Raw genomic sequence first — 72,089 nt, 5'->3', positions numbered from 1 at the left:
TTCATTAAGGGTGCCAAATCAGAAAACAGGTCACGTTTTTATGAAATAAAGTTAACGTTAATAACAATTTTTGCAGCGAACGGATTTTGGCGATTTACATACTGAACGAATCGGAAATTCCCTAGGATTTGTTCAATATGCCATACATTAGAATTCCCTGGTTTGTAAATGGTTAAAATGCATGGAAACTTTAGGCGTTTCCATTTTTCCATACATTCGTTCTGTCCATTTGTGTGCTTTCCCGAACAGAGCTGTCAATAACGGGCAACTTATCGACGACCAACGAAGGGGAAATCGTAGGATTTAAAGTCTCCGTGAACAAAGGAAAAGTAGAAGAATGAAGGGGAATACTTGCCTAGAGTATAAACAGTAGATCTCGCTGGGGAAAACTTTCATTCGGCATCGGACTGTTGAGCAATCCAGTTAAGTTCGATCTAAGATTGGACCCCACCAGTGGTAATCCAACTTTTGGTTTTTCTGTTCGTTTTTCGCGTTATTCGTATCGTGTGTTTTTCTTTCTGCGTCATAAATTGGACGCTTCGCGTAGTGTGTGATGAGCAAGAAGAAGAGGAAGGCAGGCTCGAGCCCTGCAAAAATCGAACGCATTGCCAGGGGCAATAAAATTTCGAGGCAAGCAATTGATCATAATGAAGCATTGCTACTGTTTTCAAGGTTGTTTTTTTTTATCCCATTCGTTTATTTCAGGCTCATTAGCATTTCAGCTGTAACAGAGCCGAATTTTAATAGTGTACATATCACATGTTTATCATATCTATAAATAGCACATTACACACAGTAGCCATTTAGGCGTAAGAGTATTCGTTCTGTTCTTCCATTGTGCACCCGTGGCCGAGTGGTTAGCGTCCCACACTATCATGCCGGGTGTTCGGGTTCGATTCCCGTTCTGGTTGGGGGATTTTTCGTCAAAGAAAATTCTTCCGGCTTGCACTGTGGTCACGCGTATTCTAGAGCTTGCCACTTTAGAGTACATTCAAGGCGTGTTATTCGGCATAGACATCTCAACCAAGTATTAATGAACGACGCTAGTTGATGAATACGTTGAGACGGCAAAAGTTCCACAGGGAACGTTAACGCCATTCAAGAAGAAGAAGGACAGCGGAGACAGTTGATATTGATCATTGTTGGGTTATTTATAGAACAGCAGCCCGATGTTTCTTGCAGAGCAGAGCAGTTGTATGGATGAATCGATCGTATTTCGACCGTCGATCGATCTCCATCGCTGATGATTGTTGCGTGGACGTAGTTATTCTGTAACAACACAAAGATGGTCAATGAGGGCCCTGAGTTTTGAACTCACGATCGATCGCTTACTAAGCGAACGCGCAACCAATGTGGCTACGGAGACCCCCTTCGAGGTTGTTGATATTAACAAAAAGAGTTTATTTCGCTTATTTAGTCACCAAGAAAATAAATGTCGTTCTGGAATTTTCTATGTGATTAGGTTTCGCTTGCCAGTAGCAAAACTTCCTCCACTAAGGGTAATAGCTGCGCTTCTCTCGAGCATGAGAAAGTAATGTCTTTTTTCGAGGCCAGTAATATTAACAAAAGTTTTTTTCTTTAGAGAATAGCGCAAAATGATGAGAAGTGTTTATAGTAGTTTCATGTACTTTCAAGCCACCAATGTATGGCTCTGTATGCATGCTATGGCGAACGCTTGTTTGGAGCTTGGTTTACGTTGTACGAACGATGCCTAGAGGTGCGATTCCTTTTAGGCAATACTAAGTAACATGTAGCATGATATTTGATACTTACAAGTGTTGTCATTGTTGTTGTTTCCAGGCGGTGCCAAAGATATATTGATGTTGTTATAAGATGTGGGATAATGGTGTTGGTGCAACATGTATATAATCGACTGTAGCCAAGTCTATGTCAATTGCGAAAAAGGCCACCGGAATAGCGTTCGCGGTAAATTTTCAATGCATTGACATGAAATAAATTGCGACATACGATCAGCTAGTGTATTGTTTTGCGAGGGCGAGAATGAATCATCAATCAATTATCGTCAACTGATTCTACAATGAAAAAACCATTTCAGATATTATTCTACTAAGCAGTTGTTTCTAAATTTTCACAGCATTATAGAATAATAATCGAAGGTATAAACAAGCGACTTATATAGAATAACAGCGTAGTTCTACGTCAACATTGCGGTCGTATCTTGGACACAACCTCCTATAATTTTTTTTTTTCTTAATTTAACAATTGCGTCGTGTATACGAGGTCTGTTCTAAAAGTATCGCGACTTTCGAATTTCGGACAACTGTCTCCGTCGAATCCGTTTCGCCGAGGCGAACCAATCGCTCGGAAAGCATATTTCAACATTTATCACAAACAGGAAACAAACCAAATAAGTTGACCCTCTTATCCGTAAAATACAATCCTTCCATTAGCCACTAAGCTCTGCGGTAAGTCCGAACTCGCTTCACCTACATAACGCCCAATTCTACCGGTCACTGCGCTGCGCATAATGCCGATTTCACCTACCCGATCCTCCGATCCTCCACGATCATCTTGGCCAATGCAGCTACCCGCGCTATAATGCTTCTCATTATCGCTTCCCTTTATTGCTACTTTTCGTAGTTCTTTTTATTTTTATATTTCATGAAACCTACTTTGAAATCCCAACTGCAGCCCCAGCAAAAGCAATCCAACGGACACAAGTGACTCCGCAGGTCCCGTCCTCTCGTCCCCTGGGCGACCAGTCAGCCGACTTGCACAAAACCGGACACTGCTGTCCACCGACAGGGGAGGGGGGGTGCGTGTGTGTGGTGCGGAGCATCCAACGACCACTTGCTGAGAGTTGAATAAACCATGAGAAGCGATCGTCGTTTGGCTCATTGAATCTTAGAAGCGACCTGTTCCAACGTGATTTGTAGTGCCTTCGATTGTTCTGTGGGTTATCTCTCGCCCCACCTTCTTCACCTTACGCAGGATATAGAAGGAAAAAGTGCGCCCGAAAGCGATAAGACTGCTAAAAATTATAACACACAAATAAAAAAAAACTATATCAGGAAAGAACGAAGGATAGAACATGAAGACGAAGATTTGTGTATACACAGGTCGAGAACCTTCGTTTGTTCCGTTTTAGATGCAGCTTCTTCTTCGCGTCGGGTTTGATCAACAGTTCCAGGGTGGTGCCGAGCACTCGAAGATCCCAAACCAGGTCACGATCGGATCGGGCAGTCGAGGACAACCCTATGGACACCCGTTCCATACATGCAGCGTTTTATTTTGATCCCGAGCTGGAGAATTGTACGACGCAAAAAGTGCAACCCACCCAATTCAGGCCAACAGGGTGAGCGGGAAGCATCGGAGAGGTGAGGGCGAGGGCCATCTGTGAGTGACTGGTTTAGTTGATTTTGTTTTCGTTGTTTCTCTGTCGAACCTTCGCAGCAGAAGAGGGATGGAGACAGTGGCTCAGATTTTGTACACGAATATTTCAATTCAATAGAAATGGTAATAAAACCTTTATAAATATCAATATTTTTAGGTGGTATATGTAATAATAGGTATTGATAAATACACACAGTGCACAATATTTTCTTATTCAAATTCAAACTCGATTATTTTACATAGTATATTCAAACTTTATTTTATTTATGAAAGCTAGTATTATGTTGGAAGTCACATCATATGTTTCTCAATAAACTGTTCTTAATTTTTATGACCAGCTTCGAAAGTTTTTCAAGCCCGTCGCGGGCGGCTCGCATTGCTATCATCGGCCTTTCGTCCCAAATTCGGAAAATGACGGTCTTGAACTAGGCCAAAGTAGACAACTTTGCTCATTTGACTTCGACAGCATGTGTGACCATATATAGTACACCCAGAATTTTTTTACGCGGGGAATATGTACGTACCTCGTAAAAAAATCCGCGTAAAAAACCGCGTCAATTCGAAACTCCGCGTAAAAAAAAAATGGCGTTATTGTGAGACTGTATAAGTTATCATCTGGAATGACAAAGTATTGTCTTCTAGTGGAGTTAAACCAGCAGTCGACCGAATTGTTGACCCTTTACAGCGTTTGGTTCGTAGAATTGCCCAGGACTTCAAAACCGACTTGCGCTTCCAAAGCTCCGCGGTTATGACACTGCACGAGGCCTATTCGAAGATACCAAATTGTGTGCTATCCACGTAAAACGCGTCATATCATGCCCAAGGACATCCAGTTGGCCCATCGTACCCGACGAGAGTGTGCTATTACCTTAGCATATCATTAACGGCCCTTTTCAGGGACACAATTTTTTTTTTATCCCATCCGTTTATTAGGCTCATTTAGCAATTCACCTGTCACAGAGCCGAATTTATTCGTATACATTTTTATGTTAACTATTGTTGTATATTATTTAGGCTTAAGATTCCTATCCATCGATAAACATTTGTTTTTTTTTTATGTATAACACAGTAGCTGTTTAGGCCTAAGAATATTCCAATTCTATCGATACACAACACATGCCGAGTATTCCATTTCTATCGATACACAACACATGCCGCCTTTTTTCGGCGTTAGAATATTCCTATTGTTCGAATGTTCACAGTTGGACTGTTCACAACGGGACTGCTGATATGAGGCTTCCATTGCTGTGTTAGAATTAGCACCAATTACCGATGCAGCAGATCGTAATGTGAGCGGTAAGGGACTGGGATTACCGACACATGATGATTGTTGCGTGGACGTAGTAGCTAGAATAACACACTAAGATGGTCAGTTGAGGGGCCCTGAGTTATTAGCTCATGATCGTTCGCTTAGTAGCGGACACGCAACCAATTAGAGCTACGACCAAATTTGATGGATTAGAGTTCAGAAAAGTTTTTGCAGGCCGAACTGAAAGAAGCATTTAGCGAAAACCGTGGTGTCGATGATAATTCGATACCGATGGGTGCCATTGACTATGGATTTGATAATGACGAATACGAAATATATGATAGTGGATATTTCACCATATCGTAGAAATCACTTTGATGGAAGCTGCATTATAAAATTAATTGTGTACGAATGCCGGAATCGATAGTCGATTCTAATTTGCGGTGGGTATTTCCTCGGTGGACTCGATCCCTTCTTTCAGCATTAATAATCTCTTTCTGACAAAACGAAGTGGTATGATAATCACATTATTCGAACGATCAAATGCGGAAGTTTTCTGCCAATCCCCTTTCAACCTCCAACATCTCTTCCTCCCGTTTATCATTTTTCAGTTCCATTTCTCCTCTGCAGCCGGACCTAACTGAGCATTTAGCGAAAACCGAGGTATCGATGATAATTCGATACCGATGGGTGCCATTGACTATGGATTTGATAGTGAAGAACACGATATGATATGGTCTAGTGGATATTGTATTACATATCAATATTTGTTTACGAATGCTGCAATCGATCGTCGTTTTTGAGAAGTTGGAATTGTTGGGAAGCGGCTCTCATTTTTACTGTAATTCCGAGGAGGAATCCATTCCTTCTCAAGTGTTAATAATCATGCCCGGATCAACGATAATTCCAATTGTTCCGGCTTGGGGAGTGGGTACTATTTGCGCTGGTATTTCCGAGGAGGAATCGATATAATCGATATAATCAATCACTTTATTCGAAAGATGAAATGTCTAAGATTGATATGCTTGTTACTTATTTGTTGCTAAGTCAACCTTAGTCCACCTGGCGGTTCTATCAAAGACATAACCGATTTCTAGTTTTTTTTTTGTGAAAATTGGCATGATTATGAACAGCTCAGTCAGCTTGCGTCGGTTTATGATAGAAAATGTCCGAGATTAGATTCACATGGGATGTTTTGCTATAACGTAAATATTGCCGATTTAACGTACAAATCTACACCTAGGCGACGCTGCGGTGAAAGTGATGATGGTTTTAAATTTTGCCATTTGAGCTTATGGATGGTATGTAGTTTTTTCCATAAATTATGATGTTATAATCATAAAAGGTTATTTGATTGCGATGAGTTTGGAAGAAATTTAATCCTGCGCAATTTTATAGATAACATGTTATTTTCTTACCTCTCTCAGTAGTGAAAACTGTACAAATGTTGACAACGGTTGAATCAAAAAAGGAAATTCGAGAGCACAATCAAAAACAAGTTGAAAAATACATGGTTCCTGCATGTGAGAACTACCTTGGAAAGCCCGGAATTAAAATGTACGTGATTTGTTTTTGAGTTTTAGGTTTAGGTTCAAAAACAAAATCCAGATGTCTCACCGATCGTTTACGTTTTGCGTTAGATCGCCAATAATGTTTTGTAATGTGATTACAACGTAAATGGAATTTGGAAAAAAAACAAACACAGGACAAAAAACTTCACGGGTTGTTGTTTCCCAAAGTTGTTCAAATTATTGAGAAGAAACCGCTGCTATTTACTAAGTTTGCGTTTTTATAATGTAAAAACATAGGATAAAGAATAGAAACAAAAAATGAATATAGGCGCAATCCAACTTTTTTCTCCGATATCCGATATTTTTTCCAAGTAAAGGAGAAATGTCCACGTGACAACAGAGGTATAGAAAATGTCCATGCTTGTCCTCGGGAAGGGGAGGGGTATCTGAAATCGTACTTTTTATGTCCACGTGGTGTGTGGACAGCACCTTGACTAATTTTTTTTTTATTTTTGAAAGGAAATTGAACATGTTCTGGAAAGATGTAATGAGCAAGTCGCGTGAAAGATAATGAAGTATTGTGGATCAGACCGGTACATATGTAAAGGAATTAATGCAGACTGCTAGTATGAGTTTTTTTTGAACATTTTTTTGTTTTGACGATTTATTCTGAATTGCAGCAAACCTGAAACTGATCACCAGGAAACATAATTAACAAGAAGGTTATCTGGGAGTTTTATTAACATTCAACATAAAGGTCCTGATACACTACGATTCACCACTATAGAACCACTCATTTTTGTCTGAGTTTCCAGTGATATGTAGAAGTCGGTTGAATTGAAATTTACATTGTAGGATATAATAACTATCTTGATTCAAAAGACAGGCCATTTGAACTTAATTGTTGTGCGAAACATCCAAAAAACTAAAATTCCAGTGTTTCATAACTATAAAACCAGATGGAAAAATTCTCACTACTTTACAAAATTAACGTCAATTTAACATGAATTACAATATGTTTTAAATTCGTAGGTCGTCTTCAGTTCTGAATCAGATCAAATAACCCATTCGGGGTGGTTTTAATCAAGTTGCGCCATGTTTTAGTGTGTATCTCTCTCATAAGTTCTTAATAGGTAGGGTTACCATCTGTCCTTATTTAGCAGGACATGTCCTGATTTTGAGATGCTTTTGGGGCGTCCTGATTTATTTTTCATATTTTAGCATTTGTCCTGATTTTTATAAGAAACTCAATTATGTTGATGAATGATCAGGGCCTTACAATTTCGCTTCAGTTGACACAGCCTCACTCACTAATGAGCCTAACGCCTTTCAATTTGCTGCAAACTAATGCAGGCTAAAAATAATGCTACTCTCTCTTTACGCTCAATAAAAAGAATATCTCTTCACCTCTGAACAGTGATGTTTCGTTCCACGTTCGAGATATTTGCATCAATCGATTTAGACATTCCCTAATAATTTAATACGATGATCAAAGTTTTATATTTTATGAAACTGACCATCGAACAATCAAAAATGTCAAGCATGATCTACACGAATGACCCGTGGTCTAATTTGTCAATTGGCACAAGCAGTCTGTGTTGCTCTCAGTCATCAAATTATTATCCAATAGTTAAATAATGGATTTTTTCAAACATATCCAGAATTAATTTGCCAAGACCAATAACCATATGTTCGTTTTGTCATTTTGTTGAAACAGAACTTTGGAATCCACAATGAACCGTTACAGGTGAATCTGATTTGAAAAAGCGTATCCATACACCGAAACAGATACAGCCCATAAATCTCCTGTTCTCGTACAGGACAAAAGCTATCACTTCCGGATTATTTTCAACGTATGGATCGTCCAAGAAATACGTTAAACAAATAGATTTGAGGAAGTATTCTAGTCTAGAAATAAAAAAAAATCCTTTTTTTTTCTTCATATTTCTGAAGTTTAGGTATTCAAGAACATACCCTAGAAATTAATTTTCGAAAATCCCATTATTTACCGAGTTATGGCCAGTCTAGTGATGCGACTCTAATCTAGTATGGCCTTGATACTAAAACGCGTTTTTCTCGAAACTTGTTTTTTCAAACACGATATCTCAAGTTCTACTGAAGCGATTTATGTAAAATTTATATGAATACAATATGAATGCATCTCTCTATCGCATGGACCATGGTCTTGAATTCGTGTCTCTACACTAGAATACCCTCTTAAGAATGGAGGCGATCTGGCGTAGTGGTAACATCCATACCTCTCACGAGTTCATTTCTCACTCCCATCATTCTTCCAAAAATGGAAGTAAAGTGTCGAATCAGACAAAAAAAATTTGAAAGTCACTATAATACAACAAAAACAGATTTAAGTATTTTGGGCTCTGGAAGTGTAAATCACATACAACGTGTTTTCATATATTTATATCTTAAAACAATGATAATGATTCGGTCATAATCGTAGCTCCGACCAGATGGTATCCCTATTAATAGGGTTTGATCTGTTAAACAAGCTGACTAGTCGACAATATGATTCTGAAGTACTTCGTTGGACTTCTGACTGTTCATTCGTGTTGATGATAAGCTACCTAAACCAGGTCTTTTGAGAAAATACTCCCCAAACCATAAAAATCCCACCTCCAAAGCTGCGGGTCCAAAAACTAATGTGGATGCTAATGCCATGGGTTTCACTATTTCAGGAGAACTTATCTGATAAAAATAAATCCAACTTGAATAAAATTTCTTCATACTGGAAGGACTTACGGAACGTGTCGTGTAATTTTTCAACTCGTAACTTTGCAGGCGGTAGTGTGATAGTGTGAGGAAAATATTTTCAAAACGGCCTGGTTCAGATAGCTTTTCATCAACACCAATGTAATGAAGTACTTCAGAATTATTGACTTCTGTTTTTGCATCAAAATCACCGTGATAAATGGGCAATTTGGCATCAATTCATATCATCCGGAAAGTCAAGGCATGGTTCAATGAATAAGGGCTTCATATTCCCGACTAGTCAGCTTGTTTAACAGATCAAAACCGTATCAAGAATTTATGAGGATTGATTGTAAGAATAGTAACTGCAACTTAGAAGCAGTATGAGAGATTTGAAGAACTTAAACGAGCAATATCTTCTGCGTAGAACGAGATACACACTACAACATGGCACATCTTGGCCGAAACCACCCCGAATGGGGTTGATCTGATTGAGAACTAAAGGCAACCTACGAATTAGAAACTTATTGTAATTCATGTGAAATTGACGTTAATGTTGTAAAGGAGTGAGAGTTTTTCCATCTGGTTCCATAGTTATGAAACACTGTAATTTTAGTTTTTTTTTATTTCGCACCTGAACACAACGATAAAGTTCAAATGGCCAGTCTTTTAAATGAAGATAGTTATTATATTCTACACTATAAACTTCAATTCAACCGACTTCTTACAAAACCCTGGAAACTCAGAAAAAATGAGTGGTTCAAACGCAGTGTATACAGACGAGCAAAATATTTTATGAAGTGTTTATGAAATGAAAATTTGGTAAATTATATCCACAAAATCAGAATCCATTTTCCGTGTAGCAATCACTGAGTGGATCGGATGGTAAGTGAAAATAACGAACACAGAGAGTGAGACAATCAAAAAGTGGCATAAATAAACACATGTCATGGCGTGCGATTGGGTCGACAGGAAGGGGCAAGTTGGAGACGGAGCGAACGAAGAAACCCAGGGAAAAAGCAGGCCACTGCCAGAGACCCCGGGCTTAGAACTGGATGACAACAAACGTACATATACCTAAAGAAAGATCATCACACAAAGGTACGAAGGGACAGAAGGGAGCCAGAGGGAAAGATCATGCGATGCACGTGTTCCAAAAACTGGTTTTCGCCTCTCAGGTCAGAACACAAATCGCGGGCGGGGGGCAGCGAGCGGCGAGTCGTTGATTTGTTGTGTACAAGTGTGGTGTCCTCGCGCGCATGAAAGACGAAACGGAACGAACCCGACCGAACAATAAGTGCGTATGCGCAAGCGACGAGCGATCGGGGGCTTCTTCGAAAGGAAGATGTGAGCCCTAAGAAATTGGACGACACGCTCTCGGAGGAGATTAGCTGGATGGGAAAATGAGATGAGGTGGACAAATTATAACATTCGCGCGCGTGTGTGATTGTGTGTGCGCGAAGTACATTTAAATACAAATAAACAAGTTGAAGTACGTTAGGGCGAGATTAGATGAAGCGCTGGGTAGCGAGTGTAGGTTGTGGTTTTCTCCTGCCCCACCGTCATATCCGAGGATCAACGACAACGGGCTTCTGGTTCTAGATCGCGCGCTCGATACAGAAGAGCGCAAAGCGGATTTAATTACTTTTCAGCTGGTCTATCCACTTTTTTGATCAAATAAATCAATTTGACATTCAAATTGCCGAGATTTTGAATAATGGATGCAATGATATAGGACCAACTTCATTAACCTTCCAACTATGGAATATCAGTTTACTGAAGCGTAACATGGGTTCATAAGTTGCTAGAAATCTGAAAATAAACTAACAAAGACTTAAATAAAATTAAACTGAACCCTTTATCAAATTGAAAGTTGGTGGACGTACACATCGAAGAGTTTGCGGCAACTTCAGTATTCCGGAAGGTAAAGAAAATTCGTTGGTATAATCCTTATTAATTAACTTTACCGTCAGGAATCGCATTTTCTGCTTCACTCCACGTGAATCAATTAAAACTCTTGGTTACCCAAAGCCGACTGCCGCGCCAAAAAATACCATTCCGGTAGAACAGAAGCGAGCATTAGCATGATAATTCTTAGCCCAGCTCACCTCACGGCTACCGACTGCAATAAAACAATTAATCAAACTGTCCCCAAAAACCGAAAAGCGGCAGCAGCAGTCGAAAATCCCGGAAACGTCGTTAACCTTCGGAGATCACCATTTGTTTTTGGCCTTCTTCCATGTTCCACTTGCCCCGGCAGCCATGGCTCGGCTCACAGGCCGTAGGGCGACTTCGAAAGGCGAAATGTAATAAGTCATACAAACACTTTTGCTCTCCCTTCTTGCGTAGGGGTCCCGACGATTGCATTTTCGGTTACGGAACACCCAAAATAACTAGTCCTACCCCGGGCGAGAGGTAATTGATTTAACACAAACATTTATATTTCGGGGTCGCCGAATAAATCATTTCAATTACCTTTGTCGACTCTCTCGCGCGAGCGCTACTTCTGAACCGCACAACGCTTTCACTTATCCCTCGGCCCAAAATCGAGGGGGAAGCAGCAAGTGGGAAACGATGTCGAGTAAATAAATGTCACTATCGAACGGGCCCCGCTCCGTTCTCGACGGGTTCAAACTGCGGGAAAATTAGGAAAAAGTGAGGTTAAGATGTCGGGAATTAATCTTTATTAATGAAGAGTCCTAAAGAGTGATTTTTGGCGGTGGAAATGGAACAGGGAGATGACAGTGCTAGGCACTGGTTTGAAGCGAAGCGAATAATTGGATTTTCCAGGTCCCGAATTTCTGAAGCTCAATCTGCGGATGAGTGTAGCGAGGGAAAAAAAAACTTAAGGTTGGACTTCCACTTTTACCTTGATTGAATCACCACATCCATTGATGACTCACCCCATTCAATCGGAAACGGATAAACCAATGTAATGAGTAAACCTTTCTCTGTAATTATTGCATCCGACAAACTTCTAGAATAATATTCAGCACACTTCCCATTTTTGAATCGTTTAAATGCAAAATGATTTCAACAACGCTTCGACTTTGTTTCAAGATACTTAGCTTCGGTGTTTTTTTTTGTGTTTTCGGCATTTGTTTTGTTTTGTTTTTGTTCATCATTATTCTACATCCATCCCCCGAATCCACTTGACTTGAGCATTCTCTGTGGCCTACACCTGAACCCGACCGAACATGTTTGATAATGATTATTGGATTACGGATATGTTCTCGGGTTTCGTTTCCTGTTGTTTGGTTGTTGTGCTGGTCTGGACACAAACAAGAGGAAAGTAAGAACATTATGGATCAAATCACATTAAAATTGTACCCAAATTGTGGGGAGATGAGCGTGCGTGCGTGTTCATTCTGAAGCCGGTGTTTCGGTCGACCATTAGCGATAATTAACGCTGTTTACAGGGCTGTGTCAAACTATTATCTCCTGTGTTTTCCTTTTGTCTGTTTTTAGTCATGTTTCAACCTGTGTGTTGATGAGGATAGCAGGCTAATAACATCTTATGATACAAATTTTTTTTTTTGAAAAATTTTGGAACAATAATAAAATAGGTTTTATCAATTGTAAAATTGATTGTATTATTTCTTATAATGAAAATTTTATAGTCCTTAGCATTCAGTTGTCGCTGCGATATGGCCAGAACATCATTATGTCATCATTATGTGAATAAGGTCGAATAAAGTCCGTAACCATGATACTAACTACAAGGAAACTTTAAAAGCTTGGTTATTTGGTTGTCAACTGATACTATGGGGGTCTCCGTAGCCACATTGGTTGCGCGTTCGCTTAGTAAGCGATCGATCGTGAGTTCAAAACTCAGGGCCCTCATTGACCATCTTTGTGTTGTTACAGAATAGCTACGTCCACGCAACAATCATCAGCAGCGATGGAGATCGATCCACGGTCGAAATAAGATCGATTCATCCATACAACTGCTCTGCTCTGCAAGACACATCGGGCTGCTGTTCTATAAATAACTCAACAATGATCTTCAATTGTCTCCGCTGTCCGGTGGTCCAACTGGATAATGGAAGAACAGAAAGAATACTCTTACGCCTAAATGGCTACTGTGTAAATGTGTACGATATGCAATGGTATAGAAGGAATACTGGCGATTGACAACTGTGTAATGTACTAATTATAGATATGATAACCATGTGACATGTACACGATTAAATTCGGCTCTGTTACATCTGAAATGCTAATGAGCCTTAAATAAATGAATGGGATAACAAAAACTGATACTATTTTTATAATATATATCCTTCTTCTTCTTAAATGACGTTAACGTTCCCTGTGGAACTTTTGCCGTCTCAACGTATGCATTAACTAGCATCATTTATTAATACTTAGTTGAGATTTCTTAAGCCAAATAACGCCTTGAATGTATTCCGAGGGGCAAGCTCTTGAATACGCGTGACCACAGTGCAAGTCGAGGGAAATTTCTTTGACGAAAAATCCCCCGGCCAGAACGGGAATTGAACCCGAACACCCGGCATGATAATGTGAGACGCTAACCACTCGGCCACGGGTGCACTTATATATATAATATATATCCAGCATGTTTGACTGAATGTTTTGAATGTTTTTGAATGGTGTGATTCCGAATGATATTATTTCAGTTTCATCAATTTTCTTCTTCCAATCACCATATGTCCAATCATTAGAACCAAGTTTCGAAAAAAAAAAAATCCGGAAGAGTCAGGTCTACGACTGGACGATTTGGCGTGGATTTGCTCTATTAGAAGATGGGAATACTCCGTTAATTTAACACGTTCATCGCCCAACCCGATTCGGCTATGTTTCTTACGAGGTCCATCTTGCGGATAAATTAGTTGATGGAGCTCACACTTTGTTTTAATACAACTTTTACATGATCCAACAATATTTTTTTTAATTTAGAGACGAATTGGCAACAATAACACATGCCAATGTGATATAATATGGGTTTCGTATGGAACAGCAGTACAGCCCATCCGCCCATTAATAAGATGTATTGAATAATCGTTATATTTTATGAATATTCTATTTATCATATATTTATATTTTGATGCCCACTCCATCTAATTCCTTCTAAAATCCTGTTCAATTTAAACGTTTGTCACCCATATCTGGGTAACGAATCGATGAACGTATTAAGGACCACTAGAAAATTGCGACAAAACCGCGCATCATTTCCTACTGAAGAATTATCGTTACGGCCCGGACCGCACAACAATCGGATTCAAAAAAAAAGAACACGCATTGATTGAATTGTAAAACACTTCATTTACACTAAAACTACATTAAAACCTTAATCAAAGACACACCAATGGATCATAAAGCCGCACCTGAAAAACGGGAACAATTAGTTTGTTACACACATCTTAATACATATTGTCACTTACCTTTTTATCGTCGTCCACGGATGCATAACACAATCACCTGAAAAGAACTTTATCACATAACGTAATACTTTCCTGTTTTAACATTAAATCTACCACGAGGGGTCAAATGACCCATTTTAAACTTGAAGTCAAAATTTTCTTACTATTACATTTCACAACATCATTTGCCTACACTACTTTTCCTAAAACATACATCGAATGAATTTTTACTCCTCTCTTGTTATTTTTTTTCTGAGAAATATATGTAATCTGCCCTAACTACCGCAACGAGTCATTTAACCCTTGCAAACATTTATATAATATCATAATGATTTGTATATGTGGTTGTGATACAAAACCATTGCATTACACATTTTTTGCTATTGCTTTATATATTTTGTTTTATTTATGAATGAACAGTGAATGATCAGAATTAATTGTATTCCTGACTATCCAAGCGAGTTAACAGTAACCATTCGAAGCTACAGTACTACAGGGTTTTCCATTTCGGGCTTCCGAAAGTATACAGCCCTGCGCTGACAACCGTTTGACATAGCTGTCAACCAAAGCGTCATATCGTTAGTTGAATGTCTGCCATTTTACAATATGGATCGCTGTAGCATCGCACAACGTGTTAATTTTGTTAAATTATACTATAAAAATGTAGCGGATATTGTGAAACCTGTGCATCATCGTAATGTGCGATCGGCCGAAAATATTGCTGCTGTTGCTGCCAGTGTGGAGGATGACCCGAATGTTTCGATTTCACGGCGTGCTCAGCAATTGGGCTTGTCAAACACATCATTGTGGCGAATTTTGCATTTGGACTTTCACCTACATCCATATAAAGTCCAACTGGTACAAAAATTAGAGCGTGGTGACCATGGAATGCGTCGGGCATACGTCGATTGGGTGAACAAACAACAGCAGCAAAATGCTGAATTTTCGCATCAAATTTTCTTCAGCGATGAGGCACATTTCGAGCTCGGTGGCTATGTGAACACCCAAAATTTCCGTATATGGGGCTCAGAAAATCCACACGTGATTGGTGAGAGGCCATTGCATCCGCCAAAAGCCACTGTTTGGTGCGCATTATGGTCTGGTGGAGTCATCGGGCCGTATTTCTTAGAAAATGAGGACGGCGAGATGGTAACTGTGAATGGTGAGCGCTATGGCCGCATGTTGACCGAAATATTCTGTATTTTACAGATTTTTAGTCAAATTTCAGATACAAAATCTGTATATACAGAATTAGGGTGCACCCGTGGCCGAGTGGTTAGCGTCTCACATTATCATGCCGGGTGTTCGGGTTCGATTCCCGTTCTGGCCGGAGGATTTTTCGTCAAAGAAATTTCCTTCGACTTGCACTGTGGTCACGCGTATTCTAGAGCTTGCCCCTCGGAATACATTCAAGGCGTGTTATTTTGGCTTAAGAAATATCAACTAAGTATTAATGAATTACGCTAGTTAATGCATATGTTGAGACGGCAAAAGTTCCACAGGGAACGTTAACGCAATTCAAGAAGATATACAGAATTACAGATTTTCAGCAAAAATACTGAATTTACAGATTTTTTTGAAATTCAATTTTCAATATTAAATTTATTACAGTGCATACATAGATACCTTGATTTATAAAAAAAAAGACGGGTGGGTAATGTCGGGGACATAACCGGAGTGACGTAGGACTATACAAAGGGGACAGCTTTTGTTAAATATATATTTTTTATATATTGTTTTATTTTCTTCTCCTACGTGAATACCTACTTATCTACCTGAAAAATGGATTAGTACTCTTTATGAACATGTTGATGGTTCTGAAAAAAACCTTTGGTGTTGTGTTTTTGTTATCACTCGATATCCCCATCTTGTTCGGTTAACCCTTCCTGTTTAGCTATTGCGTTTGCCACTCGCCACAGCTTTCACAGTTGGAAAATTTCTTCCCATCCAGCTTGTTACATGTTGTTCAGTAAATTACATTTTATGCAACGTGCCGAAACACCGATTGGAGGCGATTTTAACCTGTGTTTTAACCATAATTTGGACCCCGAACCCTATGTTTACAAAAATGTCGCATTACATGTCCGTTCAATTAGCTAAATGTCGAACTAATTGTAAATTACTGTACTTTCTATCTGGAAACAATTTGAGAATTGGTGAAAATTGAATAATCAGGAAAGTCCCCAACTATCATAAAGCTCAGAACAACTGCCAAATTCACATACTCATCAGATCCTGGCAAACAAATTATGAAAAAATCAATTTGTGTTTTATTATAATTTTGGAAATTATTTTAGAATGCATTGAACTGTATTTCGTAAACGCTTTTTTGAAAGGTTTAATGGCTCTGATAAGCGCCGTGTTTTATGGAATGGTTCCAATTTAGAAAACTTAGTACTAGTGGTTTTAAAAAAAAACCATTTCGAACGCCCTCGATGTCGCCTTGTTCTGGTTTTGCAACCAAAGCAGATTGTATAAAGAACAAACTTTTTTCTTCCGCTACCTGCTGTCGTTTTGCGATTGCGTTTGCTACTCGCTGCAACTGCCTGTTGTTGTCTTGATGTCCACCGAACCGAATGTGGTCTGTTCTGAATGCGAGTTTTCTTATCGTCGCGAGCAGCTTTTCCACTTCGGCGGCCGAAACTATATAACGGCGGCTAGGTGGACTGATGCACTGATACTAACGCGCTCGGCCTAGCTACCCTTGCGGGGAACTCCAGATCAACACGGTTCGAGCGGGATTTTGCCTTTCCCTTCACTTTTCCTCCTTTGCCATGTCCAGACATGGCTGCTTGGGTTGGTTTGTTGATGTGTTGTGATGCGAACCGATGTGGTGTATGGTTTGGATGAGAATGATCGTTGGGGCAGTGGAGCGGGGATTTTTAAGCTGACTGGCTGGCTCGAGAATTACGCATGTGTGAGAGACTGCAACCAATGTTTCGTTCATATTTTTTCTTTTTCCTTTCCAATCGTACTTCATTGTATTTCGCTGCTGCTCTGGTTGACCGTTTTGGTCGGTACGATTTGAGGAGCACAAAATGGACCAATCAAAAATGGGCACATAGTGCATTTGGACACTGCTTGATATTTCACAATTATTCAATTATTTATCTCAAGAAAAATGAAATGTTATTCGTTATGATAGATGAGTAGATATATTTCCTATCAATTGATGCAAAAACCTTTGCGATCTATTGAGAAAGGCTCGAGTTATAAGCGTTCCAAATCTTGCATTTTTTCCTACTTGTTCAGTGCCTAGATTTTCATTTCACCCCCTATATCTTCCGGTTAGACGTAGTCCTACGTCAAAAGTTGGACGCAACGCAACGAGATGGCTTTTGTTGAAGGCAGTTAAGCGAAATCTTGAGCGATTTGAAGATCTTAAACTATTTGTTTTTCGTTCCAAGCTACAGGGTTTTCCAACTTTGAATTCCGAAAGTAAATTGAAATAAAACACACTTAGAATTCGAATTTCGATGAAACTTTTATTTCAAATTAAAGTTTGGTTTATGCCATTATGTGTGAAATGCAACATCATTCAAATTTCGGCACATATGGGGCGGTATTTCGGTCATAACTCCACGAATGTTGTCTTTCAAATGTTCAAGAGTTTGCGGAGAGTTGGCATAGACACGGTCTTTCGCATAACCCCACAAAAAAAAAGTCTAGCGGGTTCAAATCGCATTATCTGGACGGCCAATTGACATCACCAAAACGCGAAATTATGCGTCCCTCAAATTTCGTTCGCAATATGGCCAAGTTCGGTCGTGTTGTGTGGCACGTGGCGCCGTTCTGCTGAAACCACATGTCATCCGTATCCATATCTTCAATTTGTGGCAAAAAAAATCGGTTAACATGCGGCCATAGCGCTCACCATTCACAGTTACCGTCTCGCCGTCCTCATTTTCAAAGAAATACGGCCCGATGACTCCACCAGACCATAATGCGCACCAAACAGTGACTTTTGGCGGATGCAATGGCCTCTCAACAATCACGTGTGGATTTTCTGAGCCCCATATACGGAAATTTTGGGTGTTCACATAGCCACCGAGCTCGAAATGTGCCTCATCGCTGAAGAAAATTTGATGCGAAAATTCAGCATTTTGCTGCTGTTGTTCGTTCTCCCAATCTACGTATGCCCGACGCATTCCATGGTCACCACGCTCTAATTTTTGTACCAGTTGAACTTTATATGGATGAAGGTGCAAGTCCAAATGCAAAATTCGCCACAATGATGTGTTTGACAAGCCCAATTGCTGAGCACGCCGTGGAATCGAAGCATTCGGGTCATCCTCCACACTGGCAGCAACAGTAGCAATATTTTCGGCCGAACGTACATTACGATGATGCACAGGTTTCACAATATCCGCTAAGGATCCAGTTTGTTCGAATTTACGCACTACATTAGCGATTGTGTGCTCTGTAGGCCGTCCATGATGACCAAAATCCGTCCGTAATGCTCGAAAAACATTTGCCGGTTTTTCATCATTTTTTAGTATAATTTAACAAAATTAACACGTTGTGCGATGCTAAAACGATCCATATTGTAAAATAGCAGACATTCAACTAACTATATGACGCTTTGGTTGACAGCTATGTCAAACGGTTGTCAGCGCAGGGCTGTATACATTCGGAAGCCCGAAATGGAAAACCCTGTATGTATGGCCATAATCAATCCGCCAATCATATATTGGTTCATTTAAACGACCCTATGACTAAACCGATTATACTGTTCCTAAACTTTGTTCTACCGCTGATCAATAATGGCAATCGCTCCTTCCAATCAGAAAGTTCTCAATTTTCCGAACTTTATAATGAGATAAGACTGTTATTGTTGATCATGTTGGGTACCTTATGTTTGGAGAGCTACGTGCAACGATTCGTTGATGCTGACCTTGATGTGAAAGATTTTGAAAACTTTCTGAGGAAGCCTGAGAATGCTTTCGTTGGTATCGATGCAGAAGAAGCTGAAAAAGGATTGAGTGCAGCTAGGAAATTGATCTTCAAATCGATTTGTCGTTGCTTCTATATTGAACTCGTGAAACATAGTTGCAGCCTTGATGAACCCTCAAAATTTCGTCAAGCTACCAAACCTTAATGATTTGATGCTACAATTTCCTCAATTCGTAGAAACAGGTAATATAAAAGGCTTGGGTTGCGAATTTAGGCTACTCAAGTCGAATTTTATGGGGCAAAAATTGAGAGACTCGGATATAACTTGGTCCCAGCTGTTGGATGTTAAAAGGTGCGTTCGGAAATTTTTGTATCCATTGCTCAGGTCGTTTGTAAGACATTTTTTGCGGCTCCGCAAAGCTTATGCGATTGAGCCTTACAAATAAATGAACTGGAAGAAAAGACAATTGATGACATTCATCAGCATGTGTTGAGCGAATATTTTTGCTTTACAGTGCCAACAAAACAAAGTCCGGAAATCGGTTGGTTCCCACAATTGTGTCGCCTAGTTGCAAAACCGGCCAAATCTGCAAGTTTAAGAAATACGTTTTTCCGGTTATTAGACCTTAAATACATTTTTCCACTTATTGGCAGTGAGAAACAGCATCAATATCTTTCAATTCCCTATAAAACAAACGTTTGAAAATCATGATGTGCTGCAAAACAGGTGGCATGATGTTACAGAGAATCGCCTTTCCTGTATTTTTTTTTCCTTTTGGAGTTGGCCGGTTTTGCAAATAATCGACACAATTTTGGACTCTATTTTGAGAGCGAAGAACTATGTTTCGGCTCAAGGATGGGCGTCAAAGATGAAGTTGAAGGAACATTTGAAGGCAGAGTACAAACAAAACCATGTAAAAACATCGTACAATTCAGAAGTGAAAAACTTTCCTATGATTTATTTTGTTGTATTGACACGACTTCACAACCCATAAATAAGAAAAATAAGTTCAAAGTGAAAATAAACCTTTATTTAATTTTTTTTCTCTAACTTTCCGATACAGATTTTTTACACAGATTTTTTGACTAAAAATACAGATGTACAGATTTTTTCAGAATTTTTTACAGAATCAAATGTGGCAACTCTGCTCATCTACTAGAACTTTGCTTAGAAACCTATCTGGGCGGAGACAGGGATCGATAGGTGAATTGAATAAAATAATTTAGTATTGTGCCGAATAGTGTGTTTTTGAGTTAGTTCAAGGATTATAAAAAATCAATGAGTTTAGAATAATTGGGATTTCATCATAAGTGCTTATACACTTATTACAAGTTTTAACAGTCCAACAAAATTTCTTATTTTTTCTTATATATCATTGCCTTCAGGGTGCAGCAGGCGAAATACGAGAATTAAACTTTAGTATTGGGTTAATTTGTGTCACTAATGACTTATTTCTTTTGATAATTTATTTGTTTACGTTTACTTTCAAGTGATGCATCAGAAAATGGGAATTTTTTATTGCAAAATTGTGGAAGAAGTGATTACAAACAAGTATGGAAAAGTTCATTCGCTCATTTCTCCACACCTAATTATAAATCACTCTTGTATCTGCTTGGAATAATCATGGCGAAAATAATGCAGCAAGCAATTGTGAGATTGCACGATGAATCATTTTACACTCCCTGACCATCTTCATTCGGGACTGATAGTGAACATAACAAAACAAAGAGTGGAAAACAACATTCAATGAATGAATACTCCATTGGAAGGATCGCACGAAACAAAATAACGAGTGAGTCAAAATAAATAGACTGAATCTGCGTGTATGTATGATTTTGTTTTCCCTTGTACTCTTTTCCTTGACAGCATTCAAGTGCACATGAATCCATCTTCCCGCTCACCAATAACTTGCGTTAATATGATCTTTTGCGTTGGCTTAGATCGTTTCATACTAGAAACAAAAAAATGTCATTGCAATAGTGCACAGGGAACAACTCGATTTCAACTATCTACCTATATTTTACCACCGCGATGGAGGCTCAATGATTGCTATTTGATTGAAAAACGAATAATTTTACAGAGACACTCGCTGGCTCAAGCAAAAGTTTTCAATTTGATTCTATCACCATCTTACGTCATTCCGAGAGTCAAATGAAGGAATGCAAAATTCTCTGAGAATAGATGAGCGTAATCGAGACAGTATTTTTCCGTTCAAATCGAGAATGAACTTTGCGAAGCTGGTATGGTGAATGTTTTCTGTCTCAAATAAAGTGAGGCATAAACGGAGAATAGAAGGGTGAGTTTTATCTGTGGATGAGTGTTTTTGAAATAATTTCGATGCGATTTTGCCCATACCTGATTATAAGTTTGCTGCTCACACAGAAGATACCGATTGAGAATCCCAAGTTGTTGTCATATGAGCACAATTTATCGCATCAAAGAGTCTATACAGAATGGTAAAGCTGACCCTCCTATAGTCGCGCATAGGTCTCACAGACCGAAAAATCAATAATTCTGTTTTGAAGAGGCTGATTCAAGTTACAATTAAAACTGAATAAATCTGAAGAAGAAATATATTCTGGAATATTTTCTTTGAATAAATATCAAAAACGCCTGAAAAGTACACAATAGCAAAATTCAGAGACACGCACGGTCTATGATACCATGCGCGAGTATACGAGTTATGATTTTGGGCGCGAGTACAAGAGGGTTAAGCAGTGGAAGCCGGGAAGCGGAGGTCCGCGATTTACACATGCGTCAAATGTGATCAAGGGTTGTTCGCAACCCGGTACGTTCCATCGGGAAACTTGCCAAGGAAGCCAACATTTCTGAAGAGACTGCTGTCATGATGTTTGACTTGGTGACATCCAACGGGATGTTCCTTCCATTCTTTCCTTTCCTAGTGCATTTCTAATCTTCATTTTATTAAGATTCTACCAATTCTGAGAAATATAAAAATTAAAATTAATGATCATGGTTTAAACCCTCGCATAAGTAGAAAAGCTAGTGTTTCACCTGGTCTTTTGATTGTATACATATATTTTTTTCCTAAAAACCTTCTGCATCACTACAGTCAGTTGCAGAGAAATCATTATTAATTTTTTCTCTCAATTCATCGCCTATGCTTTGTAATGAATCTTTATTCAACAAATGAAGAAAGCATATCAGTTGATTTTTCCTAATTGACGAATTTCATGCCATCTCGACTGCAGTAAAACGTTGTGGGTGTAAAAACATGAGTCATTTAGGCAACTTTGCATACTTGAAATATCCGAAAAATAATTAGACTAGTTTTTGGAAAAAGCCAATTTTTTTTCTTAATTTTTTATAACTTAAAAACTATGATACCTACAAAATTCATGTCGAAGGATGAAATGTAGGAAATTGTTAAAATTTTACAAAAAAAATGCCAACAATTTTTTGGAAAAAAAAAACGCTGGAAAAAAAGTTAATTTTTATTTTAAATTAAAATTATTTTTTTCTCAAAAACGTTTTTTTTTACTATTCTCAAATATATATATATATGAATAGCCCTTAAAATTTCCAACAAGTTGTCCAGACATCGATAGATTTTTAAATTTTCTTTGAAAAAAATACAACTAATCCTAATTTTGTTTAAAGTAAAGATAGCAATATAGTATATTCGACGAAGTTTCAGATCTTATTGAAATATGAACTTTTGTCGAAGACGTCAACTTTCTATCTGTTATAGTTTTTGGAATATAAATCATTTTTTGTATGAAGACTCCTGAAAAAAATAATGTTTTGCTCGTAACATTTTTGTGTGTAAATTCTCACGTTTGACATGTTCTTGACATGTTTCTAAATAAAGAAAAGTTAGCAGAGCATGTAAATTGCGATAATTTATACATAAAAATGTCACGAATTATACATTAATAGTATGTTTTCAAAGAAAAAAAATAAAAAGTTGTTGTTCGAAAAACTTTTTCCATGTAAATGTGCCCATCGTCCGATGTATGGAAAACTTATTGGAAATTTTTAGGGCTATTTATATCAATTTTTTTCAGAATTTTAAAAGCATATTTTTTCGAGAAAAATGAATTTTTATTTTCAAAATATTTTTTTTCAATGAAATTTTTTTCCAAAATTTTTTTTGCTAATTTTTCACTAAAACTTAGTTTTAATGTAGACGGGTTGGCATGAAATTCGTCAATTGTGATGTTATTTTATTCGGTTATAGATACATTCATCATAGTCTCACCATTAAAGTTGATTCTACTTTGAATTTGACGAACAAATGATATATAAAACGATTTTTCTTAATTCACATATATTAACTGTGTCTTGGGTAATTTTACACTCTGAAACGTGTTCCTACGTCAATAACTCTATCAATAACTACATCTACATACACATTATCCTCAATAAAGCAATGTTGCTCCTCAAACTTAATCTCGTTATAATTTCATAAAATCGTCAGGCAATCTGGTTTCATGAAATTTTCAAGCACTTGAGTGTAAAGATGAAAACAGTTGAGGACAGTTTTGCATCAAGAGAATTTAGCTTAATGTAAGTGCGGACTGGAGAGCTATTATGAGAGTTCTAATTTCCAACTAAGAAAACTTTGGCATGGAAAGTATATTTATCACGGATAATTTATATTCTGATAAATTAAAAACTACAAAAATCAGTAAGAATCAGGATAATTTCAGAAAATCAGGTAAAGTTGAGTGTTCGTCAGGATATCAGGGAACGTGCTAAAAAGTCTGGGAAATCATGAAAAAATCAGGAAGGTTGGCATCTCTGGTTGTAACCAGGGTTAACATATCTACAAAATAATCTGTATTTATACAGATTTTTTAGACTTTTTGGAACCAAGAATCTGGTGATACGAATTACAGATTTTTTTAAATTTCATACAGATTTACAGATTTTTTTTAAGATAACGTTTCAATATTTGTTATGGCTTGATGTCAATAATATTTTTCCTTCCCACCGTTCGAATCAGTCTGAATGAGAGCCATTTTGGCATTCGTATGTAGCGTGAAGCCTTGTTTTCTCATGTTCGATCTAAGGTGAAAAGATGCAAAAGTCTGTAGCTTGCTTTATGATCTATTACTCGAGAAAAATGCAACGGATTTGAACAGCCAGTAACAGAAATGATGTGCCTTAGTCTGCATCAGGTTTATATGTCAAAAAAATTATATACCACGCATATAGATCGCGTACAGAAAAATAATTTTCGGGGAACGTGAATGTTCGAAATTATTTAAGGGGGTCTGGAAAATCGAAAATATCAAATTCTTGTTTTTTGCATATTTGGGAAGCTTATGCCCTCAGAAATGTTGTCCTAAGAGAATTTTTCGATATTTGAATACTTTGGAAAGTTACAGTCAAAAGCATGAAGTCACCTCAAGGGATATAAGTATTGCTGAGCGAAATTGAAAAGCGTTTTTCTCGAAACAATGTTTTTTCAACTAGTGGTATCGATATCTTCGACCGATTTGGCTAAATTTTTTTATCAGCATGTAAAAATGGATTATCCAAAACGATACATAGCAGTTTTTTGGTATCTCATTTTTCCGTTTTTTATGAGCTTCCTTACAGCGATTTTTAACAAAAATGGCCGATTTTCAAACAGCATCTACACATCCAGCCGTCAATAGCGTAATAATAATTATTCGTGCACTCAAAAAATGGAAAAATGTTAGTAACACTGCTCATCTTTTTCTTACTAAAGCACAGTGAATATGTATTTCGAAAGTGCGCTCATACTGTCGTGAAAATTCATTTTACTTTCGAACTTCTTGTTTTATGGATTGAAATAATTTTGAAGAATCACCGATACTTTTGCGAGAACAAATTAAAAAGTAGATATCGGTCGCGTCACGGAAATGATGCTCAAAATGACTTTTACTGGAACCCGTCGTTAAACGCTACCTAGAGAGGCAACGGCAGCTAGAGATTAACGGCATTTGAATAAACCACACGAACCTACGTCGGTGTTGAAGCTGTAGAATCGGAAGCTACTGAACGGAGCAGGAAAAAAATATAAATCTAAATAAAATCAGAACCTGTCCGTATCTTAAGTATGTTGTTGAGAGTTTTCCCTTTTTGAATTGTTACCTTATTAAGTTATTGTAATTTTTTTTTTCCAATTCATTTATTTGTAAGGCTCAATCGCATAAGCTTTGCGGAGCCGCTAATTCAAGGTTTGTTTATACAAAGTTTCAACTAATTTCTATGTTTAGTAGGATTCGACCGAATACTCGTGGTTTACTCGAGGTTAAAAGGGCAACATTTTTGTGGGACGGGTCAGGTTAGGGATATGGATATGAGGTATCGTTGTCTCAACCGAGAGTTGCCGCACGCACTGTAGCATTGTGCATAATGACCAGGGATAGCATCTGGTGTTCGACTGTCTGTCGAGGGTGGGCGACGGTGAGATGGGGGGACAAGACAAACAAACTAATAACGAAAAAGAAAAACACAAAAGCATTAAATACTTATACTAGACCGTTTCACAAACATATAGATCAACTGCATATAGCAGATCGCGAGTTCCCAAATTATTGTAAGTGTTATAAGAAAGCTACTTACGCAGCGCAATGTAAACAAGCAGGCCCTGGTAGCTGTATGAACTTCCATTACATCTCAATGAAGCATTGTATTTTTACTGCAATTCTGGCTCTACGTGAATACCTTCAACATCGCCGAATTCATAATAACTATGCCAATCACTGATACTAAAACTAAGGGCTATGCTTCAAATTTGGACTTTTAAATTTTATACAGATTCCAACACAGATTTTCTGAGAAATAACTGAGATAAAAAGATTTTTTGAGATTGAAAACACAGATTTTATTATGGCAACCCTGGTTGTGACACCTTTCTTTTGACACTGAAATTTCGGTAGCTGACGTCATTCCTGAGATCCATGGAACCCTCAGTCCAAATTTTTATAAGATGTCGAAACCTTCGTTGCAATGTTCAGCAGCAGTGTGAATTTTTCATTAATTCCCGAGCACGATTTTCATTATATGAAGTTTGTTTTATCTCGAGAACGGTTAGAAATAGGAAAGAACATTAACCTGGATTTATGCAATACAAAACATCCTATTTGAATCGAGGAGATAAGCTAAAAGAAATAATACAAAAATATGCCAGCTATCTGTTAATGAAAACTCTTGCTTTGTTACGATTCAGTACCTATTAGATGATTTTTTGCCTATGAACATTTAACGTGGAATACATCATAGTATTTTAAAACATCGTCTGAAATACTTAATTTTATTTTTAATTTCAAAACCATTTTTGGCTCCCTTCCACTGTTTTCTTATGAATGTAATATACAAGTAGAGTGTAGTTTCTTGTTTAAAAGAAGTAGTCACATGGAATCGCCCTCCTGGTATATCCCAATTACCAAATATCAGCTGTTGTACCATAAGTTCCTGCTATAAGAACCGCAAATTCAAATTTACGGCAACGACCCTTCATTCCGGATTGCATGAATTGCCACCAAAGGCTACAATCCCGAAAGCCGTCATAATTGGAATCTTTTCGACAGTCAGATTACCATTTTATACAAACATATCCCGTTTGTTTTTATTGCATTCGGTAGCGTTCCCCATCCAAATTTTCTGAATAATTACCTCTCGGACCATTGGCCGGATAGCACACGATCCCAGTGTGTTTACGACAGTTTGTAAACTTTTATTCGACGCCCGGCACTTGCCAATTAGATGCAACATCGGACACAGGTAGCAGCAATTGACCCCGGTCCAGGAGAAAAGGTCTATTAAGATCGGTAATTGCATTGCGGTCAAGAACTGTTCCTTCCCATCCGGAGGAACATTATGTGGAATAACAAAAGTGGCCGCCAGCCACCAGCCGCCTGAAACTCAACGTCGGTGGTGAACGCTTCGGAAGTTTTAATCAACTGTGTGTGTGTGTGTGTGTGTGTGTGTGTGTGCATGTGCGATGGTTTCGCAGGAAGTGAGTCAAAATTTAAGTACACCCCTTTTTTTTTAACGAGAGATTTTAGCGAACAGTAACGGACGCGTGCCGCCGTCTTCTTCACTTCGCGATGATTGATATCCATGGCTAAAAAGCGGCCGCGAGCCTTTAAATTATGCAAACAAACAATGTGGGCTGTCACGTGACCCACTCCGGCCGGCGGGACTCCCTAGCGTCCAGTCCAGTGAATGGGACCGAAAACATTGCTAGGATCTCGATCTGCACGACTGTCATCATGTTGTAATCCGCTTTCCGGTGTGTGTTTTTGTGTATATTTTAAAAATTTTCCAATTGAAACTATAGAGGCGTTGAAATTTATTTTCGGTGACCCTTTTTTGAATTTTGTAACGTTCCGAACGATGGGATTAAATCCGGTTTCTCACTTACCAAATCCATCATTGGAGCGTGTAAATTTTCCATAACAATGGCGACTTTTGACACGCGATTTAATTTTGTGCACAAACAGGATGAAATTGATACGCCTTGTGCTGGTGGCCGAACCCGCATTTTTAATCGGAAGGCTGGGAAAAACATGGGACATGGAACATGGGACATTACGCTGTAAGTAATATTCAGTAAAAAAACCATTTTGAATGTACATTTTTAAACTATATTTACTCCTTTAGGTTCAATTTTGAATACATTTGACGTTTGACGGAACAGGTTTGTTTAGTCAAAGTTACGCATGACACTTCATACCTGATCCTCGTAAGACGATATATAAGAATCTGGTAAAGTTCCAAAATCTTGAAATTCCCCAACAGTTGACAGGAAATTGTTCCTACAATGTAAATTCAATATTTATACCCTACAAAATCCAGTATAAATTATCCCCAACCTCATTCTAATAATCTCATCATTGTCCAATAATGCCGAATGATTTTAATCCGTGTTTGTACTAAATTAACATGCAAATTGCATGACACCAAAAGCTGTTATAGGACCGTTTGTCCCGAATCGAAACCTGCACGAGCATATCATCCCTTTTCCCGCGCCCTCACGCTGCAATTGATATTTTCCTAAATGGAAAATGAATAACATTTTCGGTACAAACTGTTAACAATAGCAAAATGAAGTACACAACAGGAAAAAAAAATTGAACGATTCATTGTTATTCCAACGAGCAGCATAAATATCACCGCTGAAGAGACTGTGTCCCATGGCGGAAGAGAGAGCAAACTACTCCTGACTGACAGGGGGGTTCCTCCTGTTGGAATTGATTTTCCACCGACAAACAGCGCCGGAGGAACGCAGGATTTCTGTAGCTGTCACGTGACGGGCGCGAGTTTGAGATGAAGCGTTAGCTGACACGTGTCCGGCGATGAACACAATTGGGGAAGAAAACAGCTACAACTACCGAGCGCACCGGGATCTCTTCGGATGGGGAAATCATCATATTTTCATGTTCATCTTTGACGCGGGGTGAAGACGAGCTGACTGATGGAACAGCGGTGGAATGATTAGGGGTGTTTAAATTTGTAATTTTTTTTAGATACTTACATATTGTGTGAATTAGTTTGGAAACTGGTTGTGAAAATGTATTATTGAAGAAAAAAATTATCAAGTTCGCACCAAAAATATAATTCTTCACACTTATGTGTTATTTTTCAATGTCACCATAATTTCACATTTCTGCCAACATATAACAAGTGTTTTTATTCTGTCGCTAAAAAAAAAGATTTGAGTTTTTGACGTAGGACTACGTATAACCGGAAGACATAGGGGGTAAACTGAAAATCTTGGCACTGTTCAAGTAGGAAAAAATGGAAGTTTTCGAACGCTTTTAACTTGAGCATTTCTTAATAGATCGCAAAGATGTTTGCATCAATTGATAGGAATTATAGGAAATAATACGTATCTATCACGATGAATAATATGTTGTTTTTCTTGAGATAAACAATTGAATAATTGTGAAATGTCAAGGATTACCCAACACAGCTTCAAAACGAAGGGGAACAATGCAAATACACGCAGGCTGGTGGCACTTCTGTTCCTCATACATATATGCATAGCGGAATGAATGCACTTCCCTAACACGGATTTCAAAACCGAGGAGTCTAGGAAAACCAGGCATTACAGATACTAAAGGCGAATGAATTTTTAAGTTTGAAGCCTCTTCAGTGTAAAAAAAATTATGTTGAAGTTATTGATTCACGCAAGCTGGGGGTACTTTTATATCCGCATGCCTTATTGTACTCTGGATTGTGTTCTTCTAACACGGAATACAAAAGCGGTTACGGACACAATACTCATTCAATCAATAATTTAATCAATACAAACAAATGATTACTAAGGCAACGGTAGTCCTACGTCAACCTTGCGGATATATCATAGATATAACCCACCCATTTTTTCACGCAAGGCTTGCAATCCTGTTCACACACCAGTACCTCTCACACGAAAATGTAAAGTGACAAAATACATGATGTAAATACATGCTATGAGGCAGAACAACGATTGGAATACCATCATCTGCACATCTCAGCACCTCTCAAATGGATGATATTGATCATCTAACGTGTGAATTTCATCAAACAGATTATTCCTGATTGGCACCTATCTCGCTATAGCTTTCAGTCTACGTCTTCATCAATAAGCAGTAGATAAGCTTGACGCGTAGTAGAAAAAATGGAAAAAATTTATACATTAAAAAAAATTTATACATTAAACATGTTTTCCTACATGTTTAATGTATAAATTTTCATTTTACTCCCCATATAATCCGGTTAGACGTTGTCCTACGTCAAAAATGAACCATTAAGTTCGAGTGCACCGTTGGTCGCTCTCCGTTTGTGAGATATGATACATGACTGAAATATATTGCGAAACAACCTTTTTGCAGAGCGTCGACCGTGTGTGGTGGAATTTAGGCGCTTGTTTGGAATACGTGGCGGAACAACGCCTTGTCAGTCTGTCAAGTGGAGCATCCCGAACGTAATTCTTCAGAAGTACTCGTGACATCTTTATTGAATTATGAAACCCACCACTGATTATTATGGAGATCAGTTTTAGTGTGGAATCCAATTCTTCTTAAATCTGTAACTGGGTAGTGTCATTATTGTTTGTCGTGTAAAGACCTTTTAAGCATTTAATTAGATGTATTTTATGGCCGCAATTTTTATCTCAATTTAAGGGTCTTATTAATTAGGCCCAATGTATATATGCTTTTAGAACAGAGGGTCGCTGCTTGTGTTAAAAACACTTTTCTAAGCAAAACAACTGAAAATAATTGTATTCTATTTGGGCAGTGATTCTGCTCAAAATTTTGTAAGGGGACCATCATCATGATCATCATATAACGAGTAAATTATTGTTTGTGTGTGTTTTTGTTTATTTTATTTCTTATTTTATTCATTTTATCTTAAGACTATGAAGATGATCGAATTGTTTGGTTTTGTTTTAATATTTTAACATAGAAAGACTTGAGATCGAACATAAGCAAAAACAGTTTTCCGCGGATAAAATAGGAGTATTCCAAGGGGTTTCATGTGGAAACCAGAGTGATGCTAGGGATAGCCCGATCGGAATACTTGTAAATTCATCTTCTCAACAGATAATTATAACAAGATTTTTCTGTGTTGTAGCAGATGACTCATTACAGATTCAGGTCGGACATCTAGTAAAGCGGGAATTCCTTTGTACATTCAAAGCTAATGCTGACATAGGTATTAGGTTCGATTCCTGATCGATCAAGGATTTTTTCGGGTTTAAACTTTCTTGACATGCCGTGGGATAAGTAATGGGCCTGAAGTATCGGCTAGAATTAGGCTTGGGTATGCTCAGCTGCTCGAACTCGGAAACGATAGTACCGTGGCCGGGGATCTGATAAAATGGGAATTCCCTTGTAAATTCTTGGCTGATATTGACATAGGTATTGGGTTCAATTCCCGATTGGTCTAGGGTCTTCGCGGGTTGGAAAATCTCTCGACATGCCATGGAATAAATACGTTTAGATAATGGCTTAAATTATTCTTTCGTTTAGTAATCTATGTCTGCGAGATAACCAGTTCGTTTACTTGTTCAATTTAATTTGCTCACTGGTTGATTAAAAGTTGATTAAAAGTTGATTAAAAAATATAAATACCGTAATATAATTATTATCAATAAGATAACTCGTTCCGCTCAAAACATTGTAGGGGAATGAGGTGGGACCATCAATACATCATATTACCTAATGTTTTCAACATATAATTTCGGAAAAAAAACTGACTTATTTTTAACCATCCTAAACTTGCGCATAGGCCTGACAGACCGAGAATGAATGTGGTGGCTGAATTAAATGACTATCAACACTGAATGAAGTTAAATAAAAACTATTTTCTGGAGTTTTTTCATTCAATATTTTTTTAAAAATAAATACGAATAACGCGTAAAAATACACAGTAGCAATATTACAGAAACGCGCACAGTCTGTGAGTACACGAGTTACGATTTTTCGTGCGAGTACAGAAGTGTTAATATGCCTTATGAAACAAAGATGGTGAAAGTTTTTAATAAGTCAAAATGAAAAAGTTGTGGGAGGTGAATTTTTAGTTCTATTTGTTATCTTGAGTTATCGTAATTCCCATTACAAATATTTCATAAATTATGGAAACCTTGCTAATGTTGATATGCACAACTTTTAAACATTTATTTTTACTTTAATAAATAATTTCATTTCAAAATTTTAACTACTTCAATTTCTAGTGACTATTTCTTTGATAATTATCCATAATGTTTGAAATTAGAAATTAAAATTTCATTTTGATATAGTACAATTTAAAAAAAACAATTTCAAATAAAAAATCTTGTGCATCCCTACTCAACCCCTCTCTCGGAAGACGGCAGAAGTGTCGATTATTCTTTGTAATTCGTGTTTTCCCGATGCGTTAAGCGTATTAACTTGAAGGCCGCTTTATTTTGTTATTGTTAAACATACGCTCATCGCGTGTGAATGCAAGGTTCCGTAAGAAAGCACCACTAGAAACAACAAACATCGGCAAATTTTGTACGTGTTTCCTCAATAGAGATCGCACAGCCTGGCCCATGTGGTCTAGGACTAATTCCAAAGAACACGTGGTGATGGCTAGTCGCACGGCTTCAGCACACAAGGGGGTGCGGAGTGTTGCTACCGGGTACACATGAACAAGCATATGCGGTGGGGGAGGATAAAAATAGCCAACATATTTCGACAGTCATTTTGCGGGATTTCGGGAATTAATTTTCTAATTTTTCAACTACTCAAATTACCCAATCGGAGATGGATATGGCTCGGCCCAGTTGATGGTTGCGAGGCGTGAAAATGTTCTTAATTGACTCACCGAACGGATGAAACATCTTTCGGGTCCTGGTTTTAGGGGCCGCAAACAGTTTTATGATGGATTAAAAGGCGTACAAATTTGACAGGACATTGGGATCGGGAAACATTTTAAACAGTTGCTACTTTCCACGCGCTACCGACCGCGACCAATGATGGATTTGACGGACTGAGTGGTAATATTTCTTGAACGGTGCGTATTTTGCGTGATTAATTTGATTTAGGGTGAAGCAAATGTAGCATCATTTGCGTGATGTTATCTTATCAAGGCGACCATTTGCAGTCTTGCCGGTTTCTGCTGGCTTCTCAAACGGTGACAACGAAACAAACAGAAAAAAAACCTGGAAGAAGAAAAAGTACAGCCACAGGAGCGCTCAACACCAGTAGCCCGAAACATATCTGACCAGAGCATCAACCGACTTTTGGGTTTCATTTATGGGCTGCGAACACAAACGCGCTGCAAATGAGAAACACACAATCTTCCGCTCGGAGGCAGAAACGTAGGACGTGACGAAGAAAACCAACCAATAAAAACACGTAATTTATATATTCGTTTTCTTTCGTTATCTTCATCTCAGGGGACTGGACTTATCGGGACTCCGTCAAGATGAAAAGGGCACCCGTAGGAGCGGGTGAAAACGCCAACTGCATCTTACTCATTCACTCGCGCAGACACAAATCTTTTGAGACTCGAAAATTATTATTCTTCTGTTAACGATCAATAACCTTAATTTAAATCCTCTTTATGATCCACACGAACCGTTTCCTAACGTTGGCCTAGCGATGTCCGCTCAATTAGGGGTTTGTTACCGATCGGTCTATTTTTGTTTTGTTTTGCTGCAGCAAACTTGTTCACGCAATCGTTTTTTTTTACTCGAATCTAATCTCGTGTTCAAGGAGGAGTAGAATATTAAGGCTGTTCATTGTCATAATTAGCTGCATGCTACTGCTAACACAGTTTTTTTTTGCTCCGATATGGGTGGTTCGAAAATCTGTGTATGTTAATGAAAAATAATCTTCAAAATTTCAAATTCTCCTCATTTTTAAATATTTTCTCCGTCGTATAAATCACGTTTTATAAAAGGTGTTCTGTGGTTGATGAAAACAAACGATCTTAGATACATGATGATTGTGTCCTTCGGGTTGTTCTTGGTCAAGAACGACTACAACATTTGTAATCAATAATAAGAGAAAGGATATCTTTTTTTTAACTAGAATACCTATTTGATTTTTACGAGTTTAATATAAAAGAAGATTTGTAACAAAGTAATTAATTTTCAGAGCTAAAACTATATCTTAGCAATTAGGGATGCCAATATTGGTCACAGACAATATATTTTGACAAAACATCTGTCAAAATTTCCTTTGTTTTGATTGTCACATAACAAACATATGGATATTTTCAAAAAGAGATGTTTTTGTTTGATGTTGAAATCTTTAGAAAACATTGCAGGTAGTGGAAATGTGCACGGCGATGATTGTTTATCGAAGACACGAATTTTCCAATGGCATGAACGTGTTTTGGAATTCTCGATGATAACGCGTCGAGTCACAATTAACGGATTGCAATCCAATTTTTGACTCGCATGTCAGTCAATTTTTTACATTATTGCGTTTTGCTACTACCCTTCCCTGAGTATTCAGCCAACTGTTTTTTCATCTAGGTAACATTCACTGACACACTAGGGGTCGGGTTCAGTTTAGGCAATAGAGTATGAATCATTCGCCTCGAGTTGTTCGTATGATTTTGCTACTTCGTGATACATGGGGGGTTTTATATGCAGCGAATGAGAGGCGAAAAAGAATGTAAACTTGCAGCACCAAAAGCGACCATGACGTTTTGGTTCGCATGTTTGTGTATCATGAAGGGCTATCCGAAGTAGATTTTTCTAGTTCTCATTTGTGGCTATCTTCTGTTGTTACATGCTATACACATGTCATGTAACAACAAAAGAATGCCACTGATAAAAATTACTTCTGAAAAATCCTGTTTGAGCAAACGAGTTATCCAGTTCAACGTTCAATCAACGAACACTGAAATTAACTGAGGAAGTTTGAAGTCTCAATAATTCAAAACATCATCACCACCATTTGATTAAATCCTCATGAATTCTACTTCAGTCAGCGAGCAGTAAACATTCACCCACGGAGGTCCTGTGCAACAAGAAGTCTGAGAGAGAAATCGCATTGGAGAGTCAAAATTGTGTTGTGAATGAAAGATCTCACACCGCAGTGCCATTCTGATCTTCTTCTCTTTTTCATTTCTGTGCGCCACGTTCGTTTTCATACTGTCAAGTGGAGAGTATTGGTGTATGATTGTATCTCACGAGCGAATTGTTGTTTTTATATTTTGTTAACGAAGTGGTGGAACAATTATACAACCGCCAGGGACCGCAACGTGTATCAGCTGTGTGTCCAGAAGAACACACCCCCTTGAACCTCGTTCAAGAATAAAAACTTGAATTCCACAACCGAAAAATTACATCCGGTTGCACATCATCGGCCCTCGCGTTTGTTTCTATTAATATTTTAACACTTAACGAATCACGATGGGTTGGATTTGATTTAAAACGTCTAAAATAATAAATACTAACATGGGCAATGTTCAAAAACATAGTTTTCTGGCAAAACTCAAGGGATGCCGGTCTTATCTTTAGTGACGGGCTTACTCCCCGTTCTCCTTACGTTTTTCTGCGCAAATTTTCGACCATTTTCGTTAGCAGACTTTATGTAACAATCTTTTCCTAATCTTTTTGTTACTTCCCGTTCTGTTTGTGTTATTTATCAAAATGTGACTTCTTTTCTTGTCTTTTTTTTTGTATCATTGACTCATCCACCACAAGAGTCTCTCCAGGAATTTATTCTGTAGTAGTTCTGTGAGTGTTCTGATTTTGTATATTCGTTCTCTTTTATCAGATATTTCATTATCCTCGAAATGCACAAATCTCAGAAGCAACTGAAAGCGATTTCTACTCATGCTCTTAGGTACAGGGTTATCTCAATACAGCTGGCTTTTACTCCAATAATCGGGAATAGTAGGATAAGGTACAAGTCCCATTTAAAAATTATGCCACAAAATTTTGAGTATTTCAAGGTCTTTAATCTCTTTCCAGCTGTTTGCTCGAGTAGAACGACTGAGACCATTTAGCGCTAAGAACCGCTGCGCATTTCTGTTAGTTTCTCTGAATATTAGTACCTCTCCGTCAAAGAAAGACCTATATACGTCAATTGGTTTCAACTACCTCCGATCTTGAGGGTATTGGTTGTTATAATTATACTCCTCAGTTCCTGTAAAATGCAGGTTTCACTGCTGTCGCATTCGGAAGTCTCATATTCAGACGATGAACCAAACTTCAATAAGGCCTCATCGTCGGAGTGTTCAAGAATGTGAAGAAGCTCTTCATCTGATACCTTGGAATACACTTTCCTTGAAGTAAAAGTTAAGCCAATTGAAACAATATAATTCGAATATCCCTGCAGTTATTATTGTGTATAATAATAATAATACGATGCTCATTAAATCTGTTCGGTACCTTTTTGCTAAGAATTAGGCCAATAATTAGCAAAGGGAATGGTTTTATGATATTATAAAGCTATTATTAGAACAGTAAAACATATTAATATTCGCTTCAAAAAGCACCGATTAAACGTAAATTCTAAATAACAAAATAATTCATAAGTCGTTTTTACCTACCTTGTTTATTTACAAATGTTGTTTGTAGAACAATGTTCTAAAAACAGGTTTCAAAATAAAAACTGAATACTTATAATAATAATAGACACCGTAAAAGTAAAAAATAAAAGGGAACCATAATTACAATAACAGTAGTGACTAGAGATGTCTAAATTTTTCGTTTATTCGATTATCGATTAATCGTGGGGCCATTTTTAAATATTCGATTCATTCGAATAATTGTCTTTCAGTATTCGATTAATCGAGCGAATATTTTTTTTCTTGCAATCATAATGAACAGACATTGATAATAAAAACGATGTCATAATTTTAAAAGTTACATTAATTATAATTCTAAAATAAACATGGTGCAGGATAACGGTTTTTGAATGGAATGGTATTTCAGTATACAGCCACTCCATGCCAAACCGATATATTGGTTCTCAGATTTTCGCGTAAAGTCGCAGTTTTGTGGTAGTGCTCTCGTGATCGAGTGGTTAGCGTTCCACACTATCATGCCGGGGGTTCGGGTTTGATTCCCGTTCTGGCCGGGGGATTTTTGGTCAAAGAAAATTCTTCCGGCTTACACTGTGGTCACGCGTATTCTAGAGCTTGCCACCCCAGAATAAATTGAAGGCGTGGTTCATGATTTTTTGCGGACGATTGAAAAAAGAGCAGATCATGAAATGATGCACGATATTTTTATTGCCCGAACATACAATTTTTTTCTGTTCAAAATATAGTCGATGTATTTCGTCAAAACACCATAAGGGGCTGTCCACATACCACGTGGACAACTTTAGGGGGGGTAGGGGTTACGAAAATGTCCACGCTTGTCCACGGTAAGGGAGGAGGGGGTTTTGATATTGTCCACGTGGAAACGTTAAGTATTTTTTAAAGTAGAACATTCAAGTTAGAAGTCAAAATTGAATGAGATCTGTTTTGTATTTACACGATTTTTTGAACTTCACGCCCGCCCTGAGTGCTCAGTATTCATCAATAAAAATACTGAACTGCCTGAGAGTGCTGCTCGGTCAAACATCCATATTTTTTCATATGACTGAACCTCTTTCCTGAAATGAATATTCTGAAGGTAACGCACATGAACTAGGATCCAATTTATTCCAACCGGTAATAGAGGGCATGGGGCAATGCATGGACTACATATTAACCCATATTACGGAACCCGATCGGATTTGACAAATCGCAATCCGAACGAAATAAACTTTTGCATTCTGCATTTCAAGGTTACAATATTTGTACAATCCGATAGGATTTGATTCAATCAGATTAAGGGGGATAGAGACACGAATTTCGGACGTTTGTTCGAGGTCCGAAAAAGTAAAACAAAGAATATTTATACCATCCATTATATCACTATTTGTTATATCAATAAAACAAAAATTGAACGGAAAAATATATATCCATAATTAGAAGCTGATCGAGTGAGGGGGTTCAAAAAAAAGTTGTGCCATGGCGTACAAGATTCCAGCACTTCTGGATCTCTGAAACAAACAAATCGAACAGATTCTGAATCAGTAAAGATGCCACTATCGTATGAACCTCGGACAAGTCAAAAACGTGTTTTTTGATAAAATGGCGGAAATTTGCACTGATTCTGAATCAGTAAAGATGCCACTATCGTATGAACCTCGGACAAGTCTAAAATATGTTTTTTGATAAAATGGCGGAAATTTGAAGGAAAAAAATGCTGTTAAAAACTTTTTTTTTCAAGTTTCTTGTTTTTTTTTAAATAGTAAAGTTACGAAATTATGATTTTTTATAGGTTCATGCGATAGAAAGATACATTCTTCTTCTTCTTCTTCAATGGCACGAACTTCGCCGTCTCAACGTAGTATTACTTGCGTCATTTTTATTAGTACTTAGTTGAGATTTCTATGCCAAATAACACGCCTTGAATGCATTCTGAGTGGTAAGCTCTAGAATACGCGTGATCACAGTGCAAGTTGCAAGAAAGATACATACAGATTGTATTCATATAAACATAGATCGGATAAGTAGAACTTGAGATATCGTGTAAACCAGTTTGAAAAACATATTTCGAGAAAAACGCGTTTGTAGTTAATTGTTATGGCCGTACTAGATAAGATATCGCATCACTAAAATGGCTATAGCTTGGTAAATAATGAGATTTTCAAAAAGTCTCTTCTATGGTATATTCTTAAATGTCTGAATTAGAGAAATATGAAGAAAAAAAAAATATTTTTTTTTCAAATTTTTAGACTAGAATACCCTCTTAAAGAACGCAACATTGTGCTAATTTCAAATTCGACCGGATTCAGGAATAAGGGTTTATTTTACCGAAAAACACTTGAAGGGACTTATCTCAATCTGCGATTTGTTTCATAAACGCGACGAAAATACATATTTGTAGCGAATTGTAAAGGGCAAATCATTTACAAGGATGTTGAGTTTAAAAAAATCTTGGCAAATGAATGGAACTCCGAAGCAGATTTTCGCTTGAAGAAAGTTATGGCTGGGTCTGGTAGGACTGGAAGAAAATCTGTATCCTGAGCTTTTACCTACTGCTAGTTTCGATGAATTCCAACTCAACTACTTCAACTAGTTTCGATGAATTCCAACAAGTACTGCTAGCAGCTGAACGTATGAAAATCAACGATCCAGAACGCTTCTAGGGCACTTCTAAAACTCCACCCGCCTTACACACCAGACATTGCATCTTCATATTATTAACTGTTAAGATTCTTGTAAGAACTTCAACATACTGTATAGCATAAGTTCTGAGAGGATGGAATTCTCAAGTTGCATGAAGGATGCTGAAATATTCAGGAAAAAACGGTGCATCTATGATCGAAAAGATGTATGCCTACAAAAATATGCTTTGGGTTTTTTCCTTAGATTCGGCATGAATTTTTATGGACAATATTCAGCATGATTTAACAATTAAGGGTTGTAGGTCAACGGAATCATCGATCACGATGATATTGCAGATGTTTTGTTTTACTAGGTTCATTATAGCCATCAGGCACTACCGAACCTGTAAAAGCGAAAGTTATTGATGTTTAGACGAGAAAATTCTGTTTTCAAACAAAGTGGTTGATTTCATTGTCTGATTTTTTGAAAACTCAAACAGCCAGCCAGCTTTAATAAAAATACTCGAGAATAAGCTTACAAAGGGTATTTTAAAATGGATATGAAGATAACGTGGATGGAATTCGGAAGAAAATAATGAGCTCCCGGACAATGTTGAAAAACATCGAAGATTTCAAGACAAATCGTTACCATTGGTAAGGCTATAATTTTTATCATTAAACATATGGAATAGAAAATAGAAACAAACTTGAAATTAAATTTAAGCGAAAAAATAGAATTTCTTGATTTTTTGCTCAAAACCGGAGGAATGTCCACGTGGACAACAGGGGGAGGGGTATAAGAAATGTCCACGCTTGTCCACGGAGGGGGAGGGGGGTGTCTAAAATCATGCTTTTACTGTCCACGTGGTATGTGGACAACCCCTAACGGCTAAACAAATTTTGCAATGTACTTTTTGAAAAAAATGTTCCTTCTAATCATTAATCGCGACTACTGTGATCATTTTTCGATGTATTCATATTTTAATTTTTCATTATTCGCTGCAAAATTTCTCGATTAAAATTACAGATATTTGATTATTTAAATTAATCGAACGATTAACCGACGTCTCTAGTAGTGACAAAAATATGTGATGCAATCTGAAATAGAACGCCCGCTACAAACATCTGAGTTTTGGGCACGAATAAAATAAAGTCTGTTGTCATTATCTGTTATTATGATTTTGACTTAAAAACGATGCTTCAAAATCTATCATTTTTCGTGCTGCTGTAGAAAATAAACCTCAATTGCAAAATGGTTTGATATTCGATCCATATTTGAAAAGGATTCTATTGAAATTTGTATTGAAAATAAAACTAGAAAAGACCTGTTAATCTGTGATTGAATATGTATGTAAACGATTAATGTACGTTAGCGGGAATAACAAACGTTTGCAAACATGATTCAAAGAATATGAAATTAAATACAATTGTAGAAATACTTGTATAGGGCAACTCCAAATGGAATCGATAAATGTCAAAACATGAGTATTTTTGATTCGAATTAAGATGTGTATTCCGTTTGGGTTGGAGGAAATATGAGAATTTAAAAAATGAGTCCAAGATGGTAAAACTATTTTTGACGAACTTTGTGAAACATCTATTTCTTATGAGTTTTCGAAACTTGGAGTTTTTGTATGTGAACAATCATTTTTAGCCACAAATTCTGAATCCAGATGTGATTTAAAACAAAAAAGCACTTCATCAATCTCCTTCTAAATGCAGCCATTCTCGAGATATTTAACACTCCTATACTCGCGCATTGGTCTGTCAGACCGATAAATCAATAATACGTTCATTTCTCAGAAAATATCAACACTACGACTACGACGAATAACGAAGCTAGAGAGACTCGCACTCTAGCTTCGTTATTCGTCGTTCCTCATCGTTTAGCGTATCGCATGTGTTGGTACAAAGGGGATGTGTGCAACTTTTTTAACACTTTTGGTCTGAGACACCGACGCGAGTATAGGAGTAACTTTTTTGGACAAGTGCCTTTTTTAATATTCTAGAATATTGTTAAATGAAATGTATGAATTAATGTTAGTAGCGTGGAATATTCATTGAATATAATATAATATAAGATCATTACCGGAAAAAATATGTTTGTTTCGAGCATGCAGTTATGCTATGTTCTGATTCTTACTCCAATGAAATCTCATTCGATTAATGTGTTTTATGTTATTTTATAGCTCTTTATACTTCCATGAATTATATACAGTTGCTTACTTTTAATTAATAACAGTGAAAAATTCGAATTTCGTTATTTGTGTTGGAGTATCAAAAATTACTCTGTTTTGAGGAGGCTGAATTAGATGACTATTAAAATATAATAAAGACGAAGAAAACATATTTTTTTGAGTTTTTTCATTCAATTATACCCTCTTCTTCAAATAAATGTCAATAAAGCCTGAAAAATACACTATGTCAACATTACAGAGAAGTTCAATTTTCGGTCTGTGACACCGTGCGCGAGTATACGTGTTATGATTTTGCACGCGAGTACAGAAGGGTTAATAGCATGTATGTTTGTTTAGGAGTTACGCTGAAAAACGTTTGAAGACATGTGGGTTAATACAAAACGTAGCGAAAATGTTTTTCAACATAACTCCTAAACATAAAGTTTTACCATAATGATGTATTTGGAAAAGTTATTGAAAATTATAAGCAAATTCATAAATGATACCGGTAGGATACCGATAACCATATATTTAATACCGAATAGGGTGGCTCTATGCAGAAAAAAAGATCTGGATATTTTTTTTCAAAAATTTGACATACCATACATATAACCTTAAATTTCCTATTTTTAATTGCGTTTTTATTATTTTTGTGTCAAAAATATTCTAATAATTTAACCGTTGTTCGTTTTTTCAACAGATCGAATTTATTTAAGTTGTTCAATGACTGATGGCGTAACGTCCGCTTCATTGAACATCCATCTACAAATACACAAGTAACATCAATTCATCTAAAGCAGGGAGCATCTCCGACGAGCTGGAAGCCTTTTTGAATGAGCACAATGAGTTATCGAAATTCTTCAAATCACATTTGCTCGGATTACAAAATGACAATCACGCTATTGCCATCAACCCTGATAAAACATCAGCTGGAGAGCACGTGTGTAGATCCAAAGCACAAGCGCTGCTGGAATCGTGATAGCACGGTGACACGAGAAATTTAATGCGAAGATAAAACTATAATCTGGAATTCATCGTTGACACACACCGTTCATACGACCCTCACTATGTTCTTCTTCACTGTCACTAACGTTCCCAAGGTTTGCCTTCTCAACGTAGTACTAATTGCGTCATTTTTATTAGTAAATAGTTGAGACTTCTATGACGAACAATACGCCATGAATGTATTCTGGAGTGGCAAGCTCTAGAATACGCGTGACTACAGTGCAAGTCAGAAGGGTTTCTTTAACGAAAAATCTCTTGCATAAACATTAGACCAACGAGACCCCGTCACAGATACTTAATTCATTATGAACATCATTTCTCATTTTGATTTAATATTTATGAACATGCGACGAAACAAACAGAGGGCGCGCTCGAAGGATTTTTATGTTCATCATATGGTGATTTGACATGGTCAAGAAACGCCAATTCAAGATATCGTAAGCTGTGCTAACAATTTATGGACGACATATACGCGAAGGTAGAGAGTGAACGACTGCAATTCTTACTACACAATCAACAAAAGCGGTGCGAGGAATAATACATTCACTTGCGAGACACTATCATGAGCAACGCCGACACAGCTTTAGTTATAGTCAGGCCAAAGCGCAATGCATTGTCATGACATTGCGCGTGTGTTCAAACACAAAATGAAGTTCGATAGTATTCGTCCCCACATATTGTTGGTTGTATTCTGTTGAATGGAAAAAGCGCAATTTTGCATTCTGTTCAAGCTCAAGCTCAATCGAGTTGAGCAAATGTGACAACCTTGCCACGCAATTCGACGTAAACAACATTGCACTATGGTCCAGGAGGTGCATTTAAGTGGAAATTAGCATCTAGAGCTCGACAGTGATTTTCTAGACAAAAACTGTTTTCGACAAAGTTGTTACATATAATAGAGCGCTCATTTTTATGTTATCAAAAATAGGGTGACCAAAATTATGAATGAAATGAAAAATCTAACTTTCTTATCTTTATAGATAGAGGTAAACATAGTTCGACAATATTGTAGCTCTAGTTATTTGAGGTAACTTTGTGGAACAATATTTCTTTCTATCTCTTCAAATAACCGATATAGCGCTTTTTCTCTAGGTTGAGTTAGGGTTACCATGAAAAAAAAAGATTTTTTTGCTCTAACTTTTATATGTGAAAATCTACATCAAAACTGTCTTTGAATGACTTTTAGAGCTTTCCAATCCACGCATTTTACGGTGCATAACTTGTATGTATCTTAATTCTACCCAAAGTTATTGATGTTCCCCGAAAGCATGACCTTTGCTAGTCGTTCTTTTTGGGGCAAACATAATAAAAAAATATTGATGGCATTTTAAAGAGCAGATTTGATTCTACATAAGGTGTAGCTTTCAAAAGAGTGTTATTTTTTGTATTTGAGTAAATTAAATTTTAAATTATGAGTTTTTGCATATAAATGAACAAGTTGCAATTTTTAATGCATATAGTAAGCGTAGACTTTAAAGCAGCATGACTTCAGTTCAGTCTTATAGCCACTCAACATGGAGGTTCAAAGAAGACACATTTTTGTTTTTGTTTTCGGTGGACGAAATATAGAAGACGTTATACAATTATTACGAGAATAATGCCAAGATATATGTGTTTTGAGTGCCAGAAAGTGCCTGAAATTTGAGAAGTTAAAGTTCTCAACACGGTGGTCGAATTGTGCTCGTAAACGCTCCCGATTTGAACGGCAAAATGCCACGTGGCTCGAAGAAATCTTGGTTTTCTCAAAAAATACCTTTTCTAATACTGCTAGAAGGCAAGAAAAGAAGCTCTGAGCTGAGCCAAAGGATAAAGCGTAACCGTGTTCGGGAGATTACAGAAAATTTTTCTGCTGAAGAACTGGGTTTCGCAACAGCTTCGGTTCCAGTATTATCTCTTAGTAATAGGCAAACACCAGAGTATACCGATCTTCTGATTCCGGAAAATGCTAAGCATTTGATTTTGTAGTTTTTTATTTGTATGGTTTTTATTTATTACTATGAATTCAATTTCCATTATAAAAACTAAAACAGGTTAATATGTACATACGGAAGATTATAAAAATAAATTTGAATAAAACAATAGGAACAACAAAAGTTTGGTAAAATAATGTCATCAATCAACTCATCGCCAGTAAAATATGTCAATATATAACTAAATTAGAAAAAGAAAATAGTCAGAAATTTTTCTCGTAATAATTGTATAACTCCTTCTATATTTCGTCCACCGAAAAAGGAAATCAACAATGTGTCTTCTTCGAACCTTCATGTTGAGTGGCTATAAGACTGAACTGAAGTTATGCTGCTTTAAAGTCTACGCTCACTATATGCATTTAAAAATTGCAACTTGTTCATTTATATGCAAAAACTCATAATTTCAAATTTAATTTACTCAAACACAAAAAATAACACTCTTTTGAAAGTTTCACTTTATGTAGAGTAAAATGTGCTCTTTAAAATGCTATCAATAAATTTTTATTATGTTTGCCCCAAAATGAACGACAAGCAAATGAAAAGGTCGTGTTTTCGGGGAAAAAACATCAATAACTTTGAGTAGCATTAAGATACATACAAGTTATGTACCGTAAAATGCGTGGATTTAAAAACTCTAAAGATCATTCAAAGACAGTTTTGATGTAGAATTTTACATATAAAAGTTAGAGCAAAAAAACCTTTTTTTTTCATGGTAACCCTAACTCAACCTAGAGAAAAAACGTTATATCGGTTATTTGAAGAGTTAGAAAGAAATATTGTTCCACAAAGTTACTTAAAATAACCAGAGCTACAATATTGTCGAACTATGTTTACCTCTATCTATAAAGATAAGAAAGTTAGATTTTTTATTTCATCGTAAATTTTGGTCACCCTATTTTTGATAACATAAAAATGAGCGCTCTATTATATGTAACAATTTTGTCGAAAACAGTTTTTGTCTAGAAAATCACTGTCGAGCTCTGGATGCTAATTTCCACTTAAATGCACCTCCTGGACCATAGTGCATTGGTCTCCATGTTCCATTTCTATGAAGCAAAAATAGTAATGGCTTTTCGGGTGGAATAAACACGCAAAATTTAGCATTCAAACACATTCAAAACAAATTTAGCATCCAAACGAAATCGAATAATAATTTACATTCAAATTTCAACAATTTAGAATTATTTCCGGAATTATGCCGATCAGATAGAGAGTAAATTGAACCACAAATACGGATGACTTATTTTGACCATTGTTTCGCGACAAGGCGAACGAATTTAAGAGTGTAAAAGTCGATTTCGATCGAATTGTAAAATCCCATCACTCATTTGCATATATGAATATTGATTTCTACAAATCGGTGAAGAGTAATAAAAACATCCATGAATAAAGGAAGCAATATGGCTGTGTTTCAAACTTAGATTACCGAGGTGAATACTCCTCGATTGAATGACAACGATATTCCAAACGCGATTCCAAACAGGCCGATTAATAAGCTCCATTTAAGTTAGCTGGCGTATCGCTGTTTTCCAATTTATGAACGAGACCAAGCTGTTATAAGCTAAGCCATGTTGAAAATGACATGCACGTATTTTCTAACAAGAAGACAGCAATAAATATTGATTTTCTATATTTCATTTTTTCTACTTTACGACAAACTTATATTACTTTTTTCAGTTGACGTTTAACTTTTAAGAGATCAAACATGTCAGTTACGTTAATGAAATACACCAAGAAACATCATATAACCTTTCGTTCAAATCATTTAATTCGTTTTTTTATCGGTCACATTCGATTTATTTTAAAGATCGTTAAAATATTCAAACACACTTACAACTAATGTATTGTAAGTGTGTTTGAATATTTTGTTTTTTTCAACATTTCAACAGTTTTATTCAACACCCAAAATATTCACTAGAAATAATTTATTTGGCAGAAGAACGTTTGCCTGGTCAGCTAGTCAATACTATAAAAATCTTTCTAAGACATTATTTCGGTACGACTCATAGTTTTTGTAGTATAAATTATCAAAAATTTCTCTTAATAAAATCGATATACTCTTTTCAAAAGTTACACTTGAGTCAAAAAATTCCCAAATGCTGTGGAAAACTCATATTTCCTCCAACCCAAACGGAATACAAACTTTCGTTCGAATCAAAAATACAAGTTTTTAAAATCTGCATGTTTAGCTCGATTCCATTTGGAATTGCACTATATATTTTCTCGAAAACTTTGTAGAGTTAGGCCAGCACAATCTGAACGCCAAAAGCAATTGAGCAAAAAAAAGATGATCAACAAGAGTACGGCACCTGGTGGGGAGCCCACCCAGAAGATCTTATAATGTTGTATCGAACAACTATTCTCTCAGTGATGGAGTATGGCAGTTTCTGTTTTCAATCAGCTGCCAAAACACACCTCATTAAACTCGAGCGAATTCAGTATCTTTGTCTCCGTATCGCGTTGGGATGTATGCCCTCAACGCATACCATGAGTCTCGAGGTTTTGGCAGGCCTACTCCCACTAAAAGATCGCTTCAAATTATTATCTCTTCTGTTCTTCATCCGGTGTAAGGTCATGAACCCATTGGTGATCGGAAATTTTGAGCAGCTGATCGAGCTAAATTTTCACTCCGGATTCATGAGTTCATATCATGAATTCAGGTTGATCCTTCTTCGTATATTCCCAACCGTGTTTGTTTCCCTGACTACATCAATTTCTCTGTGCATTTTGATCTGTCCATGAAGCAATATATCCATGGATATTCAGATTACCAACGATCGAGGATCGCTCCAACGATCTTCGATGAAAAGTATGGGGGTATCAATTGTGATAATATGTACTTTACTGATGGGTCCACTATAAACGAGTCCACAGGATTTGGAGTGTTCAACGAATTTTTTAGCACCTCACACAGTCTTCAGAATCCTTGCACAGTGTATATTGCTGAATTGGCAGCAATTCAATGGGCGCTGGACAGCGTCGCCTCACGACCTGTTGAACACTATTACATTGTAACGGATAGTCTTAGCTCTGTCGAAGCTATCCGTTCAGTGAGGCCGGAAAAGCACTCGCCGTACTTCCTTGAGAGAATACGAGAAATTTTGAGTGCTTTATCCAGACGCTGTTATGTCATTACCTTTATCTGGGTCCCTTCACATTGCTCAATTCTGGGTAATGAGAGGGCTGACTCATTAGCAAAGGTAGGTGCAATTGAAGGCGATATTTATCAGCGTCAAATCGCCTTCAATGAATTTTATTCTTTAGTCCGCAAAAATACCATCGCTAACTGGCAACGCAGCGATGGAATGAAGGAATGAAGGAATTGGGCCGGTGGTTTCACTCGATTATCCCTAAGGTTAGCCTCAAACCGTGGTTCAAAAGTCTAGACTTGAGTCGAGACTTTATTCGCACCTTCTCCCGACTCATGTCCAATCACTGTTCGTTAGATGCACTACTCTTTCGTTTCAATCTTGCCAGCAGCAATCTCTGCGTTTGTGGCCAAGGTTATCACAACATCGAGCACATTGTTTGGTCGTGCGAGGTGTATCTGGTCGCCAGATCGAATTTAGAAAACTCCCTTCGGGCCCGAGGAAGACAGCCCAATGTGCCGGTGAGAGATGTGTTGGCTCGGTTAGACCTTGATTACATGTCCCATATATATGTTTTCCTTAAAGCTATAGATCTTCGTGTGTGATTGTCCCTACATCCTTACACCCTCCTTTCTTTCCTTTGCGGGTAATTCGTCCCCTTGCTATAAATAGTAGAATAAGTTGAAATGTAAATACACTATATATATACGAATAGATTTAATAAATGAGTGTTCATCAACATTGTTAAATTTCCTTATATCCTATCCTCCTCCTAAAAATATGTCACCCTCCTAAACTCGAGTACACCGCGAGTAATCGGTTTTCCACCTTACTAACCATAGATGTAAGAAAATTGTTTATATATATATAGTTTTAAAATTATATTTAAGAATTCGGCTCCTTTAAACTTAAGTAACTGAGCCTGTAAAAATAAACGAATTAATAAAAAAAAAAAAAAAACAAGAGTAGAACATGTTTTCTATTGAATTCCTAACGAAATTCAATTCTTATCTTCTTATTTGTATGTTATTAAAGTATTCTCAGATTTCTAAAAAAAGTATTGTTTTTGTAGCATTTACATCTCTGAAGAACGTGCATACACAATAATCAAAATCACTTATTCTTCGAACACCATTCAACGGAATGCCTATCTCTTGAATGAACCCTTGAACCAAGCAGTCATCTGATCGCATTCAATTGAGTACGAATGTCGAACATGCGGGGAAATTTGTTCTACAGATTAAAAATTGGATGTCACTTGATGTGTTTATATAGCAGTACTTCAAAGCAAGCCATAAACCAGCGTTTCACAATCCCAATCCATCACTCCGCTCAATCATCCGAGAACCGCGGTCCAATAATCTCACTCGAAAAATCTCCCTTGCGTCGACATTTCATAATACATGTTAATGCTCCCCATGCTGCTTTCCGAGCATAATTTTCACACTTGCCGCATTTGTCATATCAACCCAACTTCCATATGTGCGTACACACAGTTTCCTTTTCTCTATTTTTTTTTTCTTCAGATGAATTTGAACACACTTTCCAACTTCTAACACACGTTTCTGTAAGCGAGTATTAAAAATAATAAACCATCCGCGCAGTGTTACAGTGGCTGCAAAACATGTACATCAGGGAAGCGAACCTTCAACAAGATGTGCAGCGGAACGCACTCCCCCGAGCACTCCCCGGTGTCAGCGGGCGGGAGAGGAAACAACAAAACACAACAACAGTGACCGGCCCGAGTCAGCTCACGCTTCTCCGTGATTCGTGATTCTTTGACAGCAAAGGCGTCTTTCGGGTTGCCAGTGCTTCCTCCAAAGTCGGGCACGCGCGTAAGCCAGAAGCCCTCGAAAAGACGGCCGGCGGTGAAACCGATACACGCAGTCGAGTGCGCACCGCGGCGCAACTCACTTCCAGACCCCCTTCCCCGACCCCTCTCCGTTGGTTCTGCTCGTCTTTTTGGAATCTCTGCAGGAGGCCAAAATTGTCTTGATTTCTTTCTTTTTCACATGAGTAAGTACATGCGGACACATGCGGCCCCTAAGCCGTGGATCACCACGGGAACGGGAACGAACGAACGAAGGAACGCGGGGTTACCCGGTTGCATCTTGGGTTCGGTTGAAATCGAGCGCGGAAAAGAAAAATGCCTCCGCCGCGGTTCGTTGGCGGCATCAGAGGTCCCACACATTCGGATCTTTGCATTAGAAAGTATTACGACATCGCGAAATGCACCTTCTTGACACTCGCTGGATCACTGTTGGCACGAGCGCTATATTTATAGAACCCCTCTTTTTGCTTGAACGTATTTTGGTTGTTCCAGAGGAGCTGTGTGATTCCTCAAATTGTAACACATGGCGATGGGATGCGCGTACTTGCGCGCCCTTTTTCGCGTGCTAATTAACATGCAAATTGTCGTTTATCACGTGGAAAGCTACGATCGTTTCGCAACGAACTGCTCGGTGAGTTATCGGAGAAACTGGGAACGGGAAGATCAACAACGAGCGATCATTGAACGCAAGATACCCGCATTGTTGTGTGGGACATCTGTAAGTTTGAGAAACGATTCACAGCTGTAGCTTGGGAAGGGTGCCATTTTTATAGCTCAAGACTGAGGATATAATTTTGACGATTTAGCAGGCCAACGAGTGGTATGACATTGATCATGCAAAAATAGTTGTGCCTGAATTCAAAAGGAACCAAAAGTTTTCATCGAGAAACGCGACAAGAATGGCAGGAGTTTCGCAATTGTATGAGCTGTTTTGAGAAATTCCAATCTACAAGTTGTACTGAACAGAACGATGAGCAAAATCTAAAGTTAAAGGAACGATTAACCCATTTGCGACCAAGCTGTAAACGATATTTTATGACAAAGGCCAATGGTAAAATTTTGATTGTTTGCGCAATGTTCAAGAATCATGTTTTTTTAGGGAAATAACTGTTCAAAAATCAAACATTGACCATGATCTGCATTTTTTTACAAGTACAAACACACTGAAAAAAAGTCAGTTTAATTAACAAATATACGGGATTCATAAATGCATCAATTCAACATTCCGAACAAGCACAGGAAGATGAAAATTTCTAAGGAAAACGCAGAAGTTACCTATGGTGAGATATGACCTTTTTTTATATTATTGTATGACCAGGACGCTTTTTCAAGCAGAAACTATTGCTGTTATTTTTACTATTGGCGGTGAAGAGATGTCATTGATCATGAATTATTTGTTTCCGCTTATCCATTTCCCGAAAAATCGAACATTTCCAAAAACCTGCTAAGTGTTCTTACATCAAAGTTATACTGTAGAAAGGTTCAAATATTATAGTATTTTATTGGATTTTGTCATTAAAATTGAAAACACCTTCCGCATATATTTACAGTCTATCGCAAAATTAAGTACACCTATCCCTCGATTTACACTGAAGATAGGTTCCCGATAAAACCGTGTAGAATGAAATTTCCGAATTTGCTACGTAAACCCGTGTAAAACGAAATAAACTTTCAGTATATACTCAATTCAATCATTTATTCAAGTAAAACAATTATAAAAATGTACTTTTGAAATTCACTATAGATTCTGGATACAAATAAACAAAGAATTCTTCAAGAAACTAAATTGCAATAAGTTTATTCGTTATCACCAATTTTAGGACCTACCAGTATTTTTATTCTGATTAGTATAAAGTCATCCCTATCACTTGAGCATTCCTGATGCAACAGTCGACGAATTCGGGAAGATCTCAGATTCGACGGCGGCTTTGTTATTTTTGAGTTTTTCGGGGTTGAAAAGTAAATAATTAAATGCGACTCATATTCATCATAAAATTGATCCATTTTACTCTCATGTAATGATAAGAAAAAAATTAAATTTGTCATATTTCTACTTCATATTTCATATACAAACAAAAAATCTCCATCTAAGGCGTGGAAAAAATGAGTGTACAATTTAAGTTTTTCTTAAAAAGAAAATTAAAATCAGTTCAGAAATGTTAACAGATAACAAAAATCAATCCCCTAGTAGGGACTGCATTACCGTGTCAAAATTTCAATAACCGGTTATTCGGTAATCAAAATTTCATTACCGGTAAAACCGGTAAATTACCGATAAAAAACATACTTTTTGCTGGTTAAAGTAATACTTAAGGACACAGAGAATGTTAATTTTGTCGTAGATCGGATCTCATTAACAAAGTTTCCAGAAAAGGAAAGAGGAAAAGAAGTGGAAAGAGGAAAAGAAGTGGAAAGAGGAAAAAAAGAGGAAAGAGTCCAATTATGCTGGGTAGAAGAGTATCGAATACCATTTTCATGTACAGGGTCTTTCAGATTCTACGCTAACGCAAAAAGATCGAATAGCTCCTTATAAAAATTACTCGTTCAGTCTGATCGGATGGTTTTTAGTGTCAAGATATACAATTTACAAGAACGTGTATTTTAGTGAAATCGTATTACTCGAGCAACCGAAGCCTTAATGAAACTTTGTCCTCTTATGGTAAGAATGTCAACATTTCTCGGTGTCGATTATTTCCTCTGGGGGAACGTGAAGGACCGTTGCTATGTTAATAAGCCACAAAATTTGGAGGAACTTAAAGAAGAAATAACTCGGATTTTCAACAGCATCGAAATCATAATGTTAGAGTTGTACATGAAGAATTTTCACCGTTTAAAACGTGTTATCGAGAAAAGGGGTGGTCACATCAAAAATGTCCTAAAATAAGCTTCATTTTCGTTTTTTAAAAATAAAAATCGGTTCACTTTTATTAAAATTTGTTGCGTGTGTGTTTAATCTGAAAACCCCTCTGATGCCCTCTGTACGAAAACTCTTGTCCGAGGGTTTTCATCAATCCGTTTATAGACAATGAGCTTGAACCGGACATTGATACCTTTGACTGTTGCGATCGTCGTTCAAGTTTGATGCTCCTTGATGCTCAACTGTTCTGCAGATTTCCCATCGTCCAATGGATTTTTATCCTCCTGTTGTCCAGCTACTGAATCAATATAATCATCGTCAAAGTTGATCAAGTCAGGAACAATTTCAAATGCCTGATTGATCAATGCCGTCCGCGACGTCTGATAGAAAACGCCAAAGTCTCCATAATTGTGTCACGACCACGACGGGAACAAATCTGCATATACGAAACGTCCTTCTGCAATCCTTCCAATCAGAGCTTCAAGCAGCTGCTTCGAAATTTTTGATGGTTACTCCGATAGCTGTTCTAACATAAATTGCAGCTTCAGAAATGGTGCATTACTTTCGCAAAAGCAGTTCAACAGTGACCAGATCTTGTTCGAGGGCATCAACCAATTCCTTTATCGCTGTCAGTTCTTCATCGCTGAAGCTTATCGTGTGTTTCGTTTTCAGATCTTCTTGTTCTTCTTTTTGGCTTTAAGAGGATTTAAACTTTTCAGTTCATTCGCCTCTAGGTTTTCAGATCTAGCAGCGCTTTTTGTACTGAAGTTCGGAGGTCGTAGAATCGGCGCAACACTGCCAGTTGTGTTTTTTATATCTTATTTGATTCTAGAGCAATATTTCAAATAAATTATTTTTTTTTTATGGTGTAGAAATAAAAATTACCGAAATTACCGGTTATTGATTGTAAAATTATCGGTAATTCGGTAATGGAAAATGACCCGGTATTACCGGTAAAACCGGTTAACAATCCCTATCCCCTAGTATCTAGTATGGCCCCCCTTTGACGTCCAGCACTTCCTGCAAGCGCCGTGTCGAGCCTTCTGAACACCGTTGACGGAAGTGCCTTCCAGATTTCCGTAATCGTCGTTTTGAGTTCCGCTTTGTCCCCTGGATTTTTATTCTTCAGATGGTTTTTCATTTCCCACCATAGATACTCGATAGTGTTGAAGTCCGGTGATTGCGGAGGTGTTTTGAGTTGATTGCGACATTATAGAGCAGGTATTCCCGCACGATGAGGTCAGTTTGTTCGGGTCATTATTCTGTTGAAAGTAGTAATCACGAGGGAGACCCAATTTCAGAACCGGAGACTGCAGGTTACGTTTCAGGAAGATCAATTAAGCCATTTTGTCCATCGCCGAATCGATAAACTCCATGGGTCCAGATCCAGAAGTCGCCAATGTATCGCACATCATCTGACTACCGCAGCCGTGTTTTACTGTGGGAACCAAATTCTGAACCTGGAGTACCGATACTGGTTTTGTCCACACCATCTGTCTTCCATCCAACTCAAAGGGATTGGTTTTCGGCTTATCCGTATGAAAGACCTTGTTCCAGAACTCCTTAGGTCTGTTCACACATGCATTAGCAAACTATAGTCGTTTTTTTTAATATTCTCCTTTGAGATGAAATAATTTTCACGGCCAATACGACCTCTCAGATTGTTCCTGTATGCTGCTCTCCGGACAGTATCTGCGCTGACAGGTATTCCAATGATGTCGGTCACTTCGGTAGTCAATTTAGGAATGTTTGTTATAGGGTTCTTTCGCAATGTTCGCATAATTACTCGTTCATCATCAGAAGATAGGATACGTTTGTACGAACAGCTTTAATTTATTTGCAATGTGTCTCTTGTTTCGTTCGTTCATATTGATCTTATATTGATATATCATATAGGGTAAATGATCTTGGTTTGTCCGATTTGGGGTGTTTTTACACAACTTTACACAAAATGCAAATCGATTTTTCTTCATGAAAATCACATATAATCGATACAAGTTTGGGTTTGTTGAAAATCCCCAAGTCTCTAGTTGCTAATACTACCATAAGGCGTTGAAATTTTTCAAATTATTATGTTTTTCAACGATTTTCCTCAAAGAGGAATTATGATCATGGTTTGACCACCTCTGATCATGGTTTGTCCGGTTTTAGAAAATCACCATTTTTGAATTGAAACATTCGGATTCTCAAGTAGATGTTGCATTTATCGTTCATAATTTATGGTTTCTTCAGAATATTGCTTTTTCTTGGGCATTCTAAAAGTGTTCACCTCAACACACTCAACATAGAGAAACTTTATTACATTATTAACTTTATAAACAAACTGCAGCGCGCCAAGCGGTTGCCATAGAAATCATGTGGACAAAACAATATTATTGAATTGGACAACTCATGATCAGAATTGAGTTCGTCAAAATGCGTTAATTTGATGGTTTAGCTATGTAAATCTGATACAAATGGTGTGCAAGAATGATGTTTACAATATTTGTAAGTGTTACAATCCAGAACAGGTCTGAATACGTGCGAAATAATCATCTGGTGATCGAACAAAAGATAGCTCCAATGAGGGGCGTATTGACACCAATAGATGGTGTATTTTATAATTCTTTACAACATGTGATTCCGTAAAAATATACTATAAAACTACTGTAAATCATGAAAAAGACAATTTTATTTATATGTTTTGAAACATTCGAATACCTGATTTGACAAAGGTGTGCTGAATTAGAGCATTCAAAAAAGTGGACAAACCATGATCATTTTTTCGACTGGACAAACCAAAATCATTTCCCTTACGAGGTATGTTCGAAAAGTACCGCGAATTTTGAATTTTCGCGATTTACGATATTCGAATTCCGATTATTTAGTGGTGTTATGTTGGTACTCATGTCTCTCACTTATGCCGACAAGTTTTTGGATGTTCAGTTAATTATTGACAGCTGCTTTGCTTGCACGTGTTTTGGCTCGTCTTCGATTTGTATCCTGTATCAAATTTTGTGTCAAAAACGAAATTAAGTGCGCGGATGCAACGTTTATTGGTGGTATAAGATGTTTTCAGAAGGCTGAGAATATGTGAACGACGAAGAGTGTGCCGGACGCCCGAGCTCTTCAATAACAGACAAAAAATTGATGAAGCGAAGAAAATGGTATTGGCCAATCGTCGAACCACTGTTAGAGAAGTTGCTGAGGACATAGACATATCGAATGGCTCGTACCATTCGATTCTTATCAATGATTTGATTTTCGAAAAGCAATCTGCCAGAAACGCCCGGATTTGTGGAAGAACAAAAATTGGCTTTTGCACCACTATAACGCCCCTATTCACACATCGTTGCTTGTGCGCTACTTTTTGGGCGAAACAACACACCAATGATGTCGCAGCCACCGTATTCCCCAGATCTGGCCCCCTGTGACTTTTTCTTGTTCTCGTAACTGAAGAAGCCCATGAAAGGAAGACGTAACTCTACGATTGACGAGATAAGAACGGCATCGAAGGAGGAGCTGAACAAGATAAAAACAGATTTTTTAAGTGCTTCGAAGATTGGAAAAAACGTTTGCACAAGTGTATAATATCTCATAGGGATTACTTTGAAGGGGACAAAATAGATATTCATGGATAAATAAATAAATTTTAGAAAAACACAAAATTCGCGATACTTTTAGGACATACCTCGTATATTATACAAATGCTATACCAGTATTCGAGTGTCATGACATTATCTGTTATTTTTAGGCTCATTTAATGTAATAAATCGAATTGACAAAACATGTGTTCAAAATCAATTTTGGGTGTATAACGAAAACGTAAGAATTTATTATCTAATTCTTTTGGACGTAGGACTAATTTTTTTTAGTAATGGTGTCAAATAAAAAATAGTGCACGTTAATGTGGAATAGAAATAACAAAATAAATGTTCGTTCTATGGAAAATGTGGATAAAAAAATTCATACTGAAATTCAATTCAATTTGTTGAGTATAAACAAGATATTCACGATTCATCAGTCATCCAATTAGCAACCAGACGGCAGCGAGGCTTTCCAAATAACTTTTCTCAAGCCCGAAAGTTTAGTTCAGTTTTCCGAATTAGGCTTTTTCAAGGGTAGAGGCGAGAAATCTGTGAAACTTGAGAGCCTTTATACAGTCAAAGCTCTCTATAACGACAATCTTTATAGCGACATTTCTCTATAATGACCTTTCGCTATAACGACACATTATCTCTTCTATTTACTAGAACATAACATCCTCTATTGCGACAATTTTCAATTTCACTCCACTCATAGTGTGTGTTTGTCAATGTCAATGCCTACGAACGTAAATGGTCTATGTTGTTTAATATAAGGTTCAATCAACTGTGAACATCTGTTCACGCCCAACTGATTTCAATTTTCAGATACTTACAAAAACTGAAATTTAAACCATAAAAGATAGGGAAAGCTTATTGAAACAAATTATTCGAAGAATTGTACAAGAATTCTGTCCTAGAGCAAACGAATAAAATTGCATTAAATTTGCAATAAATTTAAAAATGAATGTATAAAGGTTTTGATATCAAATTCAGGAAATAACTTGAAGTATCGTTTGTTTGACTTCGAAAACATTCACTGCCCAAAATGAGTGGAAATACACAATACAAGATTTTCATCTTCAACGTTAAAAATAAATTGGACATAATTCAAATGTTCAGACAGATTGTTCCTGATTGGCACGCTATAGCTTTCAGCCTACTCCTTCATCAATAAGTAGTAGATAAGCTTGAAGTAAAGTATAAAAAAGAAGTATACCACAATAGTTCAAAATAATGGACGCAGTGGTTCACACCCAACAGGGGGAAAAAATGTTCGAAATAGGTACTAAAAAGACAACATTGTCTAATGAATTCAATGTGCTGCATAACGCGAATTCATTCATCATTAAAGATATGGACTAGAGCCGTGAAGAGGGTGCGAATATTGGCTTCAATGATGTTCAATTGGTATATTTTGTCTGGCGATGAGATAGATAAAATCAATCATTTATTAAATCAGGGCCTGACAGAGCATTCAATAATAAAACTATAAGCCCACCCTCTCAAAACCTGCAAGCCGATGCTTTCCAGATTATCTATGCTGGTTTATTAACAAAAAAAACAATTAACAATTTACTATTTTTTCTATCTAGAGAAAAATAATTATTGGACGAATGAACTGAATTATATTCATTTTCTAATGTGATTGTTTTGCGTGAGCTTGGGCGTTTCTCTCCTTATAACGACATCTAAGCTCTCTATAACGACAACCTTTATAGCGACAATTCTCTATAACGACGGTCCCTTGCGATGTCGCTATAGAGAGCTTTCACTGTAGTTTGCTTTCCGTTCTTGCGAATAGTTTCGAAAATTCTGTTCGGCATGGAATTAACGAGATTTTCAAGCGTTGCATCAGCGATGGACTTCCAGGATTCTCTCACGGCAGCTTCTAGTTCCCGTACTGTCTTCCACCACTGTACACACGTCGTGCAAGAATTTCTCAAAGGTTCCCAATTGGATTTAGATCTGGACTACGTGCTGATCAGTCCAAAACCTTGATGTGTCGCTTCGAGAACTACTGCATACTCCTCTTACTGACATGGATGGCTGCATTGTTTTGCTGAAAAATGAAGTCTTCAGACAAAAAGTCCTCGGTAAATGATACCAAAACGTCTTCCAGTAATTTCACGTATTTTTCTGAGTTCATCCTGGTTGAAATTGTAGCAAGAGGGGATTTTCCATGACGTAAAAACCACCCCAAATCATGAGGGTTTCCAACTCCTAAGTTTCGGCTCAGCTTGACCTCGGGTTCCTTCATCAAATCATGCCAGTAGTATGCATAACAATCAAAGCCATCTAAATTGAACTTCTTCTAAATTCCTGAACGTTATCCCATTCATTTTGTCATGCCATATGCCTTTTGGCGAAATTTAATCGAGCCTAAATATATGCTGGAGTAAAGTTCGGTTCCTTGGCCTTTTTAGTGTACTTGAAGTAACCAGATCCCCGCAATATCTGTGCAATGCGCTTATTGGCAATCAAAAGTTTAACACTTAGACGGCCATGAGTGCCGTACTGCACTCAAAAATTTTTCCCCTGGGGCCATGAGTGCAGCACTGCACACACGGAATCTTCCAACGTTTCAAACGTGTGCGCTACAACATAAGTTTTACGTTAAAACTACTGTATTTTTCGTTTTCTACTGGCCTTCGCGGGGAGACTGCCCGTGAAGATCAATTTTGCCCGGTTGAGACTCCCTTTAAGGGCGAGTTCCAGCCAGGCTATGATACCCTAACTAGAACTCCACAACCAGCTAAAACCTCATCAAACTTTGTTTGAACCTATAAGAAACGGTAGATTCCACCCGTGCCTGAATGAATCTTATCACAGGCCAGGTCGCTATTCCTCACCAGTACTTCCATCGTTTTATGCAATCAGCAGTAGAATGTGCGAGCCCGGAAATCCTCAGATCAGGGAAAGTCGAATCAGGCGTACTCACTTGAGTAAGTAGCCGTTCCCGAAACTTATCGGCCGCACTTGGAAATCCAAGGCTAAAGCTGGCCGTCTCATTCTAGTGTCGAAATACCGCATTCCAGCTTTCACGACCGAGAAGTAACTTACTCGAAAGCTCTCGAGGAAATCTCTCCCAGGCTCTCTGATCTGAATAGCTACTTTGCAGAGTAGCTACTTTGGGAAAAAATTAAACAATCCTTGTACGTTGTTCGGTCTCAAGCGATTCATACTGAGAAATGACTAATGTGACTAAACAAATCATAAATTGGATGTCATCCAGATTTGATAACTGTCAGAACACATGTCTATATAAAGGAATGGATAATCCTTTGCATAAGAAAAAAAAGAACATCCAACGTAGATGTCGCCACCTCACAGCTCCCGGTGATTCATTCCCGGAAAAAGCGATGCTATCCATATTAGGTGCTCAAAGAAGAGTTGAGACTCCTCCTGTGACACATCGGATACGAATAAGCATTGTCAAATCAATATTAATGAACTATTTGAATTATGGAAAAATGACTCATAAGCTATTCCATCAATCGCGTTTAGACACGAGTACCGATTCAACTGTAATTGTATACTCATAAATGTTTACCCCAAGGGTTCAAAATGGCGCACGCCAAATTATTACACATCATCCAACGTCCCAAACCCTTGCTTGTCCAACGAACATTCCAATTGTCTTACATTCCTCTCCTCCGGAACCAAAAACTTCTAGGATCAGAGCCGTCGCTAAGACACTCCCCCTTTTCTTCCAGCCAACCCATTCCACAAACGAATTTCCCGTTAGGAACCTCCCGTTTTTCGAACGGACAGTGCGCGCCCTGCCAGCCAGGGATGTTTGTCACGTCACAGTTCTGCTCTTCCTGTACGGCCTATGATTCTATGAGTCATGTACCCGTTCTGATGCGACTGCAACCACAACTGGAGGGGATGTGATGCTACAGTTTGTGCCTGTGTTGCGCAACAGGGACGAAAATGTTTTGCTGCATGGGTGCAAGTTGCGCGATATGCGGGTGACATTGCTGTGTCACAACGCACACACTCTCGCCGGGGTGAGTGTGTGTTTGTGACCGACTGCCGACTTCACCGAAGATGACTTTTCTCGCTCGTGTGAGCCTTTTGAAAGTGTGGGGTAATTTCTGACCCACTGCCCGTCAGTCAAAGAACGACAGCCAACTTGTGCGGAGGTCTCTCGCGGGTACAGAGTGCTATCAACTTTCTTCTCGCTAAGTTCTTCTGTTGTGTGTCTTCTCCTTCTTCAGTTGCGCTTTTGTCGTTCACACACCACGCGTTCTCCGTTTTACCTGCGAGTGCCGCCAAGTGCGAGAGAGTGACTGCTGTGTGGTTATTTTTCTTCTTCCCGCTGGACTTGGCTTTCACGTGCTCTGGAACTGGGGAACAGGTTCCTGTGGGCAGGTCCTCCCGAGCTCGAACAGTTTACAGTCGACAACGAGACGGTGAACACATTGAGCAAAACATTGTGGTGCAGGAATCGGAAATCGAAATTTACCTCGCTCAAACACAACAACAAACTTGAATGGATTGCTGCAAACTGTTGCTTTGAAGTGATTAAGGGAGCGAGTGAGAAAACTGTTACCTACGTTTTTTTTTTTGGTTTGGATTCGTGGATTCTGTTTTAAAGTGAGAAGAAAGCAAGCAAAAAATGGCAATCGCGTTCTACTGTGAGGATGATGATCCGAAAGTTTTGCACGGTAGCCAAAGCTACTATGCAACATATGGATACAATAGCTACCAACAGCAGCATCATCAGGCTGCTGTGGTAGAACATCATCCGCAGCAATCACAGCAGCATCAGGCTGCTAGTGTTGACGGAAATAACACCATCAGCAACAGCAGCAGCAACTGTGCACTGCACAGTAGCGACACCATTAACACCGAGGGCGGCAGTAATAGCGGTGTCAGCGAGGTTGATGCTACCGCCAGTAGCAACCGTCAGTTGATGCAAGTCCTGCACCAGGTGCTATACCGATACACGATGGAAGGTGAGTAAAGTGATGTGATGAGATGTGTGGTGGTTAGAGGGCGAGTGTTGGTATTAATCCGTGCGTTAACCCATTTTATGCCAAGCGTTCGAAAAATCGAACATCAACTTTGATAATTTTTCATGTCTTTGGAAAGCAACCATATGGTAATGTTTTTGCGCTAAGAGATAGCTTAATTTGTTAGCTACCACTTACCATCGATTTCATTCAATTTTGTGTAACTTTTTTAGGTAACAAAATTCGACTTAAAGCAAGTATGTTTGAAAGTGGTTTTCAATTTCAATTTAAAAACCCAATAAAATACAAATATATGTGAACTTTTCAACAGTATTACTTTGACAATAGGACATACATTGTGATATAGGACGAAACTCATTCGATTGAGCCTCCTGCAGGAAAGTAACAGTCGGGGAAATTGAGTGTTCGAAAAATCGAACATTGGCCAAAACGAGCAAGTTTTTCTGCTGAACCCACATCAACACATCTAACCTCCGTAACGCACTTTGATTTGTTTATTTTGGAAGACGGAAGGTTTTTCATTTATTCTTGCTTTTTCAATTGTGAATGTTTGCAAATATCGATTAATTTAGCAAATATTATTGAAAACCTGTATGATTTTTTGTCCGTAATAACCGTAGGTTATGGTGGCCCGTAGAATTTCGTGTGTGGGGGAGCTGGAGGAAATGATCAGTACGCGTAACGCGGATTCTAATGAGATTGTTGATGTGAATGTTTTTCCGCCATACCGAATAATAACCTCCCAACCTTCTATACCGTTGTTTTTTCGTACTATTTTGGTACTTTGCAGGTATTTTTTACATTTCCCCACAACCAATAATAAAAAAAGCATACGCTATCGTTCGAAAGAAACACCCGGCCAGTAATAAGTTAAAATTACATGAAATAAGAAATGCCACATCTCACCTTAGGTGGATTAATTTGGGTTTATACTTAGAGACATCCATTCTCCTGTGCTTGTTCTTCCCGGAATGCAAAATTGATGCGTTTATGAATACCGTATATTTGCTAACTGAAGTGACTTTTTGTTCGCAGTACAGAGTAACTTCAATATAACGTACATTGTACTTTCAAAATTGTACGTTGTATCGAATTGTACGTTATATCGAAGCATAATGAAGAACTCAGAAACGTAGCTTATATTACTTTATTGTGTTGCTGTTTGAGTAAGGTTAATGAATAAATTCAACTAGAAGACGAAACCAATCTTTCTCATGATGCTTCTCTTCGTAATGTTGATTAAAATATGATTCATTTAGAATCTGAAATCACAAAACAGTTGTATTTCGGGATTGTTAAAACTACAAATCAAGATTTAGTATCAAAATACGGATAATTTACTGTTCTTTCAGAAAAACAATATTCAAAAAATTATTCCTTTGGACTTTGAAAATGTGTACGTTATATCGAGTGACGTTATATCGAGGGTACGTTATAACGAGGGCACGTTGTATCGAAGTTTCCCTGTATGTTTGTACATGTCAAAAAAAAGTGCGGGTTTCGGCCAATGTTCGATTTTTCGAACAGCCATTTCCCGGAAAATGGAAAATGAGAAAAAAATTATTCTTGAACATTGGTGTTCCTTTAGCGTTAATAATCGAAATTACACCAAGGGCTTTCGTCAGAAAAATATTTTTTACAGCTTGGTCGTTAATGGGTTAATTTGTCGGCCTCTCTTGTCGAGGCATGGTTATCTCCGTCGAGATGCATTTAGGCAATTGGTCAAAGTTCATACAATAAGATCTTTGAGTTAAAATGTTCTAACACTGCACTTCACTGTCCCTATTCAAAGGACATCGTTATTCTAGCATATCCCTCTCCAGGAATATCGACGTGTAATCTTTATTAAGAAGGAATTTACTAATTCCAATACAAACATTTGAAACATGAACATTTCCTAGAGCTTTTCTCTTGAAGTATCACAAAAAAATAAAATTACAGATAAATGAAAAAATATCAATAGGTTACGTGGGTAACAAGAGAACGTGAGAACGGGCGGTTTGGTGAAACTAATGAGTGGGAAACTGGATGAGTGTAATTCTTTCGATAAATTGTGAGTTAAGGGGTATTTATGCATTTTTGTTATTAGAACAATGACAATGCACATTGGGGAGTGTTTTAAAATTTATTGAACTGAATTATCGAAAAAGATATATTGATTTTTTATACAAATGTATATCTCGATAACAACCAATTCAGTTCAATGTCATTCTAATACGTTGCATGGATTTGCAAATGCACTTTCATGCCACAAAAAGACTACCTGGGTGGTAACGTCCATGATGGGTCGAAGTGTGAGTTGAGGGGATGCAGAATTTTTAGCGGGCCGAATATTAGGCAATTTGTCAACACGTTCACCGCCCAGCTCGATTCAGTTGCTTTTTTGCGAAGCCCAAAGCTGACTGTTGGTGCGCTGAAAAATAAACAAAGAGCACTAGAAACATAGGCGAAGTTCCGAACACGATAAAGTTTGTGTTCAGCAATGTCAAAATATTTTCCCCTGTCCAAATTCATCTCAAATGTGTTCCCAATGTTTGAATCAATTTCTTTTTCTTTTATATAAGTCTTAAAAATGTATATTCCTATAACCCCTGTGTATGCTATATTTTTCATCTATCCCTTTAGAGCAGGGGTTCTCAAACTGTTTTGGGCAAGAGACCCCTTTTCTAGAATTAAGTCCTACCTGAGACCCCATAGCCAAATTTCTTTGAAAATTCTATCTAATTTTTTTTTCTTGCTGAATAATTATCAATTTGAAAACATTGCAGTTGGTTAAATAAATAAACTTAACATTATTTTCTCACGGAGGCGATCTGGCGTAGCGGTAACATCCGCACCTCACAGGCGAAAGGTTACGAGTTTAATTCACACTCCCGACATTCTTCCAAAAAATGGAAGTAATGTGACGAACCAACCAAGTGTTGAAAGTCACTATAATGCAGAAAAAAAATATTTTCTCATCATTTTTTTTTTCAAGTTCAAAAGCCTTAAATTTCCGCGTTCGTTGATTTTCAAATGGTTCCTTCGGTTTCGCGTTGTTTGTAACCATAATGAAGCCTTTTTCGACAAAGTATGATGATTGGAAAACGAGAAGATATTTTTCAGCAATGTCTCACATGGCAGGATACTGTTTTTCAATGTTTCGTTATAACTAGAACATATAACAACCTTGGTTATACTCCTGCCTCATCTGTGCTGATGATAATCAATTTCATGAATGTGATATAGTACTGATTAATTATCCATAGAGGAATTTGAAAATTTTTAAGATCTTGTGTAGTGACTTATGATACAACATGGTCTTGAAGCTTTTATGATAGTTTTGACAAATGCGGAAACTGTGAATACTCTCTTCTGCTTAAATTTTGTACTGAAAGTTTTGGACCGATATTATTGATATTGTTTCCATTGTTTCCAGCTGAAATCGTCACCCTGCAGCTGATACACAAATTCAAAAAAGTGGAAATCTTGCTATGCAATGGACACTTGTAGGTCAGCGAACTCCAGCGTGGACGTGTAGAAGTAACCAAGTAAAGATTTCGTCGTTTTTCTCATATAGCTGAGCAAATAATCGAGTGTACAAAGAATTGCTTGGAAGGTTTTTGACAGCACTCGTAACATAAAAAGACTGATGCGATCTAGGGCTCAGATTTCTTGCTACTGAATGCGGTCTGTGAATCACGCAGTGAGTGGCCAGTACCTTACGCAGTTGGTACTTTGAGTGAGCTGTAAAACCACGATTACGACCAACCATAGATGGTGCACCATCAGTCTCAATGTTCTTCCAACCGAACGATTCTCCTCTGGTATAAGTCTTCATATATGTAGCGAAAATAATTCCTTGACACATATTTTTATCTTTAACCCTTTGTGGTCGGAATTAATCTCTTGAAAGAGATCCTCTTATCCTTACACGCTAATAATATTTATACCGAGTACCGTTATCTATTATGCATAGAAATTCCGTATACATTCGTGAAAAAGTTCACAAGATATTAACATTCGTATAGAAACAAGTAAACTATCACATCGTTGAATAATGTATTTAGTATGATTCCTTGCTATGGTGGCTGAGAGCAGACAAACGACCACAAAGGATTAATATATCGAACATACTCTAACAACAGAGCTTCATTGCTGGGTAATGTAGACTCGTCCAGCTGTGCACCCGTGGCCGAGTGGTTAGCGTCATAACTAACATGCCGGGTGTTCGGGTTCGATTCCCGTTCTGGTCGGGGGAATTTTTCGTCAAAGAAATTTCCTCCGACTTGCACTGTGATCACGCGTATTCTAGAGCTTGCCACTCAGAATGCATTCAAGGCGTGTTATTTGGCATAGAAATCTCAACTAAGTACTAATAAAAATGACGCAAGTAATACTACGTTGAGACGGCGAAGTTCCTCTAGGAACGTTAGTGCCATTGAAGAAGAAGAAGAAGACTCGTCCAGCTGGAGAGAAAATCTGTTGGCCTATAAAAAATTGAATAACATTTTTCCCTCTTCGCGATCCATCTCAAGTTCCTTGAAATGATTAAAAAAATTGTTACTCCATGCACATAGATGATCAAGCATTTTGAAAATTCTTCTTCAATCACTTTATTCTAGTGCACTTCATTTAGTTATGTAAATACCTTGTAATCTCTTGAATTAAATTAGAAATTGAGTACATTATTATTGAAGCTCCAACGTATTACAGAACGCATATGAACTTGCAACCTAAGGGCAGGCTTGTTATACAGTGAAATATCAGGAGCATGTTTGTACATGAATTTGATGATGACTTCCCTCGTGTTATATCGCGTATATATTTAAAATACAGAGAAATGTTAAACATGCCTGAAGGACACATTATCTTGCACGAACCTGTCCACGTTTTTTTACTTGCGGAATTTTTCATCTTGTACTTATTGTACTTTTTAATTTTCATCTTGTGCACACTCATCGTCATGTTGAGTCTCTAAAATGTGCAGCAATAATATTTTCTACTAAGCTATTAGTCATTTTCAGGGTTGCCACATATAATGAGTATTCTGTATTTTACTGATTTGTTGCCAAATTTCAGATACAAAATCAGTATATACAGATTACAGATTTTCTACAAAGATACAGAATTTAAAGATATTTTTTTTAAATTCTAATTTAAATTTTAAACTAATTACAGTTCATTTTCTACGTCTGCTTTCTTACTTATAAACTTTGTTTTTTTATCGTTGAGTCATGAAGATATGTACCTTGATTTATAAAAATGTTGAACCATATGAAATGTCACCTCACTTCTCGGTTCCTGCTACGGATGTTTTTGGGACACTTTTTCCACATTCATCAGCGTGTGTTGAGTGAATACTCGCTTCACAATACCAACAAAACAAAGTTCTGAAATCGGTTGACTTCCATCGATCAATCGGGAATTGACGGAAAACTGAAGAAAAGCAAAATTCAACAAAACCATAAACATCATACAATTTATTATGAAAACACATTTTTTATGATTCATTTTGTTGTATTGATACGACTTAAGCTAACCATAAATAAAAACAATAAATTCAAAATGAAAATAATCGTTTCCTTCCATTTTTCCGTTAATTTTTTAATATAGATTTTTTGCTAAAAATACAGATACACCGATTTTTCAGAAAATTTTATAAATGTGGCAACCCTGGTCATTCTTATAACATGGTGATTCACGTAACACAACTTATGGAGCATCTTAAATATTTCAAATAAGAACTTGTGTTATTTTATAGGGGTCGATATTCAGACCCTGCCGACTTCCAAAATCAATTTTCGTTTCTTTCGACCCCTTGGAAACATGACTAAAGATTTTCTGACCAGAACGAGTAAAGATACGATTGCCAAGTTTTCCAGAAGTTTACAAAGTTGTAGCGTTGTGTGCGAGACATGAATGCATAGTTGACCTAGGATTACTGTACAGTCAACTAATTGCAACGGTCTTGTCGTATATTATAAAGGTTGGACTCGATTACATACGGAATTGATTATATACAATTTTGGACCCGATTGTATACAGTTTAATTTTTTTATATTTCAAATATGACTTATTTCAAGAAAAAAATGTAATATTTCAACGTTAAGGTGAAATTTAATTAACTATTATACGTATAGTGGAGCAAAATCGTGATTTTTGAAGATTTTGATTGAATTCTCATCAGTAATTGTTTATAACGATATTCCAGCCAAATTGAGTAAGATCGAAGTTGGGTGTCAAAGAACACATTATAGAGGGGTTTGAAAGCTTCAATTTGGTCGATATTTTTTGGTTAAATTAATAATAATACCTTCAAAACTACTATGTTTCATGTTTTTCACTTCCAAAATTTTATTTAAATCCACTTTTTTAGATATTTAACAAATATATCCTGCACTAAATTATCTCATCTTTCAAATGAAAGTAACAAAATCGTCCTACGTAACGTTCTTTTTGAAATAGAGCCAATAAAGAAGTTCAATAACTCTGAGACAATAATAAAATAACAAATAATAAAAAAAAATCTGGAATTGTCTACCTATGAACTGTTTGAACAGGCGGACGAGACACCACTGACAAATTTTGCACTGCGTTTCGGCTTCTTCCCGAACCAAGTTTTAAACCACCCGGCCCGATTGAGGTCCAGATTGTTTCTTGCTCTCGTAGGTATTCTCCTCGTCGTACTTCCGCAGTAGTGACAGTGGGAAACTAGAATGTAAATAAAATGTAACAGCAAAGAAAAATATAAGCGATAAATCTGGAAAAAATTGACACATCCTCTAAAAATCTGGAACATCTTTGGTGCTTGCTGGCCAACCCCAAAGCCAAAAGTAGGACAACAAAACTAGGTATGTTTCGCGTCAGATGCAACGGGCTGCATTTAAATAAGTTTATTTCTCAAGAATTATGACTTTTTGAGCATTTTGTCTAACCCCTGTATCATATGTCCGAAAAGTTTGTACTGACTGGCAGAAAAAAAACAAAAAAAAAAGACGAGTCTGTTCCTAGAGGAACGGACGGAAACTAAGCTAACTGTTTTGATTATTGGAGACAAATGCTTTTGAATTGTGTTCCTGTAAGTGTTTATAAATTCGTCTTTATTTTACTCCTTCAATAGTCCATATGGTGGCCCTGGAAACATATGAACTGAACTTTAAAGGGTTGTAAGAGTTGTAGCCTAATTACCTACTAAGCATCAATAAGGCAAAGCTGAATACGTTGACTGGGCTATTGTCCGAGCAGGTATCACCTCAAAAAATACGGAAATTAACAGATGATAAATGTGGTTTCTGCAATTGTGAAGCTGAAGCTTCGGAACATTTACTATGCAGAGTATTGAGTCAACGAAGACCGCGGATTTTTGGAAAAGTTACAAGAAAGGCCACCTTTTAGGGAGGAGATGCAAATCCCTAGTGCAACTACAACTTGTTTTGTCAGTGATCGAACGAACTGACAGTGTATCTATATCAAACTGTAGTGCACCACAATAGTTCAAACTAATGGCCGCACTGGTTCAAGGCTCTTACAGAAGAAGAAATAGCAGAGTTGTAGTGGGAGATAGAATCCGGAACCATTGATTATTAATCTTGTTTATTTGTGATAGTAAACAGGAGGAGGGAGTAAAGGAAATTGAGTTGATGATTATTGAATACCAAACGAAGTAAAATCTTCCAAGTAAAATCCTGAGAACATACCTACTTTATTCGTTAGATGAATCGTTACACATAACACATACAAAAATCAGATATGTGAGAGATGTGATGTGAAAAATTGATTTTTTTGGACCACCCTGAAATGGAAATGGGAACTCTAATGAAAAAATAAATATAATATTTTACGGTGAGGAACAGAACTAGCACCTTTCACGAAATTCCAAGAACCACTACAGTAAACATTCACTAACTGGGCGAAAAAGGAAGACCAGTTATCGACATTCGCGTTTTAACTGGTACGGCATGTTAAACGTCAAATAAAATCGAGGGGAACTTCAATGAATTGTTTGATTCGCGTTGATCATGAAATTGGATAAACAAAAGGATTCCAATGGAAGTTTCGCATTGAGTGCGAAAACAGGTATGAAATATAATTTTAGGAAATTATGTTTCTGTAATCTAATCGATGTTTTTGTCATGCGGAAATAATGTCAATTTCCATAACATTCGAATACCCCTCACAGCAAATTTTCCATTTGAATATGGCGTCGATTGTTCATGGAATTCTGCTTTTTAACTGGTCCAAGGACCAGTTAATTTTATACCGCTTTCGAACAATTGCAATAGACTAGAAATAATAAAAGTTCAAGACGGTAAAACTGAGCACATAAGACAATTTCTTCCATACCCATTAAAACAATTGGTTAACTAATCTCTTCAACGTTCCATCTTTTTTCAGGAGCCCTCAGCCCGGCCCACACATCCTGCGTGTTCTGCAACAAAATCTACTACTTGTTCCAGCTGTTGTATTGACGCCAGCGACGGCAGCAGCCGGATGTCGCGCTCCACATTCAAGGTGTCAATGAGGACACCCGCAGTTCCAATAATTAAGCAACAGAGAGAAACTACGAAATAAATATACAACAAGCAAAAAAAGAATTTTACAAAAATATTGAACAAACAAAAAATCATCAAAGCTAACTGACCGACAGTGACCAATGGTGGAATTTTGGAAGCCGTAGATGCAAGGTAAAATTTCATATGAAGATAATTACAACACAAACGCACATCTCACAGCATAATGTTCTCCACAGTGTTGCCAATCAGCCGACCCTGAGAAGAAACCAATTTCACGGAGAGCAAAACCAACCGAAAAGCACGACGATTGGAATCCTGTCGGTTTCCTGTGATGAAAGCATTTTTTTCTTTCGTTTTACGATAGCATTTATTTGAAGTCCTCGATTTCAGTCAACTGGAGGAGTTGGGACTATTTTTTATCTTGATATTCTTTTCATGAATTAGTCACTAGTACACTTTAAACCAATATTCAATCATTCGTGACTAGAATCTAAGATCTACATCTAATAGCGCATTGTCGATATTAGGGCCAGGTACTATTTTATTTTAGTTTTTGTTCTAGTTTTACATCGATTTTATCATGTTAGATTTAACTCTCACCGATAAATTTAGTTTGGATAAAGTCAGACAATACGTTGTCCACGCGTCCGTGGACAGCGCCTAACGAAAATCAGCCACTTCCGTTCGATGCCAAGGAAGATGATCTCAGTGCTAACTTCGTAAGATTCGTAACGCGTGTGTTAGAGTGTGTATGCGTGTACGTAATGCCGACGGGGAGACGCGTCTTCCCCCGCCCACTCGGCCTGCCTGCATTCTCAACCAACGGTTCTGATTATGAAATAGTACGATTCGGTTTTAGATATGAAAAAAACAGCGATTTAGGAATAAATTCCATCATTTTTGTTTTAGCGCGTAACTTCGTAACGTGTGTAACGTTAATTTCATTGATTATATATTTTTCTTTTAGGTTTATTTGTACAATCTCATGATTTCAGTAAATTATATAAATCAAGATGTGTTTCTTAAATGATATTTAAATTATATTGAAAGAAATATCCTTGAATTGTTCCTATCTATCAAAAATTTGTTCTACTGCACGATTCTGATTCCGAAAAATTCCCTACTGAATACTCTCTCAGTCTGAAATCTTTACACTTTACTTTTTTGTATAAAATAATCTTTAAGCTTCGCAGTTGATTCGTAATAATTCAAATTAGTATTGAAGTAGTGTTCGGAATGTGAATCATGTTTCCACGCATGATTCAAATTCTGAACACTTCTTTTTTAAATGTAAATTTACTGAACACAATCAACACCCTGAAATTCTTTGGGTTATTGCCTTCATTTAAAGGTCATTAACAGGTATCGATACAGCCTATAATTTATAATACTAAGCATTTGCAAAAAAAAATGTGACTGTCAAAACCAGTGATAAAATGTTTGCGTTAGTATATTCCGTAAAAAACAAGCATGGTTTTTGCAGTTTTTGTCGATGTTTTCTCTATTTTGTTTGATGTTTTCATGTAGAGTGCTAAAATAGGATCTACTACACATGGATGAACAAATGAGCTTTTGTGCAAAAATTTTCATTAAAATTTGCATATAAGTAGTTTTCGGAATTTGAGTCAGGTTTCGACGCAAGATTCAAATTCCGAACAGAAGATGTTTGAACATACTATTTTCAGACAAATATAGCAATAGTTCACAAATTGTTGTACAAAGACAATCAAATTCTGGAGCAACAATATGAAAAGATCATTTGTTAACAGATGTTTGTAGGCTCTTTTCTTGCAAAACGAAAGTCGCAGGCGTAAACCAACGAGAAAAGAATTGATTTTCTTAGTCTGGTTTTGTTTGGAATGACGTATGCAGTCGTCAGTGGTTCCCGAAGACTTTGAACCTGAACGTCGTTTTATAGAGGGCGCTTGGGTCGAGTGATCAACGTCTCAACCCCCACTCTCTTAAACTGTCACCTGGTATATGCAGACAGCCCCTTTTATGGATACGAGGAACATATCACTTGCATTTTTAGTGTTCGGAATTTGAGAAGAAAGTGTTCGGAATTTTAATCAATGACATATTTTCAGTTTTTCACCATGAGCATTTATGTAAATCAATTTTATCGTAGTCAAATGAGAAAAAGTCTCTATTGTACCCAAAAATCAAATCAATTTCGCGGAAGAGTACCATTCTGAGTAATGAGCCACTGTTTGATGACCAACAAAGCTTCAATGTTCGGGATTTGTGACGAAACAGTACATGGTTTCCTTGTAAGCTGAGTTTATTTTACATCAGATATCCAAAAATCAGAGATATGATTCTTATCGCTTTCAGCTTTCAGGAAAAAATATAAACAATATAGCGCAAGGGCGCCTGGAACCATTTAAACTGTAAAAAACAAATACAATAACTAATTACGAAAACAAAATCTATTTTTTTGCAAGTATAATATTTTTACCAAAAAGAGGGCTAATTGACTTTATTTCGATATATCGATTATCTGAATCGGTGTAGTATTTCAAAGGTTATGATTTCTAAAAAAAATCACAGGATGGTTGTGTCCGAGACACGACCGCATAGTTGAGGTAGGATTCTGTTAGTCTATCTGTTGATTTAGGATATTTTTAAAGAATTACATCGTTAAACTCTTTGATAATTATTTGGTGGCCCTGAAAAGGGCCGTTTTGTTTGGTTGTAGGGTATTGTTTGCTCCAACAGTGTCTACCGAGTGATGATGACAGAAAGATGGTAAACAGTCATTGGATGGTGCGTATCAGATAAAAGACACAGGAGTGGAATGAGATATGATGAAAACCACCCTCTATGATCCTAGACGAAATGCCTCCTTTGATATGTATGGATGAAATAAAGAAAAATACCGAACACAATTATCAATTTTTCTCATCAGTCAAAACATGTTTCTTTAATACAGAGAAAACATATTTGAAATGGAAAAGGTAATTTTCTTATATAACTTTTATTTTCTGAGTATATATTCAACCCAATGCGAATTTTAATTGGACTAAGAGCACCTAATAATATTTGTAGAGCATATGGGAAAACACTTTTTCCAATATTTCTTCTTTTCCAATTTTTCTCGCCGTATAATCTTTCCTTGGGTGAAAATGAACACAACAAAACAGACAGCTTAAACCAAACGACCCGTTCTCGTGCGGGAACACACCTTGGTTTTTATTTATGAAAATTGAAATATGTGTCGTCAATTTGGACCAATCAAAAGTGGGTATATCCGTTAGGATAGGGGTTGAGATTTTTCAATTGTTTGATAGTTAGTTTCATGACATATATTATTTTCTTCAATATAAAAAATTGTTATGGAGTGCCGAAATCGATTGACGCAAAAATTTCATCAATCCATCATGAAATGACTGAGCAATAAGCGTTTGAAATTGGACAATTTTCACGATGTGCTCGATTTTCGATTTTCAATTTGTACCCC

General features: G+C 37.3%; 1 protein-coding gene and 1 long non-coding RNA gene across 2 annotated transcripts; both read left to right on the top strand.

The window, feature by feature from the left end:
* The first annotated feature begins 27,202 nt into the window (after positions 1 to 27,202).
* LOC129763204 (uncharacterized) lies at positions 27,203 to 28,534 on the top strand. Its single transcript, XR_008740829.1, has 3 exons — positions 27,203 to 27,637; positions 27,703 to 27,739; positions 28,204 to 28,534. It is a non-coding gene; the product is annotated as an uncharacterized LOC129763204 (long non-coding RNA).
* A 30,748-nt stretch (positions 28,535 to 59,282) lies between these two features.
* On the top strand, positions 59,283 to 69,656 carry LOC129776732 (uncharacterized). The gene is made up of 3 exons (XM_055782552.1): positions 59,283 to 60,116; positions 68,511 to 68,800; positions 68,866 to 69,656. The coding sequence occupies exons 1-2, from the start codon at positions 59,777 to 59,779 to the stop codon at positions 68,582 to 68,584; spliced, it is 414 nt and encodes a 137-aa protein (XP_055638527.1). The 5' UTR covers positions 59,283 to 59,776; the 3' UTR covers positions 68,585 to 68,800; positions 68,866 to 69,656.
* The last annotated feature ends 2,433 nt before the right edge of the window (positions 69,657 to 72,089 follow it).

The sequence above is a fragment of the Toxorhynchites rutilus genome, chromosome 1 (assembly GCF_029784135.1).
Source record: "Toxorhynchites rutilus septentrionalis strain SRP chromosome 1, ASM2978413v1, whole genome shotgun sequence".
NCBI classification, from domain to species: Eukaryota; Metazoa; Arthropoda; class Insecta; order Diptera; family Culicidae; genus Toxorhynchites; species Toxorhynchites rutilus.
This window is presented reverse-complemented; position numbering and strand designations above follow the sequence as displayed.

Excerpts from the sequence above, each read along its gene's own strand:
- LOC129776732 (XM_055782552.1), top strand. The coding sequence starts at position 59,777 with ATGGCAATCGCGTTCTACTGTGAGGATGATGATCCGAAAGTTTTGCAC. Across the intron at positions 60,117-68,510 it reads ATACCGATACACGATGGAAG|GAGCCCTCAGCCCGGCCCAC; the intron begins GTGAGTAAAGTG and ends ATCTTTTTTCAG.